The 61,443-nt window shown below is 39.7% G+C and overlaps 1 protein-coding gene across 1 annotated transcript; it reads right to left on the bottom strand.

The window, feature by feature from the left end:
* Positions 1 to 741: 741 nt before the first annotated feature.
* Positions 742 to 35,239, bottom strand: LOC310641870 (solute carrier family 23 member 1-like; the record flags this gene model as incomplete). Its single annotated transcript, XM_083365186.1, has 12 exons — positions 742 to 1,941; positions 4,019 to 4,114; positions 5,156 to 5,264; positions 6,744 to 6,908; positions 7,852 to 8,105; positions 8,657 to 8,813; positions 10,447 to 10,567; positions 11,265 to 11,446; positions 12,471 to 12,630; positions 30,979 to 31,136; positions 33,612 to 33,770; positions 35,120 to 35,239. 12 exons carry the CDS (start codon positions 35,237 to 35,239, stop codon positions 1,691 to 1,693), a joined length of 1,932 nt encoding a protein of 643 aa, XP_083221312.1. The 3' UTR covers positions 742 to 1,690.
* Between the last annotated feature and the right edge of the window lie 26,204 nt (positions 35,240 to 61,443).

Below are 61,443 nucleotides of genomic sequence, written 5' to 3'. Positions count from 1 at the left end.
TTCATCCAGTGAAGGGTTTTGTCTACTAAAAAGTATTCTGGGTATTTGTTACATATCTAATTGCTTCTGCATAACTATGTATAAAGAAAAAGTCGGCATGTATATATCTTCTCCATTTACATGGTGCATGCGTGTCATAGAAGGAATCGCCGGAAAAGACGATATTCTACAACTTTGCTTTCTTTTTGTGAATGGAGTAAGCTTTTCCTAGTCCTGTTTCTTCACATGATCAGCAACAGCCCCATGCCAATTTGCTCCTTGGAATGGGGAGGATCCTTAAGCCAGAACTTGTCAGAATCTCTGCTTTCTTATTTGTAAAGAAGCCTACTACAGCATATGTGCTAGTTGTTACTAAGCAGCAAGCAGGACTTTGCTGAAATCACCATGGTGAAGAGAAGAGCTTCTCATAGATTTATAATTGCTCATATTTTCTTTTGCAATAACGCCATGCAGCTCCAAGCTCTGGATTCAAAAGACTCATTGGATGCTATGAAAGTGAGCTAATGGGGTTTTAGACTTCATTCCATGTTAATAATCATGAAAGGGACACAACAACTGTCGCGCACGTGTCTAGCTACCTTGATTTATCCCAAATATCCATGTAAACTATTCAGATATATATGTGAGAGCCATGATGAGAAGCAGTGTTTGAATGTTTCCATTCATATTTCCTAATAGCCATATAGAGAATGAAGGATGCAATTGCTAGGCTGGGAAGTAGAGTATGTAACTTTTAATCAGATACAAATCCCTTCTTTCAGAATTTTAGAAAATATTGCTTTGCAATGCAAACCTTAAGTGTGATATGATACAAACAATCATGAACAAATCATCAATGCAAATCTTGAAATCAGACTGTCAGCATGAAGTAGTGCTTCTTAGTAAACCAAAATGGCCTACACCCAAGAGAATGATCAAAAAGCATTTCCTCATGCATGTCAGATTGCTGATATTTTTCCTTTGGGTACAGTTTAAAAATGACAACATTTTAATCATATATTTATCTGGATAACGTATAGATAGTCCTCAACTTATGACTGGCCACTTAGCAAATATTTGAAGTTAAAGGAACCTCCCCCCCCCCAAGTACATAGGACCTAGATTCAAAATTCTGATGGCCACCCCCCACACACAATCACATGGTTGCATTTTGGGTGCCTGGCAACTAGCCATTTACAGCATCCTGTGGTCATGTGATGATTTACATTTTTTGCTAGAAACCAGAGTTTACTATCCTCCAGAGCTTTTATCAATTTAACCTGATGAGTAAAATGTAGGGGGACACCAAAAGCCCAAAGCATGCAAATTTAGGGTTTGATCAGCTGCATCCAATCAGTTCAGCTGAGATAAAGCTTGAGGCTGTATTTACTGAAACCGTAGTCTAATGCTTTGGGATTAGTTTATTCATCTTCTCAAGAATTACGCTTAAGATTTTCTGGGCAACAGTTTTCCATCATAGAAAAGAAAATTCTTTCCCATGACCTATATGTCCCACTCCCTAAATAGATGATTTCCTGAAATGATGCTATAAAGAAATTAACACTCAGGATGGTGCCAGTCGGCATGGGGGAGGAAATCATGGAGCTGCTTTCTGTACATTAGTCTTGAGCTGCACACAGCTCAAGGGCCAAGAAACCCACAAAAAGGAAGATGATTTTTCAGAGGCTTAAGAAACTGTTTTCCTGCAGATTTAAACTTTTGTGTTAATATCAATATCAGAGTTCGTTTCAAAATCAGTTTTGTTCCTTTTCTTCTCTTCCTTTGCCTCTTGGGTAGCCAGCTGCTCAGGGCACATTGGAAGATATTTAAACCAGTTAGCAACACAGAACTTGGAACCTATTCCAAATGGAAGATCATAGATGTGCAGGTTATTCACAGCACCATCAGACTCTTCATTATAATCTTTTCTCCAAGCGAGGAGTCCTCGTTCTTCTGGGCTTCCTGCAAAATGGAAGTAAGATGATGAGTAGCAAGGCCTCTCAACTAAGTTATGGTTAGAAAGCTGTTACTGGTAAATACCAGTACTAGTATCAGGAAGTGTGATTTTGGAAAAGCCCACACAAAAAGTGAGGGGAGGTCGTCAGAAAATTTGACCACCTATCTATCCCAATTTTGTGGGAGAAGGAATTTTCCTTTACTCTTTCTCCTTAGTACAAAGTTTCTGCTCCCCACTGTTCAGCTAATTTAGGATACTAGCAGTATTGCTTTGAGGAAAGAAATAGTTTGCACCACTTTATTCCAACATGATAGATTATCTGGCACTTCTTCAACTAAATGGCCACATGCTAATCATAGTTGGGAAGGGAGCTTCTATGCAAAACCATCTGAGTAGGCTTCCAGTATGGGGAGAGGAGGGACGCGGTGGCCCAGTGGGTTAGGACGCTGAGCTTGTCGATCAGAAGGTCGGCAGTTTGACGGGTCGAATCCCAAGTGCTGCATAACAGAGTGAGCACCTGTTACTCGTCCCAGCTTCTGCCAACCTAGCAGTTTGAAAGCACGTAAAAATGCAAGTAGAAAAATAGGGACCACTACGGTGGGAAGGTAACAGCGTTCCGTGTGCCTTTGGCGTCTAGTCATGCCTGCCACATGACCACGGAGACGTCCTTGGACAAGCGCTGGCTCTTCGGCTTTGAAACAGAGATGAACACCGGCCCATACAGCCGGAAAGGACTAGCACGCATGTGCGGGGGAGCCTTTACCTTTACCTATGGGGACAGGGGGAAGGGTACAACTTCTAACAGCTGCAAGCCATGTGGAAGCCTACCTGTCCTTCAGGATGAGAGGATTACAATAAATATTTCCCATCATGTACTTGATCACTGATAACAAAATTGTAAGTGAGAGAAATATGCTTCTCGTATTCTTTCTTTCCAAAATATGTAATATGATACATATGCAAAAATCCACAAGACCAGTTCTAAATAGAAATATCCATGATCCCACGTAACAGTACAAAACTCTGGCTTTCCTCAGGTGACAACACCAAGGACGCTTATTACAGTGCATCACTGAGGGCTGTTTGCATTTTACTCGAGATATGTGGGCATTACTGTTTTGTGAGTAACTCCTATGTATCTAAGCTATAATCGCTATACTTAATTAAATAATTTATTATTTTAATATTCAGTATTTGTTTTATCCAAGCCCTGTTAACTTTAATGTCTGTAGTGTTTTTAATGTTTCTATATTTTTATATTATTGCTTTTATTCTGTTGTATGCTGCCCAGAGTCATTTTATTAATGAGACAGGTGGTGTGTAAATTTAATAAATACATTTATTAATAAAATAAGTGGTTTCACTAAGTGGCCAGGGCTGAATCACATGAGTCTTTCCTAAGGAATTGGCATTAATATTCCTACAGGCGCTGACTCTGTAGTCAGGATGTATGTATGAATGCATTTACATCATTTACTTTGCCCATCAGTTCCAGAACCGTCAACAGAATAACATGCTCTGACATGACTAGGTAACATCTCAACTTTATCTTCAGGGGCAGCAGTTAGAAACGTATAAACGGTTTTCTATTTTTATGTCATGTAGTATTGAACTGCTTGTGGAAAATGGTTTGTACTGAGTCCCTAATAATGGGGTCTGGCCGGTTCCAAAACTAAACATTTAAGACAAAACAAAAATTAAATTCAGCATAATTCCTCTCTGATTTTACTTACTATTAAATAAAATTTTAATTAAGCTGCATTGTGTTTTAAAGCGAGTGGCCATATAAATCTTTTAAAATAATGTAAAATAACTAAATTAAAATTTGGTGAGGTAATCATTGCTTACTTTTTACTGCTTTTCCCATAGCCATTTAAACATCATAATCTGTTGGCAACTTTTACAAGAGTCCTTAGAGTATCATTCAGGGCTCTCAAGGACCACTAGCTGGTCCTGGAGTAAGGAGGTTTGTACCCCTAGACAAATTCTCAAAATGCAAGTGTAGCCTTTACTCATACTGCTGCACTAGAACCATAAATGCTATCATCAATTCAAGGAAGACGAACCATGATCAATAGTTACCTGGAATAGTGTTATCAAGAAAAAAGCCCAGGAATCCACCAACAAACATGCCAGTAGTTAGCAGCACCTGGATCACTTGGTCAAGCTGTACAGTTCCTAGAAAGAGAAGCCAGTGAGTTTCAGAACAAATCACAACCTCCCAATCCTTTCCCAAGGGAAGAAAGGCAAGTCATTTGAAATGTTCTTTTTTTCTTTTAATATTCAGGCCATGGCATTTACTTTACACTGAAAACATTTATAGTCCATGTGGAATGTTTGTTTTGTTTCAGTCTTCTACACAGAAACCCTGGCGTACTTCCCAAATTATTCATGTACCCCTGTGATAAGCAAACAAGGAATATAAGAGTATGGGATTCAGTCTTGCAATTTCACATCAATGGATCATTGACTTTAGCATCATGAATGGGACACTTTGTGAAGAACTCAATTTTCAATACTCCAATTCCTTAATTAGCTCTCATCCAGCAACTGGTAATATGAGTGCTGTGCTTCATCCAGTTGAAGTTGCTGGCTTCAGACCTTCAACAATCCTTTTTATGTTAATGAACTATTAGATTTAAGTGACAGGAAATCATCCAAGTCTGAGCAATGCTTTAGAATGCTGTATTGTACAAGATATGTGCAATAATCTAATTATAGTACACAGTAAATTGCCCAAAATGTTGTCACAAAGGTTCAGTTGAAACTTGTTTTGCAACTTGAATTCACTAGAGTCAAATCTCAGATTTGATATCCACTGGCAGCTCAAATATAGATTTGGATGTATATATTTTCCAAAGGAAGTTAGGTAATATCGTTCTACTGTATTTGTAGAGTCAAGAGGGTGAATAAATTAGAGCTGAAAAACGTTAAACTATTTAGATAGTATCACTTAATATTCCTCATATTTGACTGCACTAGCTGGGATTTACAGATTAGTAATAGCCTGTGAACTAAATCACAGCATTTGCAGTCATATTCTGCTCATTATATAAACCACATGTAACAATATTTTTGCATATCCAAAATACCTTTTAGAATAAATAGAGAAGCATGATAGAGAATGAAACCTATAGTGTTGAAGTCTTAATATATGGCAATACCTCCCATTTTTGTTATACTTCTAATTATTGCTCTCAAAACTGTAATCTCACATACCTGTTTTTAGTTTTTCTGCATTATTCTCCACCCAGTGTGGAACGGCCAAGCCAGCAAATATAGAAAATCCAAAGATGAATATGTTTCTTGAAGAATTCATGTCTGTGTACTGACAAAGAGGTATAACTGATACAAAATGTATTAACTTACGCCAATGATTTTACATGTAAACAGATCAGCATTATTATATCATACTAATGTAGTAGCATATCAGTTCCACAATGCGTGAAAAAATGCGTGAATGCTGTTTCATGGAGTCTAATTCAATTCAAGGACACTTTTGCTTAACTTTACATACGCAGAGCACAAAGGACAAGTTTCTGAGCCCAAAAACATAGATTCTAAAATTCAACACTGGAGAAATGAGCCAGGGAGAGATAAGTAGAGAAGCAACATAAGCTTAGTAAAACATATATTGTAAATGAAACATATGTTGAAAATATTATCTTCTATTGATATAATAAAGCATATGTTTAAAATATAGTAAATTGGGTTATGACAGGACATGAGAATTTAGTAGATAAAGTAAAGGCTTCATAGGAAAGACTGAAGCAGAGAGATAGTTGATAATAGTCCCAACAATAGGATAGGAAAAGTAAAGGGTTAGTGGGGGGGGTTTGGGGGGAAAACGACCTTCAGGCAAGAAGGATGGTAGCTATGGAGAAGAACTGATTCTAATGACACTTTTTAAGACAACTGAGGGAACAAAATACACAAGGCAAAATGGATGTCAATACATGTAAATGAATCAGACTATACGTACAGTACAATAAATATTTGTTCTTGGGCCAATTCAATTCAAGGTTTGCTTCCGGGTCAGTTTAAAGTGTTGGTTATTATTTTTAAAGTCTTATATAAGGCATAGGCTACGTTACCTAAGGAACCATTTCATTCCCACCAACTCAGCCCTTCCCACCTGGTCAGGTGGGAAAGAAATGTTTCAGACCCATCAGTTAAAGAATATGGACTGGCGGGGTCCAAGAAGAGGGCGTTCTCTGCCATTGTTCCTGACCTCTGGAATACCCTTCTTCCAGAGGTGGAGCAGCCCCTCTGCCCACCTCTTGAAGAAGTCTGAAGACCTGGCTGCCAATTCATTTTGGGCTCACTAAGCAGAATGCAATCCTGAAGGTCTTGATGGTCCTGTCCCATCTTTTAACTTTTAACTTGTTTTATCTGCCTCTTTTATTGATATATATTATTTTTATATGGGTTTTAGGTCTTTATGTTTGCTAATTATATACTGCCCTGATTCATTCTGTGAGTGAGATGGGTGGTATCTAAATTCAACAAATAAAAAAATATTAAATTGGACTAAATTCTTATATGTGGGTAGATTCTCAATACAAGATTCTTACAAGTCAATACAACTAGAATTAGCATGGTGTTATAAAAGCACATAAAAACGTAACAAAAAAATCAAATAGACATATTAACAAATTGAATATTGATTGTGATGATCCATGTAATTTGGCACGTGGAAATTCCAAATGATGTTCAGCACCTCTCAATTTGTAATTCATGCTACAAGAAATTAGCACATGGCTCTGTCTTATCCATGCAAAATTATCCTAGAAAAAAATCCGCTTACCTGTAAATTAGAAACCCCCACAGCCGTGATGATGCCAAAAATCACAAGAAACATTCCCCCAATGATGGGTGTTGGAATGCTGGCAAACACAGCCCCAATCTTGCCGAACATGCCAGTCAAAAGCAGAACAAAGCCACCAGCTACAATGACCATTCTACTACCTACCTGTGGAGATGGAGAGAAAGCAATTACAAGCAACAAAAAGAAGAGAAAGTTGATCTACACCTCACAATTGTCAACTTGGATAGGATTAGAAGTAAAATTTCAAGATTCTTTAGCTGAGTCAAATATCCTTTATTCGACAGTATGCCAGAGGACTTCCATCTAACAATTATCAAGCCAAAGGCGTCCACTTACAGTCATTTTGAATAATTATTGTAAAATATATGAAATAATGCAATTTTGTTATATATGTAATGTACCTCTAAAATATAATACAATGGTCATACTATGATACAGTTATCATTAAATATGTAAAGATATAACTAGGAATAATAAAATGTTATTGGAATTTATTTTAAAAAAGGTAAGTAAATCCTCTGAGTGCCAATATCAATTGAAAGCTCCAACTTGCTCAGAGAATGTCTAAATCCATTCACCTACTGTTTGTTATTATTTTTAAAATCAGGAAGCTTATCAAACTCTGTAGCGTTCTTTGAATATAAGAGAGTAGAAGGGCACATCCCTCTTAGACCACCGCCCTGAGCAATCAGCTGCTATTTTTAGAAGTCTGAAGAATCACCCACTTTCATCCACAACTGTTCTATGCCAGCCAGAATATGCTCTTGTGAAATAGATGGCCACCTAAATAGGATAAATATATTATAGTTAAAACTATGCCAAAGCAGCATAGTTGATTTCTGAGCTTATAAAACTCAGGATTCCCTCGCAGTGACCTTCTTTGCAACATGCAAACCCAAAGGAATAGTAGGGAATTTAAATCATGATCTCAGACCAGATACAAAAGTGTCAATGCCTCATAACCAAAGCATATGCATCCCCCAAATGCTCCAGTTATCTGCAAAGCAGAAGATGCACAGCTTTTTCTTTCATTATTCCTAGTCACACATGGCCACTTTTGGTTTTGATTATTCAGAATCAGACTTACCCGAGTGATTCCCAAAGCGCCAACATTTTCACTGTAAGAAGTGGTACCATTTCCTGTTCCCCAGGCTCCAGCCAGAAGGCAGCCAATCCCTTCTATTCCGATTCCACGATTGATTGCGTGCTTGGGAGGTGGTGGAGCACCAGACAAACGAGCACAGGCATAGTAATCTCCTACTGACTCTACCATGGAGGAGATCACTCCAGCTATGATGCCAAATACACCAGCCAAACTAATCGTGGGCACTCCCCACTGGCCTAAATAGAAGAAACAAGAATGCTAAAATTGAAGATCTGAAACTGGTAAATTTACCTGCATTTTTTGATTTGCCAAATTCAGGACAGCTAAAAGCATGTACTGTTAACAAATCCTTGTAAATATTTTGTAAAATCTCATATCACTACTGTAGTCTGGTCCCGTGTATGTTGTTGAATTTAGATAAAAAAATAGGAGATTGTTCCAACAGTTTATCTAAATACTTTTTTTAGAAAACTCTGTACACCGTCTCAATCATATTTCTGAAAGCCCAAAGCAAAGGCAGATCCAAATGGGAAGCGGAAAGATATAAGAAAAGTGGTGGAGTCTCTGTTTCTGCACTGGAATTTTTCATTATTTGCAATGCTTACTTAAGTAGTACTGATCTAAAATTATTCTCAAGGAGTTCAGACATTTAAAAAGACCAAAGAGCTTGGATATAAGGGATGAAGAAATTGGATAAAATGGGATGCTCCAGATCTAATGGGCCACATAAACATAAAAACACATAAACATAAACGCCAAACAGGAAAAAGCATCAGCATAAGAATACCTGGGTAAGGAAATCGAAACCAGGGTGCCTTGCTTATGACATCGCCTTTGCTGTCAGTCCGCGCTAAATAACCATAAGTCCTTGCATCTGAAGGAAGAACGTTGGTGATGGTCAGTACAAAACATAATAGCCAAGTAATTGTGAGAGCAAGCAGCACCTAGGTAGTTACAGATGACAAGAAATCTTTGTTAATACAAAACATACTAGCCATGTAATGGTGAGACCATCCTTCAGGATGGATAATCATAATCATTTTATCTTGCCCTTTTTTTAGTTTAGTCAGTTCAAGGCAACAAACTTATATCCTGCCTCCTATTTTCTCCACAACAAAGAAGAGGTAGGTTGGACCAAAATAGAATGACTGGCCCACAATCCCACAATCAGCTTTCATGCCTAAAGGACACCTTGAACCCAGAGTTTCTTGGTTTCTAGGCCAGCACTTTCACCATTACAACACGCTGCCTCAGTATAATATTGATTGGGCTCACACACTGCACAAACCTAGATTTGATATAATGTGTTTATCTGCAGATTAGTGAGTTTGTGTCAGCAGCCTAACTTTATACTTATTCTGACACTCTGGCTTTATGTTTACATTCTGTACTATACGTAATTATATGTTCTTGTACTTCAAGTTCAATATAACAGAGTTCCTCAACCTTTCTGCCTTTGGGATCTGACCCAGGGGGGAGGGAATGGGTCTGCACGAGTGGCAGGCATGCATGCACACACATCTCCATTTGCACAAGCGGTGATCACTCTTGCACGCTACTCGCGCAAATGAAGCAGGCACATACATGCTCACCTACTGCTCACACAAGTGAGGATATGCGTGCACATGCATGCTCACCCACAATGCCCACAAGGTTCTATTCTAAACAGATGTTGCAATAAAAAAATGACAAATATAGAGAACTTCCGGAATTGAGTTATTGATTTTCAAATTATCTGATTTGTCTGTCTCTCATATAGTCTCATTTCAAATTAACCAGAACATTATTTATTTATTTATTTAACACATTTGTTATAGCCACCCAACACACAAACAGTTGACTCCAAGCAGTTGATTACATTAAAACTTAACTCCTTTAGCCCAGTTGTTCAGCCTACCCCTAGTTGTAAAAATGTCCAGGATCTGCTACCCTCCAAATATCAACCTCATGTTCAGTAGCCAACAGGACCAAAAGATGAAAACAGTTTTGAGAGGAGAGTGTTCCACTACAACTGAGTGCACCAGCCTAGTTTATATGATTCAGCACAGACTGAAAACAGCTGTTTGTGCCCTACAAACATATTCTTGCTGCCATTCCTCCTAGTTGTGTCTTATTCTATCTAATGGAAGAGCCACTCTTGCTGCTAATATGCAACAAAACCACTGGAACACTCCAGTTACTAAAAATGGGAGAAGCATCTGAGAAGGTCTGACTTAAAATTTGTAATTCCTACACTTCAAATGTTAAGACCCAGAGCAATCCATAGCTCCGTCCAAACAAAATAAAATCATTCACTCACCTAAGACCTGGCAAGTGAGTACAGCATGAAGCATTTCATTCTCCCTCCCTCTCTCTCTCTCTCTCTCTCACCCTTCCCCCACATCTCCCCACCTATGTAGTACTCCACCTCAATTACTGATGTGACCTTAGGTGACTGAATTTCTGAACCAGAAACTTATCTAGCTCATTATATTGTTTCCAGCAGAAGTAGTGATACTTTCTGGAGGTTTTTCTTAAATAATTCTGATTTTTGTGTATATGTATTTGATTATTCAAATATCATTAGAGTTTACTCACTGGAAAGATCTGGAAGAGGTAGATCTTGGAGAAATGGCATTTTTTGCTTTTTTGATAAGATGGTAGTGGAACCGTCACATTTTTCAGGTACTGAGAGAATAAAACTATGAAGAAAATAGTTCTAAAGTGATAAACAAAAAAGAAAAAAGTTTCCATTTATGACATTCTGATTCAGAAATTAATATAACAGTTTACAGTTACTAATTTCAATATTGTTGTTTGCAAATATCAATGTATCAAATACTTAGTTAAGAACAGAGTACTATACAATGGACATTTTTTTACTTAATTCATGTTTCTTATAATACGCACAGTAGTCCAGAGTCACAAGAGGGAGGGTTCTTTCCCAGGGACCAAAGCGACAACATAGCTTGGAGTTGTTGGTGTGCAGGAAAAGGGCAAAGGCATCCTCCCATCCCCAGCAGTTCACAGGGTATATATCTAATAGTTATTGCAGATAAGTGCTTTAAACCGGCAAGATTCCTGTTTATAAGACAGGAAGCAACTCCTACTGCCAGTCTTGGTTCCTTGGGACTGACATTGATCTTGCCAAACTAAAGCATTTATCTGCAATAACTCTGCACTGGAGACAAATTCCTTGTGTGTCTAATCACACTTGGCCAAATAAAGTATTTATATACCCTGTGAACTGCCCGTGGTGTGTGTGTGTGTGTGTCACCTTCACCCTTTTCCTGTATATAAAAGATTCCAAGCTATTGTCTCCTTGCTTCCTGGGAAAGAACCTAAGAAGTTTCTTTTTAAATTAATCCATATAAGAAAAATAAAAAGCATCATATTCCCAGGAAGACAAAACTTACATGGCCGCTATCCCCCAGTGTTCTCCAGCATCTTTCCCTGCTGAGCTGAAGAGAGGCAAGGCCACCAAGGTAATGGTTGGAGCAATAGTCAGAGGGCCAATGAACCGCATCAGGAATCCAATGAGACCCGAAAAGCCAACAAAAATTTGGAAGCAAGAAGCTACCATAATCGCTCCCTGCAACTAAAACAACAAAGGCTGTAAATGCATTTTATTCTAATAGAAATTCTTGTATTTAAGTTGCAAGTGGTGATTCATAATTGGCAGTGATTGGTAGTTGATCAGGAGAGGGTTAATGGAATCGGAAGTCATCTTAGTAATCCTAACAAAGTTGCTGAAGTGGCTGACAGACCACTCAGAGACAGCTGGCAATGTTAACAGGGTTTATTCTGAACAGGGCAACTAGGTACAGAAGGTTCGGCTTTTTATAGTCAGCAGCCGGCTGGCTGGTCCAATCAGCGGCTGGTCTTCTCCCGCCTCGACTCCAGCTCCAATCGGCTTCGCGTATTGTCTGACAGTTCAACTCCTTGTGGCTGGGCGGCTCTGCGTTGTGTTGACAGCCGAGAGCTGTCAACCGGTTGCGCCTGTGCTCTGTCGGGGAGTTTTGACAGCTGTCAAAAGTCCCGCATGTTCGGCTGTCAGAAGTTGTACCTCATGGCTAACTATCATTAACATCTTAGTGATAACTATTTACATATAATACAGTTGCCATGTATTTTATATTTAGTAGAAAAACTAATTAACTGCTTTTATTAATTTGTCTTCTGAATGATTAACAAATACTAGAAAGGAAATATCTTTTTGATAATGTTCTGATTTGGGAGAAATTAAAGATAGGCAGCACAAAGTGGAAGCAGTGAGTTTGGTATCTCCTTTGTTCATGATCCAAACATATTTCTGGGGTACCATAAAAGGTCCTCTTAAACATAAGAGAAGAGTCACCATCATGTCACTTTTATCTGACAGGCTGCTGTTCTGGAGGACATTAAGCTACTATTCTCAACATTATTTAGAAAACCGTAGCAGTTAACTCATTTTGAAAGAAAGTAAAATCGTCTCTCCCTGTAGTTGAAAGGCAAAGTCACATCACTCTCCTACTGCCTTGTCTTTTGAAGAAAGAGAAGTTGCACAGATTTGTCAGGTGCACCACAAAACCAAAGCATTCTAACAGAATAATAATTTTATACAAACATTCTCAGTGGATTACCTCTCTAATTCGAACCTGCCATTCCTCAATGAAATCTGGAGAAGTGGGATCCACCATGCTGCCATTATTGATCCAAGCAGGGCACTTCCAGGAGGGCAAACTGAGCATGGCCAGTGAAGGAGTTAAAAATGCAAAGGTTCCTCCTTGTAGAATAGGTAGCCTGTAATGAGATGGAAATGGAGCAATACATACAAAATACATCATCTACTTTTATATACACTAGATGGCACTGCAGTTTACTCACACAATTTAGTATGAGTCTATTTTCCAAAGGCTTGCTAGAACAACCAGGTTTTGACAGTCTTCTGGAAAATCATAAGGAAATAGGTTACCCTAATCTCCGACAGCAAACTGTTCTGAGAACTATTCTGTTCCCCCTTCCATCAAAAAACTCAATTAGGAGTTCAATCAGCACTCTGCATGCAGTGGGGGTTATAATCAATTTAGATACAAAAATGAGAAATATGAAGATACCAGGCTCCAAGGCATGTAAGGATTTATAAATTAAAAATCAGGACCTTGAAATGTACTTGGAAACAGATAAGTTGCCAATGAAATCTCACATTATTGGTGTTATGTGACAAAATACTGTCTCTCTCCCTTTATCGGTTTATAGTTTATGAGTTTGTTACTTCAACTTTATACACCACTCCATTTCCTAAACTTCCGAGGGGCACCCATTTATGGCTCACCATTGCATTCGGTATCCATGAAGTTTCCAAATGTTCTTTAAGGGTAGCCCCTTGTAGAACATGTCTCAGTAGTTTAAATGAGAGGCCACAAGTGCATAAGTGATGTGAGAGGGGCCCCTCAGTGTAGGAATGGGTGCAACTGAAGCACAACAGGAAGCTCTGCAAAAGCCCTCCTAGCTATGACTGCAACTTGCTTTTTGAGCAGGAACTCTGAGCCCAAGAAAAAACGCCAGATTGTGCACCAATTCTGTTTGAAGCAATGCCACCCCATTCAGAACCAAAGAGGGAAGGTCATCAACAATGAGTGGAACCAAGATAACCCTGGAGGAAGGAGAGCTAGCAGGTCACCCATTCCCAACTGATTCACAAGAATATTGTGAACAATGGTATCAAAGGCCACCAACAATGGTATCAAAGGTCTAGAAGAGCAAGAATGGACATGCCACCTCATCCTGCTCCTGTCAGAGATCGTCCAAGGTTAAAATCAATGCTGCCTCCATCCCATATCAGTCAGCCTGAAACCTGACTGAAAGGGTTCTAGGTAATCCACTTTTCCCGGGTTTCTCCTAAGCTGCAGCACAATCCTCTTGTCTAGAACCTTGCCCCAAAAAGGTAGGTTGAAAACTGGATGGAAATTATCCATAATGTCAGCTCCAGCAATGCCGTCTTGTGGAGGGGTGCACCACTGGATCCTTAAATGGTGTCAACATCCAAGATAGCTTAGAGGATATTATCTACTTAAAAGAACCTCTAGCACAAATATATAGTTAGAGCAAATTTGGTCATTACCAAGTCAGAATGCTATAGCAAGTGTCAAAGTATCTACAGTATGTAAATATGGGGAGCAACAGAAAAATAATCAGTAAAAGGTTAAAGGTAGTAAGTAAAGATAAAACTAAGCTTTGCCAGAAATCTGAAGAAAAACAGAGTGGCTAACAGATCAGAAGAGATCAGTTTATACACTAATACCAAAAAAACAAACACTTAACAATGTGTGAATTGTTGTTATAATATCCTTAATTACAGAAAATAATGCTTAGGATCATTTAATGCAAATTCTACCTGGAAAGGGAAATGCCAGATGTTCGAGCAAGCTTTTAAAAAAGAATGATAGAATTATAGGGCTGGAAGGGACTTTGGAGGTGTTCCAAGGCAGGAATCCTTATTCCATCTAGGACAAATGGTTGTCCAATCTTTTCTTGAAAACCTCCAGCAAGGGAGCATTCACAACTCCAGGAGGCAAGCTGTTCCATTGACTAATTGTTCTTACTGTCAAGAAAATTCTCCTTAGCTTCAGGATAAATCTCGCTCTGATGAGATTCACCCATTGTTTCTTGTCCTGCCTTCAGGAACTTTGGAGAATAAATCGACCCCCCTCTTCCCTGTGACTTGGAGTATTCTTCAATTATTAGAAGATGGCTATCATGTCATCCCTAAGGCCTCTCTTAGGGATGGCTAAACTTAACTAGTCCCCTGAGCCATTTATCATACAGTTTAGCCTCCAGACTCCTTATCATCTTTGTTGTATCATGGTAACCAGAACTGTATGCAGTATTCCAAGCGTGGGCATATTTCAACCATAATTCTGGGCTCAATTACAGTTCATGGATCAGCCTTCTCCTGTTAGCATTTTTCTCTGAAATAGTTGTTAGTAACGCTAAACATTTACATCACACAAGCATTTACATAAAAAGCCTAAGGAAATAAATAAACTTTTAAGGATTTTTCTTTAAAAAGTCTGGCAGATGAAGAGTTAAGCGTCCCCTTTCTTCTCTGAAGGACAAGATCTATTTTTCAGGGCAGATTGCAAAAACAGAGCCTTGTAAGACTTCGGTTAAATAACAGGACATTATGTACATTATGTAACTTATTTGAGTTAAACTGAAATCAAACTTACAAATTAGCTCCACAGAAACTGCTCCCTTTTTCTTCCTTCCTAAAAGTCTTTTGATCTTAGTTTTTAAAGAATGTTCTGCAGAAATAAGGACATCATTGGAAAGTGGAGGTGTATTCAAGTAATCTCTGTTCTTTATGCTCTTGGAGACACATTGTGCTATCATACAGTGACAAGAAGAGACCACGGATCTCTCACAGAGAGATATGTAGATGCTATGTAATTAAACTGGAATGTTGTCACGATCATGTCCAGCAGTCCCACACTGAATGGGTTTACAAAACACAGTGATCTGCAGTCTGTAATGCTGTTCTATAGACACCTGCCAAGTACTTGGGATGTTGCAAAGAAACTACAGCAAAGGCATACAAGGGCCCCTAAACTCTATATATAAGGAAAAGCTTTTTCCATACCAGATCCATATACTAAGAAAAAGTGCGTGCCCAAGCAGTTTCTTCTAATTGCTCCTTTATCCCACATTGTATTCTTATACTCTTTTTTTTTACTTCTCTAGCAATGTGATGCTTGAATACATAAGTTCTCTTAATTATGCTGATTACTTCTCCTTCATAGTTTGAGAATTTAAAGGGTCGGCTAATATAAAACTTCGAACATTTTTTAATTTAATAAGCCAGGATTCAGTCATTCTATTTTAAGAAATGCATTGAATCATAAGGCATTTATTAGAATCTTACAACTCACTGGAAACTAACCAAGTAAGTACTAGGCATATCAGATTATATCTGGGTTATTCATTAAAGTGTCATGGGTGTGGAGGAAATAGGATTCTTGAAAATTTTACCATTTTCATCTGCTCTCCTTCACTTCGCAGTATGTTGTTGCTGTTTTCTCAGGAGATTGAGAGCAAAATAGTCTTAGCAAAACAGAATTCCTCAATCTTTATAAGTTTATGTCATAGCTTCATAATCTGCTGTAGACAGCTAAAACTGCATTTCACAGTAAAAGCCACAGTTTGGACTTTCACTGATATTAAAAAGAATTCCAATAAGTATTTTACTGATTACCAACCAAGATGAAGGGACTAATACTTTACAATGGAACTTTGAAAGAAATATTAGCTCATCCAACAGGATTGCTTTTCGCATACTTGATTCCCACTTCCAAGCTTCCTACTTGGACTTCCAATTTTCCAATGTGTAGGTCACTTATTCGACCAACATATGAAAGAAAATGCATTTAAAAGTGCAAACATCACCAAGTACAAAACCTGTATTTACAAAGGCAATAATTATACCTAGAGACAAAATCTCTCATTTTACTTCACTTCAAGGCTTTGGCACTGTGCTTTAAGTGCAGCAGAAGAATAACTGTTTCATATCTGGTGTGTGACCACTGTTCTGAGTCAGACCATGATGATCTGGGATAGGCCCATGGACATTATAGTCATCATGAACTGCTGGGCTGCTTCTGAGGCCAAAGGGATGGTAAGTGGAAGTCCTTCAGAACCCTTAAGTTGGGGAACTCCACTACCAGCCCTGAGACAGTCTCCAGGAGCCCAGAAACAGAGTTTGCCATGCAGTAGGGAGGCTGGCACACTAGAAACAATCCCAACTGATCCCATAAGCCCAGCTCCAGAAATTGGGTCTCAATATTTTCCCTCTTGTATTTTTGTTCAAATGCACAGACCCTGAAGGGTTAATTTCTTTATGATAGAGCCTGAAGGAAATGGCAATAGCAATACCACTTAGACTTATATACCATTTCATAGTGCTTTACAGAATTCTCTAAGCAATTTACAAAAGCCAGGATATTGCCCCCAGCAACCTGGGTCCTCATTTAACCAACCTCAGAAGGATGGAAGGCTGAGTCAACCTTGAGCTGGTGAGGATCGAACTCCTGGAGGTGAGCTGAATTAGCCTGCAATACTGCATTCTAACCACTGCGCCACTAGGCATGTGCAAATCTACATCAAGATACATTCTAAAGCAAAATATGAAGGGATATGTTTGAAATCCCATTTACCACTTTGTCAAAGTTCATTTCAGCACTCTTTGAGGATATACAGTACGATAAGATAACCTTTATTGTCATTTTTTATTCTGAGCACACTGGCACGCATTAAAAAAATATTCCATCCCCTTTTATTATTTTGCCATCAGGAAGTTTGTTTTCCTTTTATGACCTGAATGATTGAGAAACCAAATATGAGATGCTTATATTGATAAAGTTTTCAAAATGTATTTATTTATTTAAAACATTTGGTAGCTGCCCATTTTATAACCAACTCTGAGTAGCTCCCAATCAAAACTAAAAACAACATAAAATTATATTAGAGTTATAAAACTAAACACATTAAAAGATTAAAAACAACAAAAAACCAGCACCAAGTCAGGATCTCTTATCCCAGCACCTGGGGAAAAAGATCTTCAAAGTTATGGAAAGTTAGAGGCCTGCCAAACTGGAGCAGAGAGGGTGTTCCATAGGTCAGGAGCTGCTATGGAAAACATATGCTTTTTAATTCCCATCAAGTGACAATATTTAGGGGAAGGGACTAGGAATGTGCCTATGCTATCTGACCTGGAGGTTGAGTAGATTCTTTAGGGAGGGGCAGCCACACAGGTAAACCATATACAGCTTTAAAGGTGATGATGGATTGCACCCAGAAAAAAATCAGAGGCCAGTATAGCTTGCACAAACCACTTTTTTTACTCCAATGCTGGACAGTCCTAAGATCATTTAAGAAGAGTATACCGTAGGTACCTTGATTCAAAATTGTTGCAGTATAATGCAACATTTGGTGTAACTTGAGGATATAAACAGACAAACGGATAACATAAAAGAGTAATTGTTGGGTGGGTTCACCAACTTTATTCCTCATTTGATAGCAGAGGCCAGGCCTCTTGTAAAGTATGTTCTTTGCAGTTCAATAAGCACGTAGCAGAATAGATTTGGATGTGGTTTGCAATTCTTAGTAGAATCAAAGGGGTTATTGTGAAATTGAAAATCTCCTGGGAGGGTGAGGAAGGGAAAGCAGCCTTAAATAAATTAGAATCTTGCTTTATTCTAAACAAAGGGCGTCTGTTGCCCAGTTCTGAAAGTTTCATTGTTGGGTAGAGAAAACACTGTTTTGGAGAATTACTCTGCTCTGTTTCCTCTCCTTCACTCTGTAAAAATTAAAGATGCATACAAAGCAGCATATGCCCCTTTCAAAAAGTCTCATAATACTCTCTAAAAGTTGTCAAAAGTGAACTCTGAAACTGCTTCAGTTTGGTTAACTGAGCTGTTGTAATACTACTTGTCAGACTCCTAATATTTCATTTGAATTTGCCTTTCCTTGACAGAACTGCACATTCTTCCTCTACATGCATGCTTTTTTCTCCCAAGACTGCCAACTATTCCGGTTTTTTAATATAGAATCCTTCAAAGCATTTTATATCAGGAGCATTTATGATTCCGTTCACTGAGATTACATTGAAATTTTTTGCAGCAGATGCTTGATATGAAATTGATATTTAAAGAATCTATAGAATTGGAAAGTTTTGACTTATGACCAGTCACTTAGTAAATATCTGAAGTTACCACAGACCCCCCCACACACACAAAAGGTACTTATGATCCAGATTCAAGTTCCAATGGCAGACCCCCCTCTATAGTCACGTGATTGCATTTTGGGTGCTCATATTTATGGCCATTTGCCCATTGTCATGTGATCTTGTACCATTGTCATGTGATCACAATTTAAGACATTTTCTTGGCTGGAAATTAGTGTTTATTTTCAGTTTCCAGCAAAAAACTGCCATTGTGGACAATGAGTTTACTTAAAGATCACTTAATGACTGCTGCAAAAAGGTCAGAAAATCAGGACAGTCACATGGATGCCTCGACTCATGACCATTATGACATACAACAGCAATTCTGGGTTTCATTATTGTCATAAATCAAGGACTACCTATAGCCATTTAGGCCTTTGAATATAATCCCAGTTTTGTGCATACTGTATATCCAAATTAAAGTTCTATCAGTAACCCTTTATTTCAATACAGCTATATAATTTTCTGATTTGTTGGCTAGAGTCAAGACAGTGACATAGAACTTTTTGCTTCTTTTGGCATAGCAAGATTTAGGAATGTCTCCCTAAAAAGCATCCAAGTAGAAGTCCAGATTATTTAATTCAAAGTATTCCTTCCGTTAAATGAACTGGAAACATCTGCTCAATCCCAAAAGACTATTCAGCTGTTATAAATACATAATTTAGCTAGGCTGTCTGCACTGATTTTGTTTAGAATTGTGCAAGTGATTGCTCCCTTCCATTCTTTTCTTGTGATTCTAGTTCCCAGTAAATTTGTGGTTGTAACTACAGATTTAGTTTCATTCATTTAAAAAAGGAAATTTTCATTAAAAAAAAATTGTAGCTAGTTGCCAAACTGCCCTTGTGTTTCTTAAGATTGTTAGTGCCAGCTTTTGGCTAGAGCAGGAGTGTCAAACTCAATTTCATTGAGGGCTGCATCAGCATTGTGGTGCCCTCAGGGGGGCCGAGTGAGCATGGCCCACTGGGTGGGTGTGGCTGCAGTGGTCATGGCTGACTGGGTGGGCGAGGCTGGGATGGGTGTGGCCACCTCAATTTGTTTTGGGGGGATGCCTGTGGGGGCAGGGCAGGGTTGGAGGAAATCCAGGGGGTCTTTGGCAGGTGGGGCGGTGGGTAGGAGGCTCATCCTGTGGGGTGAGGTGAGGTGAGGCAGGGGGCAGGGTACTATTGCTATGGGGCAAGGCAAGGTGAGGCAGGTTCCAGGGCAGCTGCTGCCTGACACCATCGGCCCCAGCACACAGAAGCCAGCAAGGGCATGGGGGCTGACGGTGTCCATTAGCTAACACAGCCTGCTGGTCCCTCGAACGATGTACTCTGCGGCTCTGCAGCCTACTGCGAATACCAGGCCATCTCTCCAGCAGCAGGTAGAGTAGGGGGTGAGGGGGAGGCAGGTGATGCAGACCGCTGGACGCGCCTACTCCATCCCATCTGTTTTTGCCTGCGGTTGGACAGCAGGTCACTGCTGGTCATCTCCTTGGCCCCCTTGCAGATCTTGCCCTTGGCCCCTGCATGGAGCCTGTTCCCCTCACGCACCTGACACACCTTGGCCCTGCCTCAGGCCACCACCGCCAGCAGCTCACGCAGGTCCATCAGGCTGCTGCCACTGCCCAGAGCACCTGGCCCACCCAGCACAAGGAAGGAGAAGCAGCCAGCTAGGAAGCTTGAGTAGAGGTGGTAGAGCCCTCCCACACCCATCAAGCAAAAGTCCATCCTGAACGGGGAAAGCCAGATCCCCATTGGCCCCATGGCCACCCATCCCAGCCAGGATTGCATGCCTCCCCATCATCTCTGCTGGGTCTTGGCAGCCATGGTGCCGATGGGGATCTGGCTTTCCCTGCTCAGGGTGGCCTTTTGCCTGCTGGCCCTGGGCGTGCTCTACCACCTATACTCAGGCTTCCTACCCAACTACTTCACCTCCGTCATGCTGGGCAGGCCTGCAGCTCTGGGCGGCAGCCTAATGGACTTGCATGAGCAGCTGGTAGCTGGCGGTCGAGGTGCATGAGGGGAATGTGTTCCACCCACGGGCCAAGGGCAAGACCCATGAGGGGGTTGAGGAAATGACCAATAGCAACCTGCTCTCCAATCAAAAAGAGATGAGATGGAGTAGGCATGTCTGGCAGTCCGCATCACATGCCCCCCCAAGTCTGCATGCTGCCAGTGCTGCTGCAGCATTGCTGCAGGAGGGCTGGCCCAGTATTCACAGCGGGCTATGCAGCTTCTGCTGCCGGATGCCATTGGACCCCATGTGCTCACTGCCTCCTGGGTACACGCCTTGGGGGCTGCCGGGCTGGGTAGGGCCAGGACAGCAGGGGCCAGTCCCTCACCATCCCTGGGGCATTCCTGCAGGCCAAATATTGGCCAATTGCAGGCCAGATCCAGCCCTTGGGCCTTGTATTTGACATGTCTGGGCTAGAGGATCCAAAGTACTTTCCTGAAGACAGAAGCTGATGCCAGAATGACTAAAACCGAATCATCCAGATGGACTAAAGTGTGTCAGGATTTTCAGCCTAATTTGGACTCTATTTAACTGACCTGATCCTATATATTACTTCGTTTTTTATTTTTAAAAAGTTGACCTAAATCTAGAGAAAAGGCACTTGGAGAGAAGACAGCCCAAGGCTTTAAACTGGAATATGTTCTTAATCTGGATTATAATTGGAACAAATTTTCCTGCAGAAAATCTCTCCATTTCCAGATCATTATCTGTACTGTATTGCAAACAGAAAATCACTCCCGAATCATTATTTATTCTGTATTGCAAACAAAAGTGTGTGGTCTTCCGGTGGCTGCGCGGCGCCGGAGACAGCCTTCCCGGGCTGCCCGCGGCTCAGCTGAGTGATTTTCGCCCGAAACAGCGCCGATCAGCTGTTTGGGCGAATTTGAAGCCCCCTCCTCGGGAGAAGAGGAGGGGGTGAGGCCCCAGGTAGGGGTCGAGTTCTCCGGGGCCGCCTGAGCTTTTAGCTTGGGCGGCTGAAGGATCGAACTCCCCCGTAGCCTGGGTTGCTCCCAGCTGGCCAGCGCCTCTGCTCCTGTTTCTTGGAGCAGAGCCAGGCGTCTGCGACCACCCCTGCCTGAAGGAAAGACTATGGAATAAAAAGAGCAGGCAGAGCGGTACAAGAGGAAAAGGTGATGAGGATTACTTTAGTTTACTCTCGAGCTTGATGGACTTTTTAAACTTAAAGTGAAAGTGCGTCACAAGTGAAAGTAAAAGATGGCGGCTAAACCTCCCCCTAAAACTCTTCGGAGTGCTGGAACTTCTCCGGTGCAACAATCATCATTGCAGGCGTTGTATCCTCCTGATGTATTGACATCGAAGGACTTACAAGATGCTCTTGAAAAACTTACTCAGGTAATTTTGGAATCAATGGCTGATAAATTTGCACAGATGGAGGAGAAATTGGAGAAGTTGGAGAAGAGAATGGAGGAGAGGATGGAACAGAAGTTCAGTGTGATGAAGGTAGACATTTTGTCTTCAGTGTATAAAGTGGCTGAATGTGTGGAAGATTTGGAGGAAAAAGTGGAAGATTTGACTCAAAAGAATGCCATATTAGAAGCAAAAGTATTGGAGAATGAAGATTTAAGAGACAAAATGGATAGAGAATTGAGTCTTGCTCAATACTTTCAGATGCAGTTTGCCATTAGAATTAGAGGTTTAAAGGAGAATATTAAGGAAGATCTAAAGCAGCTGGTTTCTGAGGCTCTCGAAGTGGTATTGAATCAGCCAGCATCTGAAATAAAAGGAGGCATGGATAAAGTGTTTCGTGTGAATTCATGGATTGCTAGACAGAGAAAGCTGCCTAGAGATGTGGTGGTTTATTTTGCAAAAAGGGAAATTAGAGATGAAGTTATACAAGCTGCCTATGATACTAAAGTGGTGATTGCTGATCAAGAAGTTCTGGTTCTAAAAGAAATTCCTCCAAAGATTTTAAGGAGAAGGAAGGATTTTACGTTTCTTGTGCAAGAGCTTAAGCAACGAGATATAAGGTTCAGATGGGAGATCCCAGCTGGGTTGATGGTGATGCATGAAGGTAAAAGGTACCGTTTGGTTACTGTGATGCAAGCGCGTGATTTTTACAATAATGTTTTAAAAGCAACCCCATTAACACTTCTGGAAGCTGCAAAGGGATCTGGAGAAGGAGAACATCAAGAGGCTGAAGATGGACAGATAGAGGAGAAGGCTGCTGGAGGAGATCAAGCTACAACTTCTTTGGATGATCCTAGAGAACAGAGGGTGACGCGTGCTGCTTTAAAACGATCAAAAAAGATAAAAGAACAAGATCAGCAGAAGTCTATGGAACTTTCACAACGTACTTACAGCCAAGCAGTGGGAGGTGGGAAAAGATTTGGGTGAGGAATGTAAAATTTACACAAGCTTGAAATTTAAGAGAGAATTTTTACAAAATGTTTTATAGAGGGCATTTAGATCTTAAAAAGTTAAGTATGTATCTGAATTATTAGCCTAAATGTTGTAGGTGTGGTGATGAAGACGCAATATATTTTCATGTATGGTGGACTTGTAAAAAGGTTAAGGCTTTTTGGATAAAAGTCTGGTAGAACATACAGAAGATTTTTAAACGGACTGCCGAACATAGAAGAGTGGACTTTAAAGGTTTCTCACCTGGTTGAAATGGCAAAGATTTTGGCCTATTTGAAAGATTATTTGCAAGAATGCTATAATATGGAAGGGAGAAAATGGATTGAGTTTATTTAGAACAAGTATAGGGTTAAGAAGTTTTATGTAGTATTTGAATAAGTCTTCTTTCTTTTTTTCTTCTTTTATCTTAGTTTTTTTTATATATATATATTTAATATTACTAAGGTTTGCTTTATCCTATATAAGCTAGAGAGTGATAGATTTTAGAGTTTATGGTTGTTAGTATATGGTTGTTTATGATTGTTTTTTTTTATATATACCTTGTATTTAGCTCTGGGAAGTCGGGGGGGAGGGGGGGAGGGGGGAGAGGAAGGGGGGGAGGGAGAAGGGAGGGGGAGGGGGGATTCTTAAGGGAAAAATTGTTTGTTAAAACTTTTCAAAAAAAAAAGTGTGTGTTTGTGGATGTGTGTGACTTTTTTTATTAAAAAGTTTTTCAATACATTTTATCATTAACAATCCCTCCCCCCCACCCCCCACCCAGCCCTTCCTAGCCCTCCCTAGCCCTCCCCCCACCCCTTCCCCCCTCCCCGACTTCCCAGAGCTAAATACAAGGTATAAAGATAAAAGCAATCATAAACAACCCTATGCTAACAACAATAAACTATTAAATCTATCGCACTCTAGCTCATATAAAATGACTACAAGCAATACTAATATCACATCAAAACTTATTCAAATGCTAAATGAAACTTTTTAGTCCCATATTTATTCTGGATATAATCAATCCATTTTTTCCACTCCACAATATATCTCTGTTGTGAATGGTCTTTTAAATAAGCCGATATCTTTGCCATTTCCGCCAGGTCAGAAACTTTTAAAGTCCATTCTTCTATAGTCAGCAGTTCCTCCTTCTTCCAATATTGACCTACTAAAAGTCTTGCTGCCGTAATTAAATTCAACATCAACTTAGTGTCCACAACAGTAGTATCCGTAGTTATGCCCAATAAAAACAATTGCGGACAAAACTTTATCCTTTGCTTAAATATCTTCTGCATATTCCACCAGATTTTAATCCAAAAAGCTTTAACCTTTTTACAGGTCCACCATATATGAAAGTATGTTGCGTCTTCGCCACCACACCTCCAACATTTAGGTTGATAATTCGGATACATACTTGCAAGCTTTTTAGGATCTAAATGCCACCTACTGTATAAAACATTTTATAAAAGTTCTCTCTTAAATTTTGGGCTTGCGTAAATTTTACGTTCCTCACCCAAATCTTTTCCCAAGTGTCCATTGTAATAACTTCTTGAATATTCTGAGCCCACTTTATCATACAATCTTTAACAAGTTCTGTTTCTGAGTCAATTTCTATCAATGCAAGATATATCCGTTTGATATGTGCTGGACCCTGATTTCTAATTTGCTTTACCAGATTTTCATCAATCATTGAAAAACCAATTTTCTGATCATCTTTCCACCTGGCCCATAATTGACCATATTGAAACCAGGTTTGAACAATCTTCTCTTCTCGTAGAAAATTATACGGCTTCAAACACCAGACGTTCCTCTCCAAACTCAGGATTTCCTTTTATGTAGTCACATCATGTTTGAACCCAACATTTATATTTTCTATTGCATGTTTCGGTATTGCCCATAAAGGTATCTTGTAGTTTAACTTATATCTATACTTTTTCCAAACTCTCAGCAAAGCATGTCTAAGAATATGCACCTTAAACACATTATCTACCTTCTTATCATACAATAAATATGCATGTCAGCCAAATAACAAGTCGTGGCCTTCAAGATTTAATAATCTCCCTTGTGTTAAATTAATCCAGTCACTTATCGCTGACAAAGCAGCAGCTTCATAGTATAATTTAAAGTTGGGCATTTTAAGACCACCTCTTTCACGCGTGTCCTGCATAATCTTAAATTTAACTCGTGGCCTTTTCCCTGCCCATACAAATTTATTGATACCCTTTTGCCAATCCTCCAAATTTGAATCCTTTTTAAGAATAGGTATCATTTGAAATAAGAATAAAAATTTAGGCAGAACATTCATTTTCACTGCTGCAATTCTTCCCAATAGAGACAATTGTAATTTTTTCCAACTTTCCAACTCTTTTTGAATTTTTCCCCATAATTTTTCATAATTATTTTTATATAACTTTGCATTTGAGGGTGACAAATACACCCCCAAATATTTAACCCTTTTAACAATCTCAAATCCAGTTAACCCTTCTAGAAGGGCCTTTTGCGATGCTGTCATATTTTTAGCCAGTATTTTAGTTTTTTGTATATTAACCTTGAATCCAGAAACCTTCCCGTATTGCATTATTATCTCCATCAGGTCCACAACAGAATCTTTTGGCTGAGTCACCGTAACAACCAGATCATCTGCAAACACCCTCAATCTATAATCCTGATCTCTGATTTGAATTCACTTAATTTTTTCTGAATTCCGTATGTTAATCAATAATATCTCCAATGTTAAAACAAATAATAAAGGTGATAGCGGACACCCTTGTCTTGTGCCCTTTTCAGTGTTACATACTTCAGTCAAACTATTGTTTACTATTATTCGGGCTGTTTGTTTTTGATATAATGCCCTAATTGATTGTAAGAATTTATCCCCAAAATTCATTTTATCTAATACTTTCATCAAAAATTGCCAATCCAATTGATCAAAGGCTTTTTCGGCGTCTAGAAAGATCAGCGCCGCAGGGATCTGGTTGTTCCTTTCCAAAAATTCCAACAAATCTACTATATGCCTCACATTATTTTTCATTTGTCTGCCAGTAATAAACCCAGTTTGATCACCATGAATTATCTGTTGCAAAACCCTCATCAATCTGTTAGCTAAAACCTTAGCAAATATCTTGTAGTCCGTATTCAAAAGTGATATTGGCCTGTAATTTCTTACTTGAGTGACATCCTGATCGTCCTTCGGAATCAGAGAAATAAAAGCAGTTCTCCAAGAGGGAGGCACCCCTCCTCCCCTTTGAATTGTCTGAAACAATTCCCTTAATGGCTTTATCATCTCCAGTTGTAAATTTTTATAATACACCGCCGTCAGTCCATCCGTGCCTGGCGCTTTATCCACCTTCAATTGTTTAATTGCTAAAAGAATTTCTTCTTCTGTTATCAATTGATTAATCTCTTCCTTTTGTTCTTGTGTAAGAACCGGGATGTTGGCATTCCTCAAATATACATCAATATCTGCTTCATTAATCTTATCTTTAGCATATAATTTAGAATAAAAGTCCACAAAAGCTTCCTTGATAAGATCCTGTTGATACACGACCTTTCCCTTATGTTCTATTTTATCTATATTAGAAGCCCTTTGCTTCTTCCTTAAGATGTAAGCTAACCATCTACCTGGTTTATTGGCATTGCAGAAAGTATTATGCCTAGCAAACCGTAAGTTAATTGCCACCTGATCAGCCATCAACTTGTCAAACTGTCCTCTTAACAAATTAATAGCCTCTTTGATCTTCACATCCGATGGATTCAAAATTAGGGCCTTTTCTTTTTCCCTAATTTCATTCTCTAATTCTTTCCTCCTAAATTCCAAGTTACGTCTGTATTTGTTGTTCATATATATCAACACCCCTCTCATATAGGGGTGCTTTACTAGCTTTACTAGCATCCCAAACCATGTCCATAGAAGTACCCTTATTCATGTTAGTTTCAAAAAAGTCCTTCATCTGTTTTTTGCATTCTTCCACGTTTCCCTGGTTTCTAAACAGGTTCTCATTTAGGCGCCAAGAGCATCTATCTCTATTATCCTTGTCAATCTCTAACCAGACTGGACTGTGATCAGACATAGTTCTTGGACAAATCTTTATCTTCTTGATCCTGGAAAAAAAAATCATTAGTCGTTAATATAAAATCTATCCTGGAAAAAGATTGATGTCTATCAGAAAAAAAGGTATAATCCTTTTCTTGTGGATGTCTCTCTCTCCAAATGTCCTGCAACTCCAAATCATCTTTCATCTCGAAAAAAGATTTAGGCAATCTAGCGTGGCTTGGAGTATGCCTAAAAGAACTACACTTGTCCAATTGTACATCTAAGACACCGTTCCAATCTCCCATAAAAATAAAAGATTTATAATCCAACTGAATGATCTTACTGTGTAATGAACTATAAAAATCAGCTTGTTGTTGATTAGGAGCATACAGTCCAACCAAAAGCGTTTTTTTACCTTCTAACAGCAAATCTATTATAACATATCTTCCTTGTTTGTCTGCTTCTATTAACTCTGCTGTCATAGTATTCTTGACATAGACAACCACTCCATTCTTCTTATTCATCGCAGAAGCAATAAATTGTGTACCCAATCTAGAATTCAATAGGTACTTTAGTCCATAGCCCTAATATGTGTTTCTTGCAAGCAAATAACATCAGTCTTAAATTGTTTTAAGTATTGAAAATTTTTCTTTCTCTTCTGTGGTGAGTTTAAGCCATTAACATTCCAAGTTAAAAACTTAGTCGCCATCCTTAGCGACCTGAAGCTTCTGGAACACGTCTGTCAGGAGTCCCTTGACTTCCTTAGGCCGTGCCCCTCCCACAGCTTCGCTATAGGTATGCTTTGGAGGTTCCATAACTTCCTGCTGATCCTGCTCTTGCTCCCGTCTCGCTCGTCTCGAAGCAGCACGCTTCACCCTCTGATCTCTGACACCTTCCAATGAAGCTGTAATTTGATCCACTCCAGTAGCTTTCTCCTCTACCAGTATTGTTCCTGCAGCATCTTGAGGCTTTCCCTCGCCATTCTTCTTTGTAGATTCCAAAAGTGGTAAAGGGGTTGCTTTTAAAACATTGCTGTAAAAATCACGTACCTGCATCACTGTGACAAGACGATGTCTCGTACCTTCATGCATCACCACCATACCCACTGGTATCTCCCATCTAAACTTGATATCACGTCTCTTAAGTTCCTGTGCCAGAAAAGCAAAATCTTTCCTTCTCCTTAAAATTCTAGGAGGGATCTCTTTTAAAACCAAAACTTCTTGTTCGGCAACCACAATTTTAGTATCATAAGAAACTTGAATAACTTCATTCCTAATTGCTCTCTTTGTGAAGTAAACAACCACATCTCTAGGTAACTTCCTTTGCCTTGCAATCCATGAATTCACACGAAAGATTTTGTCTATATTTCCCTCAATTTCAGCTGCTGACTGTCCCAGTACCCCTTCCAAAGCTTCAGAGACTATCTGCTTCAAATCTTCTTTAGGATTCTCTTTTAAGCCTCTGATTCTGATAGCAAACTCCATCTGGTGGTACTGGAACAAGGTCAAGTCACTGTCCATTTTATCCACCACATTTTCAGTCTCTAACACTTTGGCTTCTAATCTGGAATTATTTTGGCTAAGATCTTCCATTCTTTCGTCCAAGCATTCAATACATAAAGCCATACCTTTAAGTGCAGGCAAGATGTCTGCCCTCATTTCTGTAAACTTCTCCTCCAGCTTTCCCATCTTTTCATCTATGATATCTGCTATTAGTTGTGAATGCTTTTCCAAAACATCCTGTAAGTCTTTAACTGTCAGTGCTGGAGCAGGTGCTGGAGCAGGTGGAGGAGGCAATAAGGCTTGCAGCGAGGACTGTTGCACCGGGGAAGCCCCCGCACTCCTGAGAACTTTGGAAGATTTAGCCGCCATCTTCCCCCACTTTCACTTGCTACGCACTTTCACTTTCAGAGTGTATAAAATCCGTTGAGCTAGAGAACAAAAATCCACTTTCACCTTGATCTCCTGTATCGCTCTGCCTGCATCTTCACACTCTGAAGTCCTTTCTGCTGGCAGGGGTGGTTGCTAACGCTTGGTTCTGCTCCCAAAAACACGGGGCAGAAACGCTGCGCAGCCCGGAGCAAACCCAGGCTTCGGGGGGGCTCGATCCTTCAGCCGCCCGAACTTAACGCTCAGGCGGCCCCGGAGAGCTCAACCCCTACCTGGGTACTCACCCCCTTCTCTTCTCCCGAGGAGGGGGCTTCCGAACCGCCAAAACAGCTGATCGGCACTGTTTTCGGCGGTTCTACGAAGCCGCGGAGCGGACAGCCCATAAATGGCTGTCTTCAGCGTCGCGTCGCAACCGGAAGTCCTGTGTGTGATTTTTATTGCAGAAAAATGAAGACTGGAAAGTTGATCCAAATAAAGCACATGTCTCAGATTAAGGAGCTATAATTTTTCATCCAATAAAATAAGAGACCAGGTTATGCATGTTCTTTAACATTCAAGAGGCAAATATAAGGAAGATTATAGTTCTTCTTCTCTAGTTCTTCTCTAGTTTAATGAAGAGAAGGACAAGGGGTGACATGATAGAATAGAATAGAATAAATCTTTATTGTCAGAGTACAACTATATATACATTGAGATTAGCTGAGCCTCCCTTTGTGCTCCCAGTGTTTCAGTATCTCAGGGGTTACCATTAAGAAGAGGGAGTCAAGCTATTTTCCAAAGCACCTGAAGGCAGGACAAGAAGGTTGACTCAGCCTTCCATCCTTCCAAGGTAGGTAAAATGAGGACCCAGATTGTTGGGGGCAATTAAGCTGACTTTGTAATAATGCCGCTGGGGTGTGTGTGAAAGCCCTAATAAGCAGGCATATACATAGAATGAAGGCTACTGCTAAGCTTGTAAGCCGCCCTGAGTCTTCGGAGAAGGGCGGGATATAAATGGAATTAAAATAAATAAAAAATAAAGAAAGAAAGAAGCAACGGATGGAAACTAACCAAAGAAAGAAACAACCTAGAACTAAGGAGAATTTTCCCAACAATTGGAATAATTAATCAGTGGAACAACCTTCCTCTAGAAGTTGTGAATACTCCAACAGTTTTTAAAAAGAGATTGGACAATCACTTGTCTGAAATGGTATAGGGTTTCCTGCCTGAGCAGGGGGTTGAACTACTAGAAGATCTCCAAGGTCCCTTCCAACTCTATTAATGTTGTTGTTGTTGTTGTTGTTGTTATATCAAAGAAATAGGGCAGGTCATTTTGGAGTATAACTAGCCATTGCATCCAACAGCACATGTTTAAATTCCCTCCACGATCATATGAATGGATAAATGGTCCATAGAATTCTTTCAAGATGGTGACATTCCTTGTAAGGTCATGTAAGGAGGAAGATAATACCCTACCACTGCTTAAAAACTCCCAATAATTATACTGCTTTAAAAGCCTCATACAAGATTTCGTTAATTCCTATTGGAAACAGCTGATGAAAAGTTTCTTTAAATAAGTATTGTTAAAAAATTATGCACCTTAGCAAAAACATATCTTAATACTGTGCTACCCAGCCTCAAACCCCACAGCTGGCCCCAAAGGATACCACGATTGATGGTACTAAAAGCCGCTAAGAGAGCAAGGAGGTATGCAGTACTCACACCCCTTTCTTGTCAGAGATTATCCACAAATGCAAAAGCAGTGCTGTTTCTGTCCAGGAGAATGTGACTCTGGGTGACATACAAGCACAACCACAGTTGTGGTTGTGGAAATTCTCAGTCATCCAAGTCATGGAAATGATTAAAAATAAAAACATTTAAAAATCCAAGATTGTGGGATCTTAAGAACTTTCTTGAATGCTAAATGGAATGGGGCTAACCTCACCTTGGGGGGACTGATGTGCCAGGCAGCAAGAATCACAGCAGAAAAGGCACGTCTTCTGGGTCCCACCAGATGGAATTCCTTAGCAGATAGGACCTGTGCATGCCCTTCCTGCTGGACCTGATAGGATGGGTAGATGTAATCAGAAAGAGCTTATGCTGTAGATATATATAACTACCTTACTCCAAAGATAACTTGAAGAAGCGTGCAGATCCCCGAGACGAAAAAGATGGTGCTGATCAGGTGACTTTGTGTCAGAGTGTCCTGCTCCAAGCAAAGTGATTTGGAAAGAATGAGAGGAATTGCGACGAGACCTCCAAGTGCAGTCAGGTAATGCTAAGAAACAGAAGAGGGAAGAAATGCAGTTAAAAAGAGTCCTGATTACCAACTGTAATGGTGGGTGCATACAGTAATGCTTTTTGTGCGGTAGTGCCTATATTATAGAAGACCATCTTAAAATATTATAAGTTCCTCCTCTTTAAAGCCTCAGATATGCTACCACCAAACTTTTGATGTGATTTTTTTTTTAAAAAAATGTCTTCATACTGTGAGACTCCCTTTAGCTTGTTTTTGTTTTTATGATCAAGTTTACTGTTTAAATTAGTTTATTGCTTTAGTAAGCCTCAGTGCATTTCACTATACAGGAAAATGAAGTTTAATTCCCTAAAAATTTAGATTTTATTTAGATTTTATTAGATTTATATACCGCCCTTTCCCGAAGGACTCAGGGCGGTTTACAGGGCATTTTAAAATCATATCAATATAAGTACAAAGTTAAAAGAGAATTAAAAGATTAAATTATCCCTGAAAATAAAACCCCAGTTAAAATTCTCAGCCTGGGTCAGAGAGCTCAAAGAGCCAAGTCTTCAGGTCCCGGCGGAATGAGCGTAGGTCAGGGGCAGTCCTGAGCTCCACGGGCAGCTGGTTCCAGAGGGCAGGCGCACCCACAGAAAAGGCCCTCTCCCTGGGTGTTATCCGCCAGCAATCTTTTACCAGCGGCACCCTGAGAAGACCCTTCCTCTGCGAGCGCACTGGACGCTTTTTTAGAAAATAAAATAAAATAGAAGAGACATTTTCAACTATCATAGAATCCAAGGCCACACTGGTAGCTAGCATTCATTCTACCTGACCTTCCTTTTCTATTAAATTCCCCCAATTTGTCAAATCCATGTGTTGGTGCAGTAACTGATGACAATGAAATCAGGAAACATATGTACCAGAAGTCCTATTTACAGAGAGATCATATTTTTGTATCTCCATTTCCAAGCTATGCAATGGACTGAATGGTCCATGTCTTTTGAGTGGCATCTGTCTCTTATCTTAGATCTGACTATCTTCCAGAAGTCCTCTGACCGTATGAAAACTAACTCAAATAAATTTTACATAAGAAACTGATAGTTCAACTCAAATGGCAGAAAGTACTTTGAAGGTTTTCCTTCGTATAAGATTTTGAACCACATGTAGATGTTCAACTATTAATTATACCTGAACTAGCAGGATGCTTTCTATTAGGTAAATTCTGAAGTATCTCCCAACTGGAAGGTGACTCCTTGCAGAAATCTCTACACTGTAAATTTTCCTTTGCTTTTCAGCAGCTCACAAGGAATTACTGTAAGTTTAAACCAGGTCATAATGTGAAACAATAGGTGTTTTTCTTTTCATCTACATTCCTGTGAATTGCTTCATAAGTTATTTGTAGCACTTAAATTAGGGAATCATTTCTGGAGATATTGATTTAATTCCTTTGCTAGCTTGAATTGCTTACGTTTAATCTATCCAAACAATTTAGTGTATTTTAGTATGATTCCTTCTCCATAAGTACACATTCTGAATCTGCTTAGGCTATGATTAACTAAGTGGGTGGTGTCTAGTGGTACACTACCTCCAGAATGAGGAAGCTGTAGAATAATAGAAACTCTAAACAGGAATCCCCTGTGTTCCGATTTCACGCTCAGATTAATGTGAAGAAGTGACTTATAACACTAAAATGCTTCTTGAAAGAACCGGTTAATAATGCTTTGCCAGTATGCTGGATCTAGTAATATTTTCTACTTAAACAAGAAGAGTCAGGTGAAGTATTGTCAAAGACCTCAGGCAATGGAGAGATAGAAGAGAAATCTCTATGCACAGTTATGAAAGGCATAGTAGTTGTCACACTTCATTGACCATCCTAGATAGAACTAGGAACTAGTTTCCCTGCTGGTGAAGATACACTGTCAAGAAGAAGGGGACAACAATTAATTAGAAGCTGCCTCAGAAATTCAAAAATGTTTATTTTCTAAAATGTATTTATTAAATTTATATGTTGTCCAACTCACTACTGAAGTGACTGACAGGACTTTGCTCTAAGTTGACAAGAAAATCTCTGCTGCTATAAATGTCATACTTTGTAAGGAAAAATAAAAGACCCCAGATTCTTTTATTTATTTATGTTTATGTTTACAGATTTGGGGTAGAGATTGAAAGCTGTGGACTGAAATCCAGGAGACCATAAGTTTTAGTCTCATCTCCAGCATGATGCCAACTGGGTGACTTTGAGCCAGTCCCTTTATCTCAGTCCTAGGAAGAAGGCAATGGCAAGCCACTCCTGAAAATCTTGCCAAAAAAACTGCAGAAAAGATAGATGGATGGATGGATGGATGGATGGATGGATGGATGGATGGATGGACGGACAGACAGACAGACACAAACAGACAATTTGTCTGTCTGATAGACATCCTTATATTGTGTTAGCTGACCCACATTTTTCTTTACCTTTTTGCACAATATTTTGCCAAGAATTCCCAGCTAACTTGTTCTTTGAAGATTTACCTGAATTCCCAGGAAGATGCAAAGGTGCCATGGAGGTATATCTGTGACAGTGTATGCTAGCTTGTTACCAACTTGCTTGTTGAAGTCTTCTGGTTTTTCTTCATAGTCTAAAACTGTAGCACCATCTTCAGTGAAGTTACAATGTTTGTCATCATCAGTCTGCAGAAAACAATGAATCTTCTCATATGAAGAAAATATATGCAGTTCAGGGTTGAACCAACATAAGTGCTTCATTACCATATTAACAAACCAACTTCCCACAAAAGGAGCTGTATAAGAACAGTATTCAAATGAACACAAACCCACTACAGCAACCCAGAACACCAGGAAAAGGAAAGAGGCCATCTATAGAACATATTCCGATAAAATGGATACCCACGCAACTTTATCAAAAAATGCCTGACCACTCAACCAACTACAAGACTAATATAAGTTATGAAAAAACCACTATCATACATCAAAAACATCTCAAAAACAATCATTACAACCACACGACAGCACTGTAGCACACACACCAACTAAAGCTCTCCAAAACTTCTTAAGGAAATCAAAAGACTCAGAAAAACTAGGAGTCATCTATAACACAGAGTGTAAAGCCTGTAATAACCACTATGTAGACAGACAGGCAGAAGACTAGCAGAGTGTATCCATGAACACCAACTAGCAGTCAGAAGACATGATGAAAACTCCTTACTCTCTTAACATATGGGTAGGCTCAACAACAATTTCAACTGGGAAACAGAGAGTAGTCTAGACCAAGATAAATCAAAACTGCCAGGGAATTCCTGGAAGCTTGGCATTCCGACAATAGACACATAGAAATAAACCATATTGATAGATCATTCAAAAGAGACTACAAAAAATTAAGAAGAAAATAAAAACGAAGGAGATAATTTTTTTATTGTCTGTTAATTTTTTTCAAAATTCAGAAAATTACAAATTTCAAATTATAACTAAATGACTATAGATGTAAATACATAAATGGCACAGAGTAGGAGAAGAAAGAAAGAACATGCAAAAGGCTATAAAACTATTTCAAGATTTCTTTCGATGAGAAGCAAACAAATAATGCGAAAACCTCTTAAAATGTAACATTATATTTGTCACAGTCTGTTCTATTTCAGGTAGACTGTGAATAGCAAGAAATAATACATTATCTTTTTTAAAAAAAATTGAGAAGGAAATTACAGTATATGATTCATAGTGAATTAATAATCTGACAAAAATAGGAGGAAGGGCACATATTAAAATGAACATCAGTCCTTTCTCCTACTTTTTTCAAAATAAAAAAGGGAAATATAAGCAGCAAATGTTACATCTTAGATTCAGATGTGTTAAATGCCATTCTATTAGATTTCAGGAGGAAGGAAAAGCATAGTTTTTACAATAAACTGATCAAGTGATCACACAAGACACCAGCTATTGCCCACGTGATTCTTGCTCTTTATTTTATATGATTGAAACTCTTTTATGCAGATATTTAATTTAAAATGAAAATATAAGCTTACAATAAAAGTGGGATTGTCTAATCCATTTGCTTCTTTTTCAGTATGTGTCATCTCCATGTCATGGGACGTCCTTGAATAAAGCAAAGAGAAAGCAGAGATGAGGCACCAATCAAACCTCATGTTGGCATCCTGAACGCGTTGCAGGAATCCAAATTTCATTTCCAGGCATTCATGTGAAAGTAACTATAGAGCTATTCCCACTTCCCTAGCCTGCTGAAATCATTTAACTCATGCTCGGCAAAATTATACAACAGCATGAGGTTTTTAAAACTTTATAATCTTTTTTTAATGATCCTGCTTGAGCAGAAATGAATCAGTAATTGAAAGGTGGCTTCTTTCTGCCAATCCCAGGGCTTTCCATGCAGATCTATTCCATGCAGATCTTTTCTCTACAAAATTTAATTTAATAATTTAATAATTTAATTTGTATACCGCCCTTCTCCCGAAGGACTCAGGGCGGTGAACAGGGCAATACACAATAAAAATAGAATACAAAAATTAAAAAGCCATTAAACCATTATGCCCATAAAATTAATACATATTAAAATTAAAACTATTTATAAAAACCCAACCCCATCCCGTCAGACCAGGCCAGCTTGTTCGAAAAAGAAAGTTTTGAGATCGCGCCGGAAGGAGCGAAGGTCGGGGGCCATCCGGAGCTCAACCGGTAAGCGGTTCCAAAGGTCTGGCGCGCCCACAGAGAACGCTCTCCCCCTGGGGGTCACCAATCGGCATTCTTTGATCGGCGGCACCCTGAGGAGGCCCTCTCTGTGGGAGCGCACTGGCCGCAGGTGTTGCCGAAGGTAATTCGGACCCATGCCATGAAGGGCTTTGTAAGTCATCACTAACACCTTGAACCTCACCCGGAGAGCAACCGGTAGCCAATGCAGCTCGCGGAGCAAAGGTGTAACATGGGAGTATCGGGAAACTCCCAAGACAACTCGCGCGGCTGCATTCTGCACCAGTTGGAGTCTCCGGGTGGACCTCAAGGGCAGCCCCACGTAGAGAGCATTACAGTAGTCTAGACGAGAGGTCACGAGCGCATGAGTGACTGTGCGCAAGGCATCCCGGTCTAGATAGGGCCGCAACTGGTGCACCAGGCGAACCTGGGCAAAGGCCCCCCTAGTCACAGCTCCAATATGCTCTTCCAAAGAGAGCTGTGAATCTAGAAGGACCCCCAAGTTGCGGGCCCTATCTATTCCAAAGATGGAATAATCGGAATTTCCCGGGATGCCGCATGAACAGCCACTCAGTCTTGTCAGGGTTGAGTCGAAGCCTGTTCCTCCCCATCCAGACCCGGACCGCCTCCAGGCAACGGGACATCACGTCGAGTGCATCACTGGGGTGGTTTGGGGTCGAAATAAAAAGCTGGGTATCGTCAGCATATTGGTGATACCCAACTCCAAAACCACGAATGATCTCACCCAGCGGCTTCATATAGATGTTGAACAGGAGAGGCGAGAGAACCGATCCCTGAGGAACTCCACAAATGAGAGGTCTCAAGGTTGATCTCTGCCCCCCTGCCAACACCGACTGCGAACGTCCCAGAAGGTAAGAGGAGAACCACTGGAGAACTGTGCCTCCCACTCCTAACCCTCTGAGACGTCGCAGCAGGATACCATGGTTGATGGTATCAAAAGCCGCTGAGAGGTCTAAAAGGACTAGGACAGAGGAGCAACCTCTGTCCCAAGCCCGCCAGAGATCATTCACCAGCGTGACCAATGCTGTCTCCGTGCTGTACCCGGGCCTGAAACCCGATTGGTACGGGTCTAGGTATGGTTCATATGGAATAGTGAGATTTGCCTACGTCTTAGACTGTATATCATTATTACAGGTAGTACTCAGCTTATAACCACCTGTTTAGTGACCATTTCAAAATACAATGGCACTAAAAAAAGTGACTCACAACCAGTCCTTGGATTTATTTCCATTGTACCATTCCCATGGTCACCTGATCAAAGTTTGGATGCTTGGCAACAGGCCTGTATTAGTGATGGTTGTAGCATCTCAGGGTCACATGATTGCCCTTTGAGAACTTCCCATACAGCTTCTGACAAGGAAAGTCAATGCAGGAAGTTGGATTTGCCTAATGACATTTAACAAGTGCAGTGATTCGTTTAACACAGGAGTGTCAAACTGCTGGCCCACGGGCCGGACGCATCACGAGGAAACTGCGCCCACCTCATTGCTGGCAATGGGGGGAAAGTTCCAATACGACGCACGACGTCACATGATGTCGTGAGTTTGACATGTCTGGTTTAACAATTGTGGCAAAAAAGGTCATCAAATTAGGCCCAAGTCATTTGCTTAACAACAGAAATTCTGGTCCCAGTTGTGGTTGTAACTTGAGGACTACCTGTACAACTATGATAATGATTACTATTTTAAAAGGCACATTTGCCTAAATGAAAAAAGACGAAAATGTTAAAAGTTGCTTCCTTAATTAAATCTTATCTTTGCTGTACTAGGAATATTATATTGTGTTGTCAGGCTAGTAAAGTTTCATTTTTACTATTATTGCCTTTTTATTGGCCTTCTATATGCTTATTAAATACTAATCTCTTTCTTCCTCCACCCCAAAAAACTTGTAAATCCAATTCTGTTTAACCAACTAAAAATATATACCTGAGGATATATTGTAAGATTGCAATGTAATTGTAATTGTAATGTTATTTATTTATTTATTTTATTGGATTTGTATACCGCCCTATTCCCGTAGGACTCAGGGCAGTTTACAGGCCAGTTAAAACCATGAATACAAAAAATTAAAAACAAATAAAACAATTAAATTAAATTCAAGCCCCAAGAGTAAATCTAAAACCCAGTTAAATTAACAACCCCACAGTCTGGACCAAACAGATCGATTTTAATGTAAATATAATTATAATTGTATTATTTGTTCCAGAGTTTTATTAACAATGCAAATGTCTGTTTTATTGATAAATTAATTCTATTAGATGAATGGAAAAAAATGTATTATTTTTATTTATTTATTGCATTTATTTATACCCCATCTCACTATGGGGTTACTCTGGGCAGCTTACAACAATAAAATGTAAAATTATAAATACTGCAAATATAACAATAGTAAAAAGCAACTAAAGAATAAAAAGCAATGAAAGTACAGCAATATGAATTAAAAGATGGCAGGGAGGGAGCAGGATGCATAAGAGGGAGGTGGGGTCTGCTATTAGTCTAATAATCTCCTCCATATGCTGCTCTCCCATTGGGTACGGAGACCAAGTGATAGAGTCTTCAGGCTCTCATGGAAGTCCTTACACAATAAGAATCCTTTCTGCCCCAACACTGTGTAGATATTTTGGATCAAAATTCCCATCAATAGGTATTGTGGTTAAAGTTATAGCCAAATACATTCATAAGGCACTAGATTGGAAATTCAATACACATTACATTGAATTTTTTTCAATGCAAAGATTTCCCCCCCCCAAATTCTACTAGTTGACTATAGACTTTCAAAGACCCAAAAGCAGTTTGTAACAATCAAAATCAAGCTATCTAATACTCCCCAGATGCTTTTGTCTTTACCACCTGTCAGCCCCCATTCTGCATGGAGCAAAAATAAGCAACTGTCATGCTCCAAAACACCTGAATATCACAGGATTACTGGAACCTAATATAAAGTAGTGTTAGATTTGTTCAGTAATATAAGAAGTCTGAATTCTTCACTTAAAAAACCCACATCTGTGTTCTGAAACAAGTTAAACATAGTTCTGGCTAATAATGACAGGGATACTAAATCTTACATACAGCAATTGAAAGCATAATCAGCTAGTCACCTTTCTGATATTTAACCACAGTTATGAAGACTCTACCTTGTGTATGAATCCAAAAGAGCTGAAGATCACTTCTTCCATCTCCAAAGTTAAATATCACTCCTTCCCTATTTCACAGTGTTATGGCATGGCTTCAGTACAGATTTTCTTTAAGCTATTTATTAACCATGAATAATTCATTGTGTAACTAACATTTTTGATCAATAATTCTCTCAAGTGTGGTATATTGTGTCTCTACAATTATTAATGGAAGCATACCATGCCTGGCATTACTGTCTTGCCATTTTGCTCTTGTACTAACTCAAGAACCTCTTTTTGGTTACTGTGTTCAGGCATCACATTAATCATAGGTTATTGTAACACAAACTAGCCTAGCTTCCCCCTCCACTCCAGCACAACTGTAAGTCAAAATGATTTGTTTGCCACTGGTTGTAACCTGCTATTCAATTCATTTCATCTACAATCAGCAAACCAATTACTTAAAAACTACAGATGATGTAAAAAATTAAGTAATGAATGTTGCCTAGAGGCAGAAACCAACAACAGATAAAATAATTTTGCACCTGAAGTCTTAGCCAGGTAATCAATAGTCAAACCAGCCAGACAGGTTGTAAGCCCCAGCACTAGCAATCTCAGAATAAATACACAACTCAGATATTTATAATATTTAACTGCTATTTGCCATTATTTCTGAGAAAAATCACAGAAGAACAAGAAAAAGCAGGAAAGGAAAAGGATGAGTAGGAGAGTAAATACAGTTTGAGTGCTTTGACCACTTGGCCATGTCACCCCAGTTTATTATGAGGAGACAAAAAAGGACACCCCATGGTTCTAAAGTCCTATGGATCTAAGAAGGTGATAATCACTTAAGACAAAATGAGATTTAGTAGTTTCACTTTCAGATCTTTTTAGATCTATTAGGCCAGGGGTGTCAAACTTGCCATGCCACATGACGTGCCGCAATGTATCGCGACTCTTTTTTTTGCATTGCCGGCAATGGGGTGGGCATGGCTTCAGTATGATGAAACCGGCCCATGGGCCAGCAATTTGACACCCCTGTATTAGATCTATCTTTCAAAACCTGGGCAAGTTAAGATATATAGATTTCATGCACGGAGTTCTCAAGAACAGCAATGCAGTCTAAAGACTGGAAGTCCCCTCAGTTTTGGGAGCTGAAACCCTCATGACTGGAGGTTTAGGAAAAGATATGCTAGACAATGACAGTTCATCTCCATAACAAGGACATTTATTTTGGAGAACTACTGATTTCTCTGAAAGATTATTTTTATTTTTATTTTAATTTTAATTCCATTTATATCCTGCCCTTCTCCGAAGACTCAGGGCGGCTTACAAGCTTAGCAGTAGCCTTCATTCTATGTATATGCCTGCTTATTAGGGCTATCACACACACCCCAAGCTGCATTATTACAAAGTCAGCTTAATTGCCCCCAACAATCTGGGTCCTCATTTTACCTACCTCGGAAGGATGGAAGGCTGAGTCAACCTTGAGCCCGGTGGGATGCGAACCTGCACTAATTGCAGGCAGCTGGTGTTACTTAAGGAGGCATTAGCCCACTGCTCCACCAAGGCTCTGACATTAATTATGACAATTACTTCTACTGATAGTATTGGGTAGTTTTAGGAGAAAATATATCTTAGGAAAAAATGAAAAGAATTTAAACAGAATTTTAATTTTCTATTATTTTAAGGATTTGTTAATTTTATTTTTATGGTTTATGTAAACTATCCTTTATTGTCAGGCCTTTTGAGTACATTGCTAGAAGTGGTACATCAAGCAATATTCATATGAAGCTAATGATAATCCATACCCTGGTTTCTACATATTGACAGATAATATGTGTATATAAAAATCTGTGTTCTCTGATAAGCAATGGACCTTGAGCTTTTCAGTTATTTTCCAGTCATTGAGGCAGCAGTTACAGTACTCAAAAGAAACCATTACAACATTACTTGGGGAGGTGAAGAAGCCACAGGTGGCCAATATAATTATAACTGAGTAATTTATTGGGCAAGACCCAGCCTGACTTCAAATTGTAACATAAATGTAAAACAGTTACTAACTGATAATTGCTTGGTTATCGACGAAGGTCCACTTAATCCCAAAGTACTTGGCTGGCTTACCATTTTGGTAACCAAAGGAAAAGAAAAAAATAGTCATAATACTGTTAGAATGACAAAATTATAGGTGCAATCTTGAGTGAAGTGACAAAATGTGTCTAGGGAACATTAGGAAAAAGGACAATGTAGAATGCACAAAGGCAGAGAGTGTATCGTAGATAACAAGTTTCCAAGAGGGCGTGAATGGACTCTTGTAACAGCTCTTGGGAGTATTAACATTAGTTTCTTTATCTATGACTAGACTGCAGAGTGTCCTCTCTGATCCAGTAAAATTGCTGATCATAAATATCTTGGCCTTATACATTTTAGTGGCATCCATTCCCTAATGTAACAAATATTGGTAGTTGTGCAAAAAAAAAGAATAATACTTAATTATTATGAAGGTTCACCCAAGAGCCTTGGTGGAGCAGTGGGCTGATGCCTCCTTAAGTAACACCAGCTGCCTACAATTAGTGCAGGTTTGAGTCCCACCAGGCTCAAGGTTGACTCAGCCTTCCATCCTTCCGAGGTAGGTAAAATGAGGACCCAGATTGTTGGGGGCAATAAGCTGACTTTGTAATAATGCCGCCTGAGATGGGGCCGAAAGCCCTAATAAGCAGGCATATACATAGAATGAAGGCTATTGCTAAGCACATTGATTTGTGCTTTAAATTGTAAGCCGCCCTGAGTCTTCGGAGAAGGGCGGGATATAAATGGGATTAAAATAAAATAAAATAAATAAATAAACTTATGAGGAGGAACTTGGTTTAAGCTCAGTGAAGATAAGCAATAGAATGTCATGTAGCAGTCATGAAAAATGGTGAGGAACCTTTCCTTGGTTGAGAAAGGCACACAGAATATTAGGATAGCCCAGATCAATACATCACTAATTCAACGGTTGTTCATGTCTATTTAGTGAAACATCATCAAAGAAACTGAACATACAATTTAGTTATTAATCGAAGGCAGCTATGGTTTTCTGCAAGGATTGTTAGCTATAACTTAGAAACAGAACTGAAAGAAACCTTGGAAATAACCTAGACCAAACTCTTTCTTGTTTCTTTGCAAAAAAAAATATAGTTTGGAGGTAAAATGTATAGTTAGAATAAATCAATAGATGAAAATTATGATTTTTAAATGATTTTTTCCATTGAAGGATAACTATCTATTAAGTGGGATCAGTAGCTGAATTTAGAGTCATTACATTAACATTTTTAGTGACACCTCAGTTTGGAGGTGCAGCATTTTCAACCCTGGAAGCATCTAATCTATTACAGGCAATTATGAAATCCTAGGACCACAAAAATCCCTACAAATTATTCTTCATAAAATTTTGCTGGTAGTGAATCCATTTCGTGATGGGACCTTACTTTTTGAAGAGAATAAAGACTTAGATTTGTATTTTGCCTAGACAATGAGAAGTGATATTTAATACCAAACCCAAATCTTCAATAGTTCTTACATTATATTTCAATCAAAACCAACAAGAATATTTCAAACTGGACTCCACTGTGTTTATATAAAACTATGTGCATAACAACAGACTTCAATAAACTGATATTTTATTTGAGATGCAATAAAATTACAGTAATGCTGTATTTAAATACATATTTGTACAGTGATATAGTTTTTCTGTTTTTGGAAGAAAGTTGTTACATGCACTCTCCTAAGCGTGAGACAGGCTTTAACATTTTCAGTTACACATACTCTTTTTAAGTATGTTCTTGCTGTGTTGAAATTGACATTTCGAGAACAAGAGTGGATCGACATGTCCTATTAATTTCTAAAATATTTATTCTTCAGCAATAGAAGTATAGCTATATGGACCTACTCAGTGGTCTACAGAAAACAATTAAAATCTCACCTACAAATACAGTTTGACTAAAATAAAATACAATGTATATGTGTTTAACAACTGCTTCATATGTATTGGTTATAGTGAAGTTATGATTCACTAGATTGCCAGACTTATACAAAGCCTCCACCACATTATACTTTGATTTCACACTTCTAAAGAACTTCTAATAAATCAATATTCTTATAGAGATGAATACTCAATATGTCAAAACTTGTCAAACACTACGAAAGCACATTTCAATGAAAAGGGCCATCAGATCCTTCCACAGAAATCCTAGGTAAATATAGCACATATAGTTATCCTTCAGGCTATTCAGTTCAGGGTTGTTGGGTTTATTTTGGCAGCTATCTTTCAATAACAATCAGACTGAGGCCTTTCACTGACAGAAAGTATATGTGATTTGTGTTCCACCTTTTGTATAGGAGCATATTTACAAACATCTATTTTCCCTCAGAATAACAGCCTTTTGTGGTAGGTTGACTAAAAGAGACTGCCTGCCCCAGTCAGTCTGTGTGAACTATAACCCGGGTCTCCTGCTCCCACTAATCTAATTACTAAGCTATATTTGCACTTACATGCACACTCCTTAGAGGAATTCAGCTCACATTTTATCCTCATTGCAAGAAATATATAACATAGTGGAACAAAAGAAAATGATTGTAAAACTACATCAATGACTACAGAAACATCCAAACTAGAATAATCAAAACCAGAAACACAGACCTAGAATAAATTTATGCTAGCTCAGCTGCCTAAACCATCAATCCCATGGTACAAATTACTGATGATGAGCTTCAAACTTCTGAAAATTCTTTGCTTTCTGTATTAAAACTGTTGCTCCATTATCACTAAAGTCAGTTTGTATGCTATGAACAGGGAGAAAATTAAAATAACTGGGGGGGGAGTTAAAGTTTAACAAATTCTGATAATTTTGTTGCATTCCAATCATGATTATGAAGAAGAAAGATTATTTTATACAATAAGATTATATAAGAAATTACCAATGGTGAAAAGAGCAGATTATGTGATAATCTGAGTCAAATTAATAATGGTAACAAGCAAAAATGAACACTACAATGATAATAGCAACGTGCCAACAATGAGACAAAATGCAAAGGTTACAGCTACAGAACTAGAGATACACCTTGGAAGTAAAATGATAAGGTTTCATTATCATTCTGTAAAACTAAGACTGGCATTGCTTGCATGTTCCTTTATAGACTAGTCACCATTTAGAGCACAGTCCAAGGCCACCTTGCCCAGCCTTCAAATAAGTCTCTGGTAAAACTGGAGACTGTTTTCAAAGGTTTGTACCAAGTAGTTCCTTTCAAGTAATGGCCAAGTTTCAGGCGCTGGGCAGCAATGAGAGTTCTGCAGTTGTTTGTTTATTCTTAACAGTGAATATAAGAGAATCCCCAACTCAGAGGTTATTATTTAGGAGAACAACACTTTTTCTCCCGCTATTCTTACTTTTTGCAGTGTGGCCAGATGACATGACATCCAAATGCCAAGTAAAGCCTTGGATAGAAATAAATTGCACACCTTTGCTTTAAAGTAGTATTCAGAATGTTTAACCTTATACTTACTGGCTAAAGCCACAAACCTTGAAAAGTATGTGGTCAATCTATAGAAGAGCATTACTTAATTTGGAACATCAGAGATTTTTTAAGATTAGTGAGGTCCTCATTCATGGGCATGATTTGGGTCAGCCTACAATGGAATCTAGGTTAAAGTATGACATCAGCCACAGGTGTGACCTTTGACTGCTTTCACAGAATTCTAGTAGTGAAGAGATCCTAAAAATCATTAAATCTCTCACTCAGGGCAGAAAAACATCAATTTCTTATTTGTATGTTCATTTTTACTTCTGATTCAATGGGTGAAGTTTATAAATCTCCTTCAGTTTTAGTTTGTTGTGGCATTTACCTAATAAAGTAGATAATATCTTACCTGAGCTTCTTGTTCAAATATTTAGATGGATATTATATTCATTTCTCCACCTAAGCACTAGATGGAGAGTCAACAGAAACTTCCCACCTCATAATTTGTGATTTCAGTTCTGTGTGGCTTTTGGGAATTAAGGTGTAAAGCGCAGGATCTAAAACTTGTGAGAACACTAATTATTTTGTTCTATTCTATTTATGAACGTATGTTTATTCCAGCAACTTTAAGGTGAGATATGCTGAATTTCAAGCAATATTTTGTCTAGCACCAAATAAAGCCAGTGGCTACAAAGTGAGCTTTGAAGTCCAATAACTGAATCCCTTGAAACTGGGAGACAGTGATTATATTCAACACCTATTCTTAGGTCTTGAATATGATGCTTTGGGGGGATGATATCAGGACTTTTAACATCAGTGTCTTGTGTCTTCAACCAGCCATTTCTTAGAAAGCACTGGGAGACCCAGGTTCTAGATAGTGCATTCATACTTCCTATTTGACAGTTTAAGATTGTCAGCAATCTACTGAATAAGAGTGTCATAATTTCCCATTGATTTCCAGATAGAAGCTAATGTTGCTTTAAGTCTTTATTAGAAGGGCAAGTATGTTTAAAACCCCAATGTTTACCCTTCTGGTGACATTATAGTGGTGGCGCAGTATTTAGAATGCAGTACTGCAGGCTAATGCTGCTGTCCAAATCTTACCTGCTCAAGACTGACTCAGCCTTCCATCCTTCTGAGGTCGGTACTGAGGACCCAGATGGTTGGGACAATATGCTGATTCTGTAAACCGCTTAGAGAGGGCTGTAAAGCATTATGAAGCGGTATATAAGTCTAAGTGCTATTGCTATTGCTATTACAGGTAGTCCTCGACTTACAATAATTCATATAGTGACCATTCAAAGTTACAACGGCACTGAAAAACTGACATGACCTTTATTCACATTTACAACCACTGCAGAATCTTCATGCCACATGATCAAAATTAAGATGCTTGGCAACTGGTTCATATTTATGACAGTTGCAGCATCCTGGAGTCATGTGATCAGCTTTTGTGATCTTCTGACAAGCAGAGCCAATGGGGAAGTCAGATTCACTTAACAACTTTACAACTGCAGAGACTCAGTTAACAACTGTGGCAAGAAAAGTTGTAGAATGTTTCACTTAACAACAGAGATTTGGGGCTCAATTATTGTTATAACTCAAGGACTATCTGTATTACTTATCCTTTCCCCATTATGGGCCTTGGGCACTTATTTTTGCTTTTTAAATTCCAATTCTAGCTACTGAAATATTGCCACCCCTGCTGCAGAGCTGATCTTCAAGTTCTCAACTGGCTTTCCAAGCCAGTGAAATGGCATCAGACTCTATAAAACCCTTAGTTCTTGGCTAACCAGAACAACAACTTGTTACATGAAGTAACAATGTTCCTTGTTTGCCCCATTTTGCTTGTCTATCTTTGCCTCATTATACAAATTAAAGCAAACCAATCCAATCAGCGCCTCTCCTTCATTAGTCAGAGAAGCCCCACCCATGTTTGAAAAGGAAGTGTCCACAAGTTTGGGGAAAATCCAGGATTACCTGAAGTATAAAGGCATGTTCAGAACATTCTGAATAGAATTTTGCTGTGCTATATTTAAACCAAGTCTTCTAAAAACAGGGTAAAGGTTTTGAACATTAGTTTCTTATTTCAGAACAAATTGTATTAATAGTAAAATAAATCAATCTCAAATGGCATTATAATCTCTGTCATAAGCCAATTACACTGATCAGTCTTTCTGCTGAAAAACCTCTTCCTCTGCCTGAGCTCTTTCCAGCAAACCAACTTTCAATAGTGCAGTTATCCCCAATTTCCCTGGCACCATTTTTTCCTATACATCTTTTAGATTGCAAACTTATGTCACTTATCTGCTGCCTTCTTTTACAAGTGAAAATGAAAATGCTGGGGGAAAGATGAGCAAAAACACATAAATAAGTCCAAAGATACAATATGAAAACTATTTTAAAGCTGCAAATGGTAATTTTAAAAAATCAATATTTCAGTAATTAATTACTGAGGTTCATTGATCAAAATGCTAATCTGGACAAAAATTCTCTTTTCCCTACCTTTTCTCTATCTTCAACAATATGCAGGTTTAATCATTAAAGCAACTATACAAACTTACTGAATTCTGATTAATAATTTCCTCCAATATGCATCTTCAGGGGAAATAGTGTATAATCAGAAGAGACCTATAGCGCATGGGAGAAGGCAACAATTTTGAAATTGAGAAGAGAATAAAAAAGGGAAGCATTTTAGCACAATGTAATTCGAACCAAAAAGTCTAAGTGTCTCGAAATAGCCTACAATTCAGCTCTGAGGGAATCTAATAGATCTAATAAAAATGTATATTTCAGATGTGTGCCTACCTGCTTCTAAACTTTGCTTATTTTTTCAGAATTTATCGTTTATGTAGACAATGTGGTTGAAGTCTTTAGTATTTGTTGTCCAAAAAGAAATTAAACTTCTTATGGTACTGCTAAACTCTCTTCTTCCTACTGAACTGGACAGTTACATTTTATATTTCAAACAATAATACTTTCAAAACAGTTATGCAAGACTTAAGAACAGTGTATAGGTACAGTAAGGGACGTGGTGGCTCAGTGGGTTAGGACGCTGACCTTGTCAATCAGAAGGTCGGCAGTTTGGCGGGTTGAATCCTGAGTGCCGCGTAACAGAGTGAGCACCTGTTACTCGTCCCAGCTTCTGCCAACCTAGCAGTTCAAAAGTACGTAAAAATGCAAGTAGAAAAATAGGGACCACTATGGTGGGAAGGTAACAGTGTTCCGTGCGCCTTTGGCATCTAGTCATGCCGGCGACAAGCACTGGCTCTTCGGCTTTGAAACGGAGATGAGCACCGGCCGCTAGAGTTGGAAACGACTAGCACACATGTGCGGGGGAACATTTACCTTTACCTATAGGTACAGTATTTCCCCTATGACTCAACCATGAAAGTACTTGTCAAGTAAATTTAATTAATACCACAGCATTTTCTTTTTGCTTGAGTACTATAGCTGATTTCCTACAGTATATAATAATCAATTAAAAACCAGCAGATTACCTCAGGTAGCTAGCACACATAATTGTCACATTATTGAGCAAAAAGATCATATCTTTTGAAGTTAAAAATAACAGGCTCTCATTGCCTTTGAATTCCAAAGAATTATAACTATTGTTGGATCAAAACTGGTGAAAGACAGGCACGAAGTTTTTAAAAATGTAGAATATAAAAATGTCAGAAATAAATTGTTGCAAATCCTGCTTGTGCAATAAAAGTTCCTCAATTAAAAAATAGCAGTTTATTACTGAGTCTATCTATTTCCTTTCATCTTCCCCAGTTCTTGAATTAGCAATTTATTGCAACCATCTATTTTCAAAGTAATCAACAACATAACATGGATGATGAAAATGTGGATAGTACTTTGTAGGTAGGGTTGGCCATCAAATTTATATGTGAAGAATTGTGAACAGATACATGTTTCTTTTAATAAGAGTATGATTTCTATTATTCAGGACAAAGACATCCTATTTCACAGATAATAAAAATAAACCTCTGGGTTTATTCAAACCGTATACTAATTTTGTGTAAAATTGATGTTTAACTTGCTAGTTCTAGATTTCATTCTTTGAGGAGCAACATTCACAGTTGTTCATCCTTGTTTTTCAATTTACTGAACTTTACCATTATGAATTCTTAACAATCCTGTGTTGGAAGATTGTAAATCGAAAAATGCAGGCAACCATCTGGGTGAAAGATAAGTTTGGAAAATTAGGAAAGCAAGAGGGTGATGAGAGCAGAAAACTGAAGTCTCACCATCACTATGTCTATGGAGATTCTGTCATCTAGGTCATAGTTATCCCAAAGATGTTTTTCATGAGGCAATTGGACTTTATTGTTTTTCTTTGAAGACATTTTGCTTCTCATCCAAAAAGCTTCTTCAGCAGCGCTTCTTGGATGAGAAGCAAAACATCTTCAAAAAAACCAAGACAGTCCAGTTGCCTCATGAAAAAACATCTTTGGGATCACCATCACTATGTAATTTTATAAACCTCTTAACCATTTCTTTGTTCAGTTTCAAAATTGTAATCATTGTAATTTTTTTTTATATTCCAAATGTTGCTATGATCTTTTCTCTATCTTTTCTTGATTCCTAAAAATAGAGTATAGACTATGTAAATATTCTACAAACCACAAGAGAAAACACTTTGCAATAGGCTACCCTTTTAACAACAAAGTTTTAAATGAAATATCTTTTAACAACAAAGTACATTGTGAAAGATTTTGAGTGAAGTTGCTTTTTCCTGCTGCTTTGGTGACTTGTAAAAAGGAAGCAAAATGTATAATAAGCATAAAGTAAAGTAGTCCCTAGTAGCAGATTTTCAAAAATACTTCCAATTTTAGTTAGTTTAATTCATGTTCTGTAATATATTTTCCCCTTAGTATAGTCGCTAAAGTATCTTCTATCTCAAATGCCAAAACATTATTTCAGAATAAAAACGGATACTGCCCCAAAATTTAGTACACCAAGCAAAATATAGAGTCGGTGCCTTCCAAATAATATTGCATATTAGTTCTTATACAGAATGAATCTTAAGTATTGACAAAGTTCTTCTATAATTCTATAGACAAGATGGAAAGTTTCCTAGATTCAAATCTACTCTATTATCTATGCGGATTATATACCAATTTAGTTTTTTAAACATATCTAGCATTACTGTAAGTCATTTTACCAATCACCATATCTGAAGATATTATTTCCTGCCATCTAGATCGGAGTGTATTACTAAGGGTTGTATTTAGCATTATGGTAAAAAAAAAAGAATTCAAGAAACATTTTGACATTTAGTTGTAATAATGCATCAGAAACCATCTACCTTTTCCTACTACAAAATTAGTTTCATTGTTCAGGTTTTATCAATTCTATAGATTTAATTATTATAATGGACATTGTTTCTAAGCTATATCTCTGTTTTTAGGCCACACCTGCAGTAACCATTTATTATTTGATTGTTTCACATTTTATCGATTAGTTTACCAATTGTGTAGCAAGAGATGTCTATTTTTCAGAGGGCTTTTTGGTTTCTAGTTTTTTTTAATCTTTAATTTTCTATTTAAGGAAGTTAAGAAGTGGTACCTTAGCTTTTCAGTCCAACTTACTTTTCCCCCCCAAGATACAGTAGCAGTTGATTTCCTGCAGGTTGAATAGCTTCTTAGAGTCACTGAGTGCTGAGCTGGAGCACAAGAATAAATTGAAGAGCTGCCAGGATGTCAAAACCAGGTGATCTGTATGTGGGTGTGGATGGCACTGAGGCAGTAAAGGAGAGAGCTGTAAACCAGTGTTAAATAATTACATATTCCACCTTGTTTATTATTGGAATGAACTGGTGTAGATTTATACATTCCACCCTGCAATAAAATAGATATCTTTCCTTAGATATCAATGAAAACAGTGCTCCCCAACTTGGTGCTCTCCAGGCATGCAGGAACGGCAGTATCTGGAATTCCTACTCATCGGAATCAGCATGCAGTCTTAAAACATCTGGAAAATGCCAGGGTGTGGAAGATTACATTAGATAAAGGGTAGAGGACCCCCACAAAGTTAAAACAGAGTTTCTACTAAAGCAAGGTGGAAGCAACAATCATTAGTAATATATTTTGTTGAATTAGATATGACTAATTCATCACATGCTGAATTATTTGTTATTCCAATGCTGAGAGCAATTCATAAGTTTGAGACACTACTAAGCATACCTGGACAAAACTGTGAAAATCAAAAGAAGGTTGGACTGTATTGCCGTTTTGCAATTTTAGGCAATCCCTCTTATTATAATTTACTCAGCAGTTAGTTTAAAACTAACTGCTTTGCAATAAATTGATTTAGGGTATTAATAACACGCTTGCCTATAACTTCTCCAAAAATTTACCTGACATTTTCACAAGTTTTGACTCACAGTATAAACTTATTGTGTGAATGTATCATGTTCAGAGTGAGCGCCTATTATTCGTCCCAGCTTCTGCCAACCTAGCAATTTGAAAGCACGTAAAAATGCAAGTAGAAAAATAGGGACCACTACCATGGGAAGGTAACAGCGTTCTGTGCGCCTTTGGCGTCTAGTCATGCCGGCCACATGACCACAGAGACGTCCTCGGACAAGCGCTGGCTCTTTGGCTTTGAAACGGAGATGAGCACTGGCCCCTAGAGTTGGAAACGACTAGCACGCATGTGCGGGGGAACCTTTACCTTTACCTATCATGTTCTGCAGCAATATCCACACCTTGAGTCCGAGGAAATTTAGTAGAGCTATCACTAAAAATAGGGGGGGACATTTCCAAAGGGGTTTATGACAGAAGGCCTGGCACATGTCTGGACTTGGTTTATTCATTCAGTATTGCCTGCTTATCTAAAATTTTCTCACACACCCATGCAGAGATATTTCCTAGGCTTGTTGCTCTACAACAGATGCTTTCTGTACTTGTGGCATCGTATCAGGGAAAACTCACAATAAAAGCAGTGTAGTATAATGGTTAAAATACTGGAGTAGACCCAGGGTGATGCAGCATGCAATATCTTCAACAATAGATGGTAAAAATCGAATCTTGGATCTTTTGTCATATTAAGTTTTTTTCTTTAATTGACATCCAAAGCACAGACATGAATTACTGTTAACATTTTAATCAATGGTTCAAGAAACAAACAGAACACATAAAAAAGTAAATTTTAAAAGTTAAACATAAAAATCTCAAATGGCCAGATTTTGATCAGATTTCTCTATGATTTTAATCATGTTATTTTGGGGGATTTATGTGTGATATGAAATATTCATTGTATTTGTGTGTTGTGGGGATGCAAGTATGAAAGGCCAGGATTTGCATCATGTTTATTTTGTCTTTTTGCATTACTGCAAAATCCCTATTGTTATTATATGAATACAGGCTAGCATAACATGTTAGCATAACATGTTCAGGCATATAATGGTTTTTTGTCCCACTTTGGTCCTTATGAGTAAATCTGGCCTCTCCATATTCTCAACTTATTTATCCATACAATTTATATAGCTGCCCATTTCACAATATACTGGCACTAATCAGCAAATAATTAAAACCAAAGCAAAAATGCTATAACCATAAACAGATAAAACAAAACAAGCTTAAACATAGTGTGAGGTTGTTGTGAAATTGTTTATTCTACAGAATATTCTTGGAAATGCAAGAGTTGATATTTTTTTGCAGAGAACAATTAACCCAACGATAAGAGAAGATCTGTCAACTGTAGTATATAACAATCAAAACTTGTATATTGGTCTATATTCAAGATTTAAATCTTGAGTTTTTTCCTTCTGCCTTTCTAAATTAAGGGATAGTTCACTATTTTTTTTAAGGCCATGAAGGCAGTTGAGATTTCTTGATATATCTAGAAGGTTAAGAGTTCAATCCTAGGTAGCAGCAGATACTTCTCTCCTAGGGCATAAAGAAAAAATAACTGCTGTTAACCCCATGTGACATCAGGAAGGGCATCCAGGCAGTGGCGTAGCGTGGGGGGTGCAGGGGGGGCCGGCCGCACCGGGCGCAACATCTGGGGGGGCGCATTAGATGCATTTTACTTTAATTACATCGGTATTTTCATAACAAACAATACATGTGCTTAGGGGGTAAGGGTTTCTTTAACTAATCTAGTGGAAGAGACTAGAGTGCTAAAATCCACGGGTTAGGGGGCGCAAATTACTTGCCTTGCCCCGGGTGCTGACAACCCACGCTACGCCACTGCATCCAGGCAGTAAATGCTCAGTTCCATCCAGTTGCCCCTAGTGTACCCCAAATTAAGGGATTACAAGGTTGTAAAAAGGGAGGTTTTTTAATGGTTTACTTATATCTGCTAACTCCTTATTTCTGTGCTTCACTCCTAACAATTTATGATGTGTTAATTCTGGCGGAATACAGTATGCTCTTGATCACCATATCCTTTTTTCACAATTTCCTTCTCCTATTATTTTCCTTCTCCTATTATCCCTTTCCCCTTCATGGATTACTGCCTTGTCGTGGCGAAGGGCAACCCACTCCAGTATCTTTGCCATGAAAACCCTAGGGACAGTACCAAAAGGCAAAACGATATCACGCTGGAAGATGAGCCCCTCAGGTCGGAAGACGTCCAATATGCTACTGGGGAAGAGCAGAGGGCTAGTACTAGTAGCGCCAGAAAGAATGAAGCGACTGGGCCAAAGCCGAAAGGACGCTCAGCTGTGGATGTGTCTGGTGGTGAAAGGAAAGTCCGATGCTGTAAAGAATTTTTCTCCATAGTAACCTGGAATGTAAGATCCATGAATCAAGGAAAGCTGGACGTGGTCAAACAAGAGATGACAAGACTAAACATTGACATCTTAGGTATCAGCGAACTAAAATGGACAGGAATGGGTGAATTTAATTCAGATGACCATCAGGTATACTACTGCGGGCAAGAATCCCTCAGAAGAAATGGAGTAGCCTTCATAGTCAATAAAAAAATAGGAAAAGCAATACTGGGATACAATCCTCAAAATGACAGAATGATCTCAGTTCGAATCCAAGGCAAACCATTCAATATCACAGTAGTCCAAGTCTATGCCCCAACCACCGGTGTTGAAGAGGATGAAATTGACCGGTTCTATGAAGCCCTACAGCACCTTATAGAACTAACACCCAGAAATGATGTCCTTATCATCATGGGGGATTGGAATGCTAAAGTAGGAAGCCAAAAGATAACTGGAATAACAGGCAAGTTTGGCCTTGGAGTACAAAATGAAGCAGGGCACAGGCTGATAGAATTTTGTCAAGAGAATACGATGGTCATAGCAAACACTCTTTTCCAACAACCCAAGAGACGGCTTTACACATGGACATCACCAGACGGTCAACACAGAAATCAGATTGACTATATGCTCTGCAGCCAAAGATGGAGAAGCTCTATACAGTCAGTAAAAACAAGACCAGGAGCTGACTGTGGCTCAGACCATGAGCTTCTTGTTGCAAAGTTTAGGCTTAAATTAAAGAAAGTAGGGAAAAGCGCTAGGCCAGTCAGGTATGAATTAAATCATATATCCCTGTTGAATATACAGTAGAGGTGACAAATAGATTTAAGGAATTAGATCTGATAGACAGAGTGCCTGAAGAACTATGGACAGAGGTTCGCAACATTGTACAACAGGTAGCAACCAAAACCATCCCAAAGAAAAAGAAATGCAAGAAAGCAAAATGGCTGTCTGAGGAAGCTTTGCAAATAGCTGAGGAAAGGAGGGAAGCGAAAGGCAAGGGAGAAGAAGAAAGATATGCCCAATTAAATGCAGAATTCCAAAGAATAGCTAGAAGAGATAAGAATGCCTTCTTAAATGAACAATGCAAAGAAATAGAAGAAAACAATAGAATAGGGAGGACCAGAGATCTTTTCAAGAAAATTGGAGAGATGAAAGGAACGTTTCATGCAAAAATGGGCATGATAAAGGACCAAAATGGCAGGGACCTAACAGAGGCAGAAGAGATTAAGAAGAGGTGGCAAAATTACACAGAAGAACTATACAAGAATGAGCTTAACGTCCCTGATAATCACAATGAGGTGGTCACTGACCTCGAGCCAGACATCCTAGAATGTGAAGTGAAGTGGGCCTTAGAAAAGCTGAGCAACAACAAAGCTAGTGGAGGTGACAGTATCCCAGCTGAGCTATTCAAAATCTTAAAAGACGATGCAGTAAAAGTGCTACACTCAATTTGCCAGCAAATTTGGAAAATTCAACAGTGGCCACAGGATTGGAAAAGATCAGTTTACATTCCAATTCCAAAGAAAGGCAGTGCCAAAGAATGTTCAAACTATCGCACCATTGCACTCATTTCTCATGCTAGTAAAGTTATGCTTAAAATCCTACAAGCTAGACTCCAGCAGTATGTGGATCGAGAACTACCAGAAGTACAGGCAGGATTTCGAAGAGGCAGAGGAACCAGAGATCAAATTGCCAACATACGCTGGATCATGGAGAAAGCTAGAGAGTTCCAGAAAAACATCTACTTCTGCTTCATTGACTATGCTAAAGCCTTTGATTGTGTGGATCATAACAAACTGTGGCAAGTCCTTAAAGAGATGGGCATACCAGACCATCTTATTTGTCTCTTGAGAAATCTATATGTGGGCCAAGAAGCAACAGTGAGAACTGGACACGGAACCACTGATTGGTTCAAAATTGGGAAAGGAGTCCGGCAAGGCTGTGTACTGTCGCCTTGCCTATTTAACATATATGCAGAGCACATCATGAGAAAGGCAGGGCTAGATGAATCAAAAGTTGGAATTAAGATTGCCGGAAGAAACATCAAGAACCTAAGATATGCAGATGATACCACTCTAATGGCAGAAAGTGAAGAGGAACTAAAGAGCCTCTTGTTGCGGGTGAAGAAGGAGAGTGCAAAACGTGGGTTGAAACTAAACATTAAGAAAACCAAGATCATGGCATCTGGCCCTCTCAATTCCTGGCAAATAGATGGGGAAGAAATGGAGGTAGTGACAGATTTTATTTTCCTGGGCTCCAAGATCACTGCAGATGGGGACTGTAGCCAAGAAATTAAAAGACGCTTGCTCCTCGGGAGGAAAGCCATGACAAATATAGACAGCACACTAAAAAGCAGAGACATCACCCTGTCAACAAAAGTGCGTATAGTCAAGGCTATGGTCTTCCCAGTTGCAATGTATGGCAGTGAAAGCTGGACCATAAGAAAGGCTGAGCGCCAAAGAATTGAGGCCTTTGAACTCTGGTGCTGGAGAAGACTCCTGCGAGTTCCTTGGACTGCAAGGCGATCAAACCGGTCAGTCCTAGAGGAGATCAACCCTGACTGCTCTTTAGAAGGCCAGATCCTGAAGCTAAAACTCAAATACTTTGGCCACCTAATGAGAAGGAAGGACTCACTGGAGAAGAGCCTAATGCGGGAAAGATTGAGGGCAATAGAAGAAGGGGACGACAGAGAATGAGGTGGCTGGATGGAGTCATTGAAGCAGTAGGCATGAGCTTAGATGGACTCCAGAAGATGGTAGAGGACAGGAAAGCCTGGAGGAACATTGTCCATAGGGTCGCGATGGGTCGGACACGACTTCGCAACTAACAACAACATTATCCCTTTTATATTGTTGTTTCCTTTCCCAATACTTGGCAACTCCCCCACCTTAAGTTATTTTTTCCCCTTAAACAAAAACAATAATAGAAATTTGTGGACACCTTGGTTTACATCAAGCCTGAGCATACATTTTTTTGTCCATGCGTGACTTCATTTTGGCTATATTATATAAACTCTGGAAATCTGAGCTTTCTAGAAAGGATATGAGATGTCTTAAATGAAAAGAAATTTATTAGACAAGAATGCTTGGCTCTGTACTCATGGAACTGGATCTGACCTGGGATTGTAATCAGTACTGTTCATCTAGTTTCAGTTAATTAGGCAAGACCTTTTTGTTTTCTCTGTTTTGCTAACATGCCAAACTAATTATGAACTGTCATGCTACCACATTTCCTGATTAACATTAAAAAGAGTATTCAACCAGCTATTCCACTTTCCTAAGCAAGTTACATTTTTCCTTTTCTTTCTAAGAATATTTACATGAAATTGTTATGACATTATATAAACTCTTCTAGTATTGGTATTTCCAAGCCAGTCCCATTGAACTAAATAAAGCCTTTTAAATCTAAAAGCAACTTGTGTCACTCAGTATTAGCTATAATAGTGTAATCTGGTGACCTCTGAACATATGATAGATCTCAATCCAGGCTGTGCATTGTAGATTTTAACTGAAAGAAGCGTGTACTCATTTTCCACCAACTTAGTAGTAGAAACAATTTTAAAAAACAAAAGTTGTGGATATACATTTGAATAACCTATGGAAACTGCCTCCACTCTTTCTGATGGTTTCGGATTATCATAAATGGCTTATCTTCAAACCATTATCTTGTAAAGTAGTTATTTCCCAGTCTATATGAACAGCAACAGTAACAACAGCAAAAAAAGCAAGTTTTTGGATAGGTGAAGTGACTTATGCATAAGTTTCCTTTTATATGCTTTATTTAACAATTCATGTCTCTCATTTGGCGGAAGATTATTTGGGAGAAAAATTGCCTCTCTTATTGACAGATTTATCATTTTTAACACTTCTGAGTACCTTTAAGCTGCCTGAGAGACAAAATATTGAGTGGACTTGAACAAAGCAATGACACTTTTAAAAGACACAATTTAAATGACACAATTCCATCCATGGCCCTGACTGGATCCATTAGAATAGTAAGATTAATAAAATAACAGTAGACACCAGTGTGGGAAACACTGACCTAACAATTAGGAATTTGTTTTGTCTAATAAGAATTGCTGAAATGAAATCTAAATTTTCAAAGTCAGACAATTTCCTTTTGATACTGTTTTAGGCTGTAATTCTATACACTTTTATTTATTTATTTATTTATTTATTTATTTATTTATTTATTTATTTATTTATTTGGATTTATATACCGCCCCTCTCCTAAAGGAGGCAATTAAAACACTATATACAACACATAATATACAAAAATTAAAATAAATTAAACCAAGTAGCCCTAAACAATAAAGCACGTTCTGAAATTTAAAATTTAAAATCTAAAATCCCAATCCCTCAGTCCAGGCCGGCAAGTTCAAATAGCCAAGTCTTCAGGTCACGGCGAAAAGAGCGAAGGTTGGGAGCCATCCGGAGTTCAACAGGGAGCTGATTCCAGAGGACAGGTGCGCCCACAGAGAATGCTCTCCCCCTGGGGGCTGCCAGTCGACATTCCCTGACCATGCCATTTAGGGCTTTATAGGTCATCACCAGCACCTTGAATCTCACCCGGAAGACAACTGGAAGCCAATGCAGCTCGCAGAGCAGAGGTGTTACATGGGAGTATCAGGAGACCCCCATCACAACTCGCGCGGCCGCATTCTGCACCAGCTGGAGCCTCCGAGTGGTATCAAGGGCAGCCCCATGTAGAGAGCGTTGCAGTAGTCTATCCAAGAGGTCACGAACGCATGAGTGACTGTGCATAGGGCGTCTCGATCCAAATAAGGCCGCAACTGGAGCACCAGGCGAACCTGGGCAAAAGCCCCCCTGGTCACAGTTCCTATATGATCTTCTAAACTGAGCTGTGAGTCAAGGAGGACACCCAAGTTGCGAGCCCTATCTACGGGGGGTAACACCTCACCCCCTATAGATAAAGATGGAATAGAGTGGACAACCCGAGATGCCGGTATGCACAGCCACTCGGTCTTGTTGGGATTTAGATGAAGCCTGTTCCTCCCCATCCAGATCCTCACCGCCTCCAGGCAACGGGACATCACGGAGAGGGCATCACTGGGTTGATCTGGGGTGGAAATAAAAAGCTGGGTATCATCAGTGTACTGATGATACCCCACCCCAAAACCATGAATGATCTCACCCAGCGGCTTCATATAGATTTTGAACAGGAGGGGCGAGAGGACTGACCCTGAGGGACTCCACAAACGAGAGGCCTCACGGCTGACCTCTGGTGATACCCAACTCCAAAACCACGAATGATCTCACCCAGCGGCTTTATATAGATGTTGAACAGGAGAGGCGAGAGAACCGATCCCTGAGGAACTCCACAAATGAGAGGTCTCAAGGTTGATCTCTGCCCCCCTGCCAACACCGACTGCTAACGACCCAGGAGGTAGGAGGAGAACCACTGTAAAACAGTGCCACCCACTCCCAACCCCCTGAGGTGCCGCAGTAGGATACCATGGTCGATGGTATCAAAAGCCGCTGAGAGGTCTAATAGGACTAGGACAGAGGAGCAACCCCTGTCCCGAGCCCGCCAGAGATCATTCACCAGTGCGACCAATGCCGTCTCCATGCTGTACCTGGGCCTAAAGCCCGATTGGTAGGGGTCCAGATAATCCGCTTCCTCCAGGAACAGAGGAAGCTGATGTGCCACCACACTTTCAAGAACCTTCGCTAAAAAGCGAAGGTTGGAGACTGGACGATAGTTGTTCAAAATGGCTGGGTCCAGGGCAGGCTTCTTGAGGAGGGGCCTCACCACCGCCTCCTTCAAGGTGGCAGGGAAGCTACCCTCTCTCAAAGAAGCAGTTATTACCGCCTGGAGCCAGCCTCGTGTCCCCTCCCGAGCTGCATAAACCAGCCAGGAGGGGCACGGGTCCAATAAACACGTGGTGGAACTCAACCTCCCCATGATCCTGTCCACTTCTTCCAGAGTCACAGGATCAAATTCTTCCCAAGTAATGTTCCCAAGACCGCTTGATTCCCCATCGTCAGACTCTGCCCAGTCGGAGTCCAAGCCGGCCCGAATCTGAGCGATTTTATCCGCCAGATATTGACTAAACTCCTCGGCATGACCCTGCAGGGGCTCCTCCCTCGCCTCCTGATTCAGGAGGGAGCAAGTCACCCCAAACAGGGCGGCTGGGCGATTATTTATTTTTATTTTTTATTTTTATTACATTTATATCCCGCCCTTCTCCAAAGACTCAGGGCGGCTTACAAGCTTAGCAGTAGCCTTCATTCTATGTATATGCCTGCTTATTAGGGCTTTCACACACACCCCAAGCGGCATTATTACAAAGTGAGCTTAATTGCCCCCAACAATCTGGGTCCTCATTTTACCTACCTTGGAAGGATGGAAGGCTGAGTCAACCTTGAGCCTGGTGGGACTCGAACCTGCACTAATTGCAGGCAGCTGGTGTTACTTTAAGGAGGCATTAGCCCACTGCTCCACCAAGGCTCAATTATGTGCAGACGCGATGAGGGCAGCGAAGTAATTAGACTTCGTTGCCTCCATCGCTGCGAGATAAGACCTCGTGAAGGTTCTTAAGTGCAATTGATCAGACTCAGACTGGCTGGACCTCCAACAGCTCTCTAGGCTCCATCTCCGACGCTTCATCTCCCGGAGCTCCACGGAGAACCATGGTGCCCGCTGGGATCTGCGCTGGGTCAGGGGCCGCATGGGAACAACGCGGTCAAGTGCCTCCATGGCTGCCCTTTCCCAGGCTTCCACTAAGGCATTGACCAGGCTGTGAGCGAAGATGGCAGGCACAGATCAAAGCGCCTCCTGGAACTGTTCAGGGTCCATTAGGTGCCTGGGATGGAACCACCTGGTCGGTTCGGTAACCCCGCAATGGGGGGGGGGCAAAACAGAAGGCCAGCCACAGAAGGTGATGAGGTCCATGACAGGGGTGTAATAGCTGGAGATCCCCCTCCCAGATCAACAAGCCACCGTCCAGATAGAAAAATAAGATCGAGTGTGTGACCCCCCCATGAGTCGGTCCCTGAATTACCTGGGTCAGGTCCATGGCCGTCATGGAGGCCATAAACTCCCAAGCCAACCCCGATGAACCTCCTAGAGATGGCAGGTTAAAGTCCCCCAGAACCATAAGTCTGGGGAACTCAACTGCCAACCCAGAGAGGGTGTCAAGGAGCTTGGGCAGGGCTGCTGCTACACAGGTAGGCAAAAGATACACGAGCAATAAGCCCAACTGAGCCCCAGGGCCAAATCTCAGGAGGAGCGACTCACACCCGAATATCCTCCCGCGGACACAAGGTCTCCCTTACAACCACTGCAACACCCCCACCCCTTCCCTGAGCCTGAGGCTGGTGAAGCACACAGAAACCTGGTGGGCAAAGTTCAGTCAGAGGGACACCTCCCTCTGGGCCCAACCAGGTCTCAGTAATGCAAGCCAGATCAGCACGCTCCTCCTCAACCAACTCTCAGATAAGGGGAGCTTTATTAACTACCAATCTGGCATTAAAGTACACCAGCCTGAGCTAAGGGGCCTGCTCATCCCAGCTCCCGGGAATACGGGGTAAATCCGGTGGGTCAGAGTGCACCACTTCTTGAAGATAGCGGGGGGCGCTCCTGAATATTGATGTGGCACCCCGTGCAACCACCTGTTGCCATTACCAATCATCGTGGGGATCCGCAACCCCACCCCCCATTCCGGAGACCCGGAGGCACCCAACCCAAGCCCGATCCCACCGTGACCTGTCACAAGCCTGGACTGAAACTCGGTTGGTGGAAGCCCCCCAAATTGCAACCCAAACCGCAATCCAACCCTCCCCCTTAACCCCTTAAAAATTTAGTTAAAAAACAGATCAGGGGTCTCTTCCTAGAAATAAACTGGAGACCCCAATCCATGCCTAACCATCTCTCAGGGTCCCAACAATTGGGCCCGTCATCAAGAGGAGAGGTAGAAAAGAAGGCGGGTCGCACCCAGTAAGGGGGGGCACCCCTGAGGGCGTACAAGTCTGTGCCAGAATAACGTAAGCGCGTTGGAAGCGTTAGTTGGAAGCTGAATAGTATAAATAGTATAAAGGAAAGAACTGATGCAATTATCTTGGATGCAAAAATCATACTATTTTAAATCTGGCTTCCAAACACAAAGGGCTGAGTTTGGGTTTTGAAGGAATTTGCTAATTGTCCTGTGATCACTGAATCATGCTTAATTTCCACTGCAATGAATAAATAAAAAATTAAAAAATCATTTGCTACTGATAAAAGAATATTTTCTTATTTCATCTCATATACTTCCTTAGACTTTTGAT

Source organism: Vipera ursinii, assembly GCF_947247035.1.
Source record: "Vipera ursinii genome assembly, chromosome: 6".
In the NCBI taxonomy this organism is placed as follows: Eukaryota; Metazoa; Chordata; class Lepidosauria; order Squamata; family Viperidae; genus Vipera; species Vipera ursinii.
This window is presented reverse-complemented; position numbering and strand designations above follow the sequence as displayed.